The sequence below is a fragment of the Grampus griseus genome (assembly GCF_964374135.1).
Source record: "Grampus griseus genome assembly, chromosome: 18".
In the NCBI taxonomy this organism is placed as follows: domain Eukaryota; kingdom Metazoa; phylum Chordata; class Mammalia; order Artiodactyla; family Delphinidae; genus Grampus; species Grampus griseus.
Window position 1 is genome coordinate 62510965 of NC_139012.1, and position 72089 is coordinate 62583053.

The 72089-nt window shown below is 35.9% G+C and overlaps 2 protein-coding genes and 2 long non-coding RNA genes across 8 annotated transcripts; 2 read left to right on the top strand and 2 right to left on the bottom strand.

The window, feature by feature from the left end:
* Positions 1–12279: 12279 nt before the first annotated feature.
* TRIM13 (tripartite motif containing 13) lies at positions 12280–25317 on the top strand. 5 transcript variants are annotated; one of them, XM_082675998.1, is made up of 3 exons: positions 12280–12380; positions 12641–13050; positions 23731–25317. In XM_082675998.1, exon 3 carries the CDS (start codon positions 23739–23741, stop codon positions 24960–24962), a length of 1224 nt encoding a protein of 407 aa, XP_082532124.1. In that variant the 5' UTR covers positions 12280–12380; positions 12641–13050; positions 23731–23738; the 3' UTR covers positions 24963–25317. The 5 variants fall into 5 exon arrangements, with proteins under 5 accessions (XP_082532124.1, XP_082532123.1, XP_082532126.1 ...); XM_082675997.1 differs by having other exon boundaries at positions 12300–12354; positions 12933–13050; XM_082676000.1 differs by having other exon boundaries at positions 12302–12354.
* LOC309836160 lies at positions 12639–49343 on the bottom strand. Its single transcript, XR_014298109.1, has 5 exons — positions 49226–49343; positions 39090–39303; positions 38023–38081; positions 36603–36669; positions 12639–12654 (listed from the first exon to the last, which is right to left on the bottom strand). It is a non-coding gene; the product is annotated as an uncharacterized lncRNA (long non-coding RNA).
* On the top strand, positions 26655–31081 carry KCNRG (potassium channel regulator; the record flags this gene model as incomplete). Its single annotated transcript, XM_082676002.1, has 2 exons — positions 26655–27235; positions 30841–31081. The coding sequence occupies 2 exons, from the start codon at positions 26655–26657 to the stop codon at positions 31079–31081; spliced, it is 822 nt and encodes a 273-aa protein (XP_082532128.1).
* Positions 49344–53041: 3698 nt separating the features above from the next.
* LOC309836161 lies at positions 53042–58183 on the bottom strand. The gene is made up of 3 exons (XR_014298110.1): positions 58102–58183; positions 55325–55418; positions 53042–54966 (listed from the first exon to the last, which is right to left on the bottom strand). It is a non-coding gene; the product is annotated as an uncharacterized lncRNA (long non-coding RNA).
* Positions 58184–72089: the final 13906 nt, after the last annotated feature.

The window sequence follows — 72089 nt, forward strand, 5'->3', positions numbered from 1 at the left end:
CTCTGATGGAGCAAAGATGATGAGTGTCCCAAAATACAGACAAATCTCCAGGACAGGGTGTAGGGTTCTGTTGTCTGTCTGCTTCTGGCCCTGCACTCACTGGGGCCTTTTTCAATGTCAACTTTGGAGGAGCTGAGCCTTATATTTATTATAAAAGCAGTGATTCCATGTCCTCATACTTTATTTAGTTATTGCTCTTTCTCTTCTTTCCCCATCATGCTTCCGGAAAGAATTGTTCATACCTCCTGTCTCCATTTCCTTAATTCTCATTCACTCCTGACTATAGTGGAATGAAGCCTGGCCTGGGTGATCTGCCCTGTGTGATCCTGAGCAGGTTAATGAATCACTCCAGCCTTAGTTTCTCCACTTGACTTCTACACGAGATAATGCATTTCATGCCCCCTACCCACCTTTGCCCCGCATAAGGAGATGAACTTTCTCTTCCTGAAAGCATTAGAGACCTAACTGTAAGATTCAATTATTCAGTTATTTTTCAGGGCTCAATTTACTTTTCTCATCAACAGCTAAGACCATACTCAGTTTTTGAAATTCTTATTTTTTTCTTACATTTATGTCATTTTTCCCAGTTTTTGCCTCCTGGTTCTTTTTCCTTTACATATACCTTATACTTAGATGTATCAATGGAATTATGTGGCCATTAGAAAGTATCTCTATAAAGACTGTGGAAAGATGATTACTTGAACATCTTAAGTAGAAATAGTGCAATGCAAAATGCTACATGTTAAAAATAGGTAAGGTGCTGTTGGTCTTAAGAAGGCATTATGGCCACATGACCAAAGATAACAGAATCTTACCCTAGACTGTGGCCACACCCACACTCACACCTAAGATCCCTCAGGGACACAAAGGGAACGTAACAAATGAGAATTAAAGTATCATTTGCTATGTGTACTCTGGTAAGCTGGGCCTGAGCACTGCTTTGGGCTTCACATCTGAAGACTTCCTCTATCTTCCAGGCATAAATAAATTCTTACCTCGGCAGGAGCGCATCAGATATGTATGCCTGGTTCTCTGCCTGAGAGGGAACAGATCCTGGTTTCAGCAGTGAACAAAGAGGCAGCAAAAAAGATAAATTCTCGCTTGAGTGTGCTGGAGCAGGCTCACATGACTTGAGAGCTGATTCTGATAACTCTTCCCAACTCTGCAGTCAGCATTCAGTGAACTCAAGTTGACAGCTTGCAGTCAGCCATGGTGGGAGAATTTACAACATGGAAACTGGTAAACACTGCGAAGTGTGGCTCCCTATCCCCCACCCTTGCCCAAAGCTGCGTGTTAACTGTTGATTAGCACACCACTGGGAGAGGCAGAAAACATGTTACTCCCCTACTCTGAGCTGGCTCTGGTTATGTGCACCACTCTTTCATTGCAGGAAGAGATAGCAACGTCTAGATTCATTATCTGCAATAATAAAGATGATGATAATGACGATAAACACTTAGTGAGCACGTCTAGATGCTGTGCTTCACTGTACCAAGTGCTTCCCCTGCATAGCCTTAATATATACTCAAATGACTTTATGAAATAGGGACTGTCATTACCTCTATTTTACATATGAGGAAATTGAAGACCAGAGTAAGTAATTTGTCAAATGTTCCACTGCTGATGAATAGAAGATTCTGGATTCCAGTCCAGGCAAGGCCTCTCTAGAGTCTCAGCTCTGATCTCCATGACAACCCCTTCCTGTGGAAAGTAGGAAGAGAGGTTGGAAAGTGTCATCCCCAACTAGCAGTTGACAGCATGTATTACTATGATAGAAACATTAGATGTTACGGAAAAACCTGAATGAACTTTCTGACCAACCCAATATTTAAAAGATGCATCCTTGTGTATTGTGATACAACTTTTATATAAGATTTTCAAACTTGCAAAATAATACAACATATTTTCATGGATATTTACATATGTGGTAAAAGTGTAAAAACATACATGGAGATAATGTGGGTACCTGGCTATTTTTTATGTTACCACTTTTTTGTATATTTAAACTATTTTGTAATAAAAATTTAATGTATTTCTATATAAGGTAATCCGATTGGTTTTAATGTGAGATTATAGGTAGTTCTACTCATTTATTTTATTTAAAAAATTTTTTTAAAGATGTTTATTTATTTATTTATTTGCCACGCTGCACAGCTTGCGGGATCTTAGTTCCCTGACCAGGGATTGAACCTGTGCCCCCTGCAATGGAAGCACGAAGTCCCAACCACTGGACCATCAGGGAATTCCCTCTAATCATTTATTTAAAATTTTTTAATATTGTTGTATTGTCCTTTCTTTTTTTTTTTCCTTGGCTGCATGGCGTGGCATGTGGGCTCTTAGTTCCGCCAACCAGGGATCGAACCCATGCCCCCTGCATTGGGAGTATGGAGTCTTAACTGCTAGGGACTGCCAGAGAAGTCCCAGTATTGTCCTTTCAATTATAAAAATTTTTAAAAGAGTGAGTGCATGCTAAAACTGGTAAAACCTGAATAGCCTGTAGTCTATTTAGTTGTCAATGTTAATTTCCTAGTTTGGGTACTGTACTATGGTTATATAAGATGTCATCATTGAGAGGAATGAGTAATGCAATGGATCATTATTATTTTAAATGGATTAATAAATAAAGGTTATTTTATTTATTATTCTCAAAAAGTTCAAGAATCTCGGGGCTTCCCTGGTGGTGCAGTGGTTGGGAGTCTGCCTGCCAATGCAGGGGAAACGGGTTCAAGCCCTGGTCCGGGAAGATCCCGCATGCCGCGGAGCAGCTGAGCCCGTGTGCCATAACTATGGAGCCTGCGCTCTAGAGCCCGCGAGCCACAACGACTGAAGCCCGTGTGCCACAACTACTGAAGCCCGTGTGCCTAGAGCCTGTGCTCTGCAACAAGAGAAGCCACCACAGTGAGAAGCCTGCACCCTGCAACGAAGGGTAGCCCCCGCTCGCTGCAACTAGAGAAAGCCCGCGTGCAGCAGCAAAGACCCAATGCAGCCAAAAATTAAATAAATGAATAAATAAATAAATTTTTAAAAAAAGTTCAGGAATCTCTGTTTTAATGGAAACTTCCTCTAACCCCCAGGTACTGTTAGATGTTTTATTTTTTATGTTCCATCCCTCTATCATAGCTCTAACCATATTGTAGGTTGTTTATATATAAAGTACTCTATACATTTAAGCGCTATTCTTTTTCTCCAGGAAACTTTGATGGGCCATAAACTTTTTTCCATATTTAAGAATTGGGATATAATTCATATACCATAAAATTCACCTTTTAAAAGTGTATAATTCAGTGGGTTTTAGTACATTCACAAGGTTGTGTGACCATTACCACTATTTAATTCCAGAATTTTTCATCACCCCAAAAAGAAACCTTGTAACCATTAGCAGTCACTTACCATTCTTCCCTCTCCCCAGTCCTGGAAATCACTGGCTAACATTCTGTTTATATGGTTTTGCTTCTTCTGGACAATTCATCTGAATGGAGTCACACAATATGTGGCCTTTTTGTCAGTTTCCTTTCACTTAGCATGATGTATTCAAGGTTCATCCATGTTGTAGCATGAATCAGTATTTTGTTCCTTTTTTATGGCTGAATAATATTCCATTGTATGTATATACCACATTCTGCTCATCCATTGATGGACATTTGAGTTGCTTCCTTTTTTTTTTTTTCTATCCTGAATAATGCTGTTATGAACATTCAGGTTAAAGTTATTGCGTGAACATATACTTTCAGTTCTCTTGGGTATACATCTAGGTGTAGATTTGCTGGATCATACAGTAACTCTATGTTTAATCTTTACAGGAACGGTCAAACTTTTTTCCAAAGCATGGGCCAGCAACTTTAAAAGAACTTCTTTTTTATTACTATAAAAGTAATACATTATATAACCATTATAGAAATGTTCAAAAATTCATTAAAGAATCAGGACAAAATAAAAATCATTCTCACTTTTTACTATTTATGGATAACAACTGTTAATCCTGTGATGGCTTTTTAATATGTGCATATGCATGCACACACATACACACAAATAATCAGTACCATGCTCCATTTAGTTTTGAAATTTGCTTTTCTTCACATAATAAAAGAATTTTTCAAGTTGTTAAATAGCCTTCTAAAACATGATTTTTAAATGGCTACATATTATTATTTTGTTTGAATGTACCAGGATTCATATAACTCATGTCCTTTTGATGGATAATTAGGATATTTCTAATTTTCCCTTGAAAGTTCCATAACAATATCCTTGTTATACAAATTATGTTTTTGATTCTTTTCTTAGGATACATTTCTAGAAGTTGAATTAAATATATATATTTTGAGTGTTTTTGATACAGATTACCTAACTGTCCTCCAAAATGTTGTATCCATCTATGTTGGTTTCCAGCAGCAAACAGGATGGCCTGTGCCACTCAATGCTGGCCTACTTGTCATTAAAAAAAGGCTGTATAAGTGTTTTGCTTGGTATTTCTTTATCAATGAGAGTGAAATTTTTTTCGCATGCTTATCAGTCATTTGTATTTCTTCTTTTTGTGTCCTGTTTTTCGTGTTCCTGGCTTGTTTTTCTACCTTTTGTTTGATTTGTTATTCATTTGGAAGAGAACATAGTCATATACATTGCATGTATTTGTTCTAACTGAGTTTGTGTTTTTTACAAATTTATCTTTTTTCTTTTTTATACAGTATAAAAGTAATAGAGACTCGATGTAAAAATACAAAAAGATTATAATAATATAAAACATAGATACTGAACATTTCCCATTTCCATCTTCTCACATTGATAACTTGGTGTATATTCCTCCAAATGTTTTTTCCTATCAATATATTATGAATTACATTTCCTTTCAAAATTGGACTCATAGTATATATACTGTTTTTAACTTGATTTTTCACTTATTATATCTTATACATATCTCATTGTTAATACGTACTGCTTTATAACTTCTTTTAATAGTTATATACTACTATCACTATATTGTATTTTTAACATAAAAGTTTTTTTTACATTTTTATTTAGTCATATCATTAAGTCTTTTTTTTTTTTTATGGCATATTGCTTAATTTTTATGCTTAAAAAGAAAGTTCCCGGGCTTTCCTGGTGGCGCAGTGGTTGAGAGTCCTCCTGCCGACGCAGGGGACACGGGTTCGTGCCCCGGTGCGGGAAGATCCCATATGCCACGGAGCGGCTGGGCCCATGAGCCATGGCCACTCAGACTGTGCGTCCAGAGCCTGTGCTCCGCAATGGGAGAGGCCACAACAGTGAGAGGCCCGCGTACCGCAAACAAACAAACAAACAACAAAAAAAGGGCTTCCCTGGTGGCGCAGTGGTTGGGAGTCCGCCTGCCGATGTAGGGGACACAGGTTCGTGCCCACCCCGGTCCGGGAAGATCCCACATGCCGCGGAGCGGGTGGGCCCGTGAGCCATGGCCGCTGAGCCTGCGCGTCTGGAGCAAAATTCTCTGATGGACTATTCAAAAAATTATCCTTTTTTAAAAAAATTTTTCTTTCTTTTTTTTTTTTTTTGGCTGTGCTGCACGGCTTGCAGGATCTCAGTTCCCTGACCGGGGATTGAACCCAGGCCACGGCAGTGAAAGCACTGAATTCTAACCAATAGACCACCAGGGAACTCCCAAGTTATCCTCATTTTTAAGAGACAAGCTCTACTGTAAAAGACTACTGACACATCTGTGTAAGCTATAGGAGGAGTATGGAAAACTTTGTTTTGCAGATAAAGAGGGAAAATATTGTTTTGATAAAATAAAATATATTAGAGTGCCTATTTTAAGTGAATAAAATTCAGAATACATTACCATTTCATCTGGTGTTAACAGGTAATTTTTAGAAGTTTGAAATATACCACTAATCTCTGAAAAAGAGAATTCTTACTTCCCTAAAACATTCATGAAAAAACAATTATTATCACTGGGTTAGGTGCTGGGGCTGCAATGATGAGAAAACACGGATAAACACACTCATACAAACGCACACAATATCTGACTTTACGGACTTTACAGTCAAGTGGGGAGAGAAACATTATTAAATTATTACACAAATAAATATATAATAACAAACTTTAGCGTGTGCAATGGAAGAAGAGCATAGGATGGTATGAGATGATCATGAGGGATCTGACCTTGGCCTGGAACTTCTTGGAAAGCTTGACATACCTGGGATGTGTCAGTTGTGCTGTGCTTGGGGGATGAGGATGACGAAGAGGAATCTGGTGGCCAGTGAGGGGGTTCCTTCAGGAGAGAAGGGACTTCGGGAGCAGGAATCCTGAATCTGGAAGGAGCAGGGGCCTCCAGCAACAACACAGCGGCTAACACAAATGCCTGCAGAGAGGGAGGACTGTGGGAGAGGAAGAAGGGGCATACCTCGCTAAAGTGTATTTAAATTTAAAAATGGTGTAACTACGGGCTAACAGTTTGTGATCCCTGCTTTACAGGGATTGTGAGAGTCATTAAATGTTAGCTGAAGTCCTGACAGTGTCTTGAACCTGAGTGTTCAAAGAATTACAGAACTTAAATGCTGGGTACAACCCAGCAAGAGTCCCTGAAAGAGTTGGAAAAAGAAAAGCCCGGTGTGAGCATGATGTTACTAAACGCCAGGGAAAGAGGGCCTTTTAAGGAGGAGGCAGTGAGAGCTGCTAAGAGATCAAAGCAAATGAGAACTGAAAAAATGTCCATTGAATTTCACAGCACAGAGGTCAATGACCTTCACAAAATGCCTAACCTGTGTTCATATTGTATAACGAGTCTCACACATCTTCTGGATTGTCTGTGTCTTTTGCCTGACTGGGAGGGGTGTGGGCTGCTTTAGATCCAGCGCAAGTTCCCAGAGATCCGGCCACATTCTAGCAACAACTAGCACAGTGTTATAAACAACAAGACCATTATAAGATAAATACATTTTTGACAAGGCATTTATTACCACATGCTTTGATATCAGAGAGACTCAACTGGACTCATGTTAAAAAACAGAAGCATGGATTTCTTGTGCAATGCTGTATAGGTAGGTATCTGATAAATTTAGACCTTCAGAACCAAAGTTCTATGAGATATACTACTGCCTTTACTTAAGATAAAGAAAGTACAGGAATCTACTAGCTATTGAAAACTATAATAGAAAACTGTTGTACCTTTATTTGTAGAAGAAATGTTCTAAAAATGTCTCATAGAGCAGGGTGAGAGTAGTTTTCTAAATTGAAATTATAAAATTTATTATTATAACTGACATTTTTCAAGATAAAACTAGAGCACATAATGATTAGTGAATGCTACACAAAGATTCCAAAATAAACAGTTTCTACAAATCAAGTTCTCTTAAACAACTGCAAATATTTATACAACAGTAGTCTTTACCTGAATGAATCATTTCTTAAGGCCCTCATAAAGTGACTTTCATCAAGAATAAAATTCTACATGTATGGAAATTAAGTTTAGAGAAAAAATTAACATAATTGAGTGTAATCATTGTTAAAAATATCAAAACAGAGCACTACATTTCAGAGTATATGTAATGATTTTTAAAGCTCTAGTGAGGCGTACTCTAAAATGTAGTTAATATTTAAGCAACATACTAACTTTAGTCATACAATATAGTTAAGATCATTATATTAAGATAATTTATATAGGATTGATATATATATATATATATACACATAATTTCCTCTCATAGGACTTTAGGAGTATTTGTCATTGTTAATTCTTTCTACATTCATTACATTTTATTTACAAATTGAAAATTTTAGTAAACAATACACTTGAAATTAAATGGTTCAATGGAATTTGACCTAGGCACATATGTTGTACTTTTATATACATTACTGCATTAAAAAAATCTATAATTTTCAATAACCTCAAAACTATTAAAATAAAGGAAATTTCTTCCCCCTTAAATCTTGGACCCTGTTATCAGATTAGTCTTCCCAAAATTCTGTTTTCATCTTGTTAGTGCCATATACGTAATTATTCAGTGGCTTCCCATTTCCTACAGAATGAAGTTCAACTCTTTATTCTGACATCAAAACATTCCACAATTTGGCCTCAAACTTTTTTTCCAAACTAGGCCATGCTCTTCCCTGACTCAGTATCAGTATCAGTGAAGCTAATTCCCACCCTGAACTTGTGTTCCTCACCTCCAATGCTCTTCCTCTTACCTTCAAATCCTATGATCTTTAATTCTGTTTGACTCCCACCTCCCCTGTGAAATCTTCGTGATGCTTCCATGCCTTCCTCTGATCTTTTCTTCACCACACCCCTCACATTGACTCTTAAACAGCCACTATTACTGAACTAGTTCATGCTGTTAAGACTTTTCTCTTCAACCAAATGGGAAATTCCTCAGTTAGTGTCATTGGTGCCTAGCACAATCCTGAGTATATAATTATAAGCATATGTTAATATCATCTTAATTACCTCTGACATTTTATTCTTATAACTTATTTTTCTATCTAAACAAACGGCACAACTAAAGGCCAAGTTTACTGTTGCTTAAGCATCTCTCATTCTCTCCCAAAGCTAACTGATATTGCTGTTTGCTCCATCTAATGCACGATCTTCACTGTGCAACTGAAATATATGCAACCTGTAATTTTCTTCAAACCAAGGACTAATTCCTTTAATTTCATCAAGTCTTAGGTAAGTTTCTGTCTTTTGTGATAAATGTATTTTTACAGGTAGATTCTTTTCCTTTTAATGGAATGTTTTGGATGTTCCAACAATTTCACTGAAATTGTAAAGCTTTAAAAAGCACTGCAGAGTCTTCCTTTCATTAAGTGAGATGTTTTTTCCTTTTCCTCTCCTTTCCCTAAGCACAAGGAAGGAGGTACAGCAGTGGAAAGATAAATGCTTTTAAAAGGCCACCCTGGGGACTTCCCTGGTGGTGCAGTGGTTAAGAATCTGCCTGCCAATGCAGGGGACACGGGTTCAAGCCCTGGTCCAGGATGCGGAGGAACTAAGCCCGTGCGCCACGACTACTGAGCCTGCGCGCCACAACTACTGAAGCCCGTGTGCCTGGAGCCCATGCTCCTCAACAAGAGAAGCCACCGCGATGTAACAAAGAGTAGCCCCCACTCTCAGCAACTAGAGAAAGCATGCACGCAGCAATGAAGACACAACGCAGCCAAAAATAAATAAATAATACATAAATAAATATATAAAATAAAATAAAAGGCCACCCTGGGCTGGGTGTAAAAAAAGCAGAAATTATGGTGCTAGCTTCCTCTACTACGTAGGCAGTTTAGCTCTGCTTAAGACTATTGTGCTTGAGCCTCACATTACAAATCCAAAACAACCGTTATTCAAAACCAGCATGGTTTTCTTCTCCCATATAGCAGTAGCAACCATTTATTAAGTACTTCCTATATGTCAGATACCATGTTGGTTGCTTTGTATGTTATCTGATTTTCACAATCAAGTGAAACATTATCCCCATTTTACAGAAGAGAAAACTGAGGCTTAGAGATGCTTAGTAACTTGAACAACTTGTATATGGCAGAGCTAGAGTTTGGATGCAGAATTGATTCCAAAGTGTCTGCTCTTTTTGCTGCACCTTGCAATGTCAGTGCCTTGTATTGCCAGGAATTCTCATTGGGGAATGTCGGGGCTTGCATTCATGACTGGCAGCTATTGGGAAGGGAAGGACAGAATAGTAATGAAATGTTCCAGTATATCTAAGGAGGCTCACCAGCACCCCTCTCCTGCACATAACTGCTCCAGTCTTAATTATTAGACGTTCCCCATTCTGATAATTTACATTTCAGTGTACACCAAATTTGGCACTGTCCCTTTTGTTATGGAACATCTGATCACGTCTTGGTAGATGGAAGGAAAGCTGGAGGATTTCACCTTTGTCAAGGCTGAGGACAAAAACAACACCATGAAATAAATCACAAAAATAAGTATATGTGTGTATATATATATTTCAAATATATAACATTAGAAATTCTACCTGTAAAAATATGTTTTTCACAAAAGACAAACTTACATAAGACTACATCTTATTGCTGTGGTGACATATGAATTCCAGTCTTAAGCTTAGTCTGCTTATTTGAAGAACAGTCAATAAAAGGAAATTCCAGTGTGATAAGAATTTTGACAGTCCCTCGGTATGGGATCTAGTTATAGTGTGCTCTTCCAGGAAGGAGGTAGCTGTGTGGGTGGGTTTTAATCCATGTATGTAGGTTTTTAAAATTTTTTAATTTATTTTATTTTTGGTTGCGTTGGGTCTTTGTTGCTGCGTGCAGGCTTTTCTCTGGTTGCGGCAAGCAGGGGCTACACTTCGTTGCAGTGTGCTGGATTCTCATTGCCGCAGCTTCTCTTGTTGCGGAGCTCGGGCTCTAGGCGTGCAGGCTTCAGTAGTCGTGGCACACGGGCTCAGTAGTTGTGGTGCACGGGCTTAGCTGCTCTGCGGCTTGTGGGATCTTCCTGGACCAGGGCTTGAACCCGTGTCTCCTGCACTGGCAGGCGGATTCTTAACCACTGCACCACCAGGGAAGCCCCGTGCATGCAGGTTTTAATCTCTTTTTCTAGTCACACTATATGTGGTGATTCCCTGATTGGCTGTTTTATTAGGACCATGGGAGGGAAAATAGGTTATTCTTCCTTCCCTATTTTTCTACACGTAAGAGAGTTTAATATACGATGGTCTCTTAGTAGTTTATTTTTTTGTTAACAATCTAGGGATTTCTATGCAGATTTAACCAACGTTTTACATTTAGTTGGTTATAAGCTAATTAATTAGTATCTACCAACAACCAGGTACACATAGGACAATTTCTGATTTATGAGTTAATAACCTTTCACTCTTGTATCATTTTAATATTAGGGTATTCAAAATGTTTCTACAAATCAGGAGTTTGATTTTCTTTTAATAACACTTATTTAGTAGGAGACTGGGCTGCAGTTTTCGTTGGCACTGACAGTTACCGTGCTGTAGAAAGACCGTGTACCTGGAACCTGACTTTAGAGTCTCAGCGCTGCCTCTTGTTTTTTGCCTTGGAGAAATCACTTCATCCGTTTCCTCATCTATAGGATGAAGATCATAATTTCCATTCCACAGTGTTCTTATGAAGGCAAAATGACATAAATATAGGAACTGTTCTTCAAAGGCAAAATTGGGTTTAAGGGAGACACACACAAAACTGGATTTAAGGGACCCTGGGCATGGTGAGGAACTGGACATCTCAGAAGGGAGTGGGGAGGAGCTTTTTATGGGGTTTGAGCTAGTATTAGTAGTCACCGGGTCCAAGTACTGTAAATAGACCTTGAATACCTTTCCCCCCAATTCTACTTCCAAATCCCAGACTTCCCCAAGTGGGGCGGGGGTGGGGGGCGAACTCAACCCCAGGGCATATTCTGTGATTTTTGTCCATGCTTCACATCCCCCAAGATGGCAAGTTTTGGAGAAGCCATTCTTTCATCATTGCAATCTTCTTGCAACCGCTCCTTGGTAAGTGCTTAATGCGTTTGCTAATTAGAGAAGGTCCCTATACAGGGTGCCGGACATCAGAAGAGTGAGTCAGGCTAGCGGCTGATAATTTAGAGCCATACTTGAGTTTTTCCTTCTCTCCAAAGAAAAGGGCAGTGGTGTTTTTCCTAAAAAGAAACCTTGAATTGGGTGGCTAGTGTTCGGCCTAAAGCCTGCAAAGAAATACATAGATGCAAGGTGTGGGTGGGTGCAGTAGTTAACTATTTTGATTGTGCTGCGTCTGGAGCAGCGCGGGCGCCCGCCCCACCCACCCCGGGTTGTGGGGTGCGGGGCGGACAGTCGTCTCCGTCCCCCCAAGCCGCTGTGGCCGGGCCTCTGGTCCTGAGAGATGCAGATGAAGCGGTGTGAAGGGTTGGGCTTTTTTTTTTGTTCCTAAAAATGCAACGAACAAAAAAAAAAGTACAACAATCCAAACCCAACCATCTTGTTGCGCGCCGGCTTTCTTCCCAGGCGGCTCCACCGGGGACAACGCCGCCTCCCGTCGCCCGCGCTCGGTCCAGGCCGACCCCGCGGGTCTGCGCGATCCACGTCCCCTTCCGGGCGCCCGGGGAACGGCGCTTCGCGGGCGCGCGCAGCCTCTCTGGAAAGGAGAGAAGCCAGCAGCCAGCAACCCTCCCCTCTCCCAGGCGCACCGCGGCCGGCGGCGGTCATCGGTGGCGGTTGGAGATACCGGAAGGACTCCGCCTCCCCTCACCCACTCCCTCCCCGGGGGAAAGGCGAGGCCTAGCCTCGGAGGCGGACCGAGGTGCCGGCGGAGGAGGGCCTTGGGGCGGGGCCCGTCGGCGCCGCGAATCCATTTTGCAGCCGTTCCGACTCTTAGCGCGCGGTGCCCGCGGCTGGAGGACTGGCCGCGGCGCGCCTCCCGGTGGGTACCCTCCAGCGGCCCCGGAGGTCCGAGATAAGTACCCGCCGCCCGGGTCCTTACGGGGAAGGGGGGTGGGGACTTGCCCTGGCCGGGCAGGCACCTGCGTGAGTCGGGGGGGCTGGCGGAGAGCTCAGTCGGCGCTCCAGTCCCGGCAGCACAGCGGAAAGCAGCCAGGCCCCGGAACGGGGGGATGGGGAGCAACGGCGTGCGGGTGGGCGGCGGGGGCAGCGCGTCCGGGCTGCTGAAAACCTGGTCCGCTACCCAACACGCCTGGGTTCACTTCCAGCGCCTCGGGATCGCCTACAAAAGAAAAGGCGACCATGAACCGGAGTCAGAGCACGCGACCACCCCCTGGCACTGAACCTGGGGAGGCTGCCTGGCCCCGTGGGAGGGCGCCCTCACCGAGAAGCTCCTTAGCACAGAGATGGCCAGCCTCTCCCATGCTCCTGGCTTTTTCATCAGGTCCTAGCAGGCTGGCTTTATTTGTGGGGGATGATTGAAAAAATTGAGGGTGAAGACTAAGGACCCTTTGCACATAAATGCATAATACCCTCTCTTTCTTTGTTCTTTCTTTACAGTAGCCTCCAGTCACGACGTGGGAAAAAAAAAACAAACAAACAAACAAAACCAAAACCTGATTGCTCTGCCCTGGGAAATTGTAACCCTGACCAATACACCTGCTTGCAGGGGACAGAGGTAAACTACAATACTTTTCCCTACGTTAAAAACAAATAAACAAACAAACAAAAACCAACAAAAAAAGAAAGCACCCAATTTCGTCAGGCCCAGAACCTTTCAAAATTGAACTTTGTGCAGAATGTATGTGTTCCCACCCTCATGGATGGTCTTTGTTCTTTTCATATTTTGTCAAAACTCAGAAAAATTGATTATATACTTGGAAATTCTTTATGTGACAATTATTTGAAACATACTATAATCCAGAGATTCACACTGCAAAGGAAAAGAGGCTACAGCAGCTTTTCTTTCTTTTTGATAATAGGTTTCTTTTTCCTTCTGTGTCACTGCTGCTAGGGCTTATACAACAGGGCTTCAGTTTTCTGACTCTACAGACCTTTATATAAAAGGTATTTTAAATGCAGAATTTATTTTACATAGCCACTTCCTCTGGTAGAACTTGATGGAGCTATTGATTAATTGGTTATACTTCTGTCTTGCACAATAAGCACATATGTTTCTTCATGCTCTCCTATCTTGCCCTAAAAATACCATCTTTTTTGCACCAGCTGATGCACTAAACCTCTCTGGCAAGTCCTTCCATAACACCAGGTTATTTTCATTCTCTACATTTATTGGTTACCTGGCCCTGCTTCTGCCATAGCTGTTGTTCAGCTATGCCCATTTCCACGAACATGCTTTGTACCTGCTATGCTATTGTAATACTTACTTTGTCCTCCCTTGAAATTACAGTTCAAGGAGTCCAACTCTCCTTTAGGACCTTTCTTGGTTAATACACTCATGCTCTAACATAACACTGTAAATGAGTATTTACAGTTTTCACAGTATCTATACACATATGTAATTAAACCACCTTACACTGATGTAGCTCAGTAGTTTACAAAATTGTCACACATTACTTAGTCTTTCCAAGAACATTATGAGGTAGGTACTGTAAAAATCCTCATTCCATGAAGGGTAAAACTAGTGCTTAAAGGTAGGTATTCAGATGCAGGTTCAGTGCTCTTTACCCTTCACTGGAGAACCTGTTACAACCTACTTTGTAAAAATTATAGAATTTTAGAAGGGATTTAGAGAGCTCATGCTTAAGGTTCTCCATTTGATGAATGAGGATACTGAATTCCTGACCCACTTTCTGGATAGTGCTAAGGTCTGAGAATTGGGAAACTCAGGTCCTATGCCTTGCTTGCTGTGTACAATTTGGGGGAGCAGGGTAGGCTCAGTTTTTTCACTTGTAAAGTTAGGTATTTAGCTAAATGATCTCTAAGATGTTTTTAAGCCCAGTACTTCTGTTTTATTCCTACTCCATAACTTTTAGCACCATATATTCTTATATATTGGTAATACGTAGACACATACTAATATTAACTGCCTTAAACTGTTTTATATTTTAAACTTAGGTAGGTATGGTAAAAAAGTGTATGGTAAAAAACTATGCCTTTTTCTTATTTTTTTACTAAGCTCTATAAACGTATGATTCTGTTGTAAGGTTGGGAATTGCATGGAGAGGTGGAGTACTGTCATACATCATTGGTCAGAGTTCAGAAAGTGGTATGCCCTTTCTAGAGGGAAACTTGGCAGTCTTTTCAAGAGCCTTAAGAATGTTCCTACTCTTTGACCCACCTAACAGTTGGACTAAGACTTTTTACAGAACGTTCATTAAAATGTTATAATCCACCCAAAACAAGCAGTCAATAAGAAACAGCATATCCATAAGATAGACGGTCATGTTCTAGAAGAATTTATAATAGGGGAAATGCATATGATAAAACAAGTGAAAAAAGTGGATACAAAGTTGTGTTATGCTTCCAGTTTTGTTAAAATATGTGTGTGTGCAAACACACAGTATTGGGAGGAATGTGCCAAAATAATGTTAGAAGTAATATACCAAAATAATAATAATGGTTATTCCTTGCTGATGTAACTATGGGTAATTTTTTTCCTGTATTTTCTGAATTTTCTGTAATCACAAATTACTTTTATAATTTTAGAAAAACAAAGTCCACTTGCATGGATAACCTCTCCAACTTCAGTATGGTGTCAGCTTTCTATGTCCTTTTGTAAGGCAGTTATCACACCTTTTATAGTAACAATACCTTTGTAAATGTGCTATATTTCTGAATTTAGGGCAGGAATTGACTTTTGGCTTATATTTCATCTTTTAAAATATCATTGGATTATCCATTTTTGTTACTCATGAAAGACACTGCCATTGTCATTACCTTGCCTTGGGATTTTTAGATACTAGAATGGTGCTAGAGGAATAGTACTCATAACAGTTAACTAAAAACAGGTGTCCTTTGACATACAGAATAGTTACATTCCAGTTAAGCCTTCTGTAAATATAAAGCAAATTCCCATAATGTGAACGCTTTCTAGTTCATTTGCATTATAGATGTAAATATATTTCTAAGGAAAAGTTGAACTGAAAACTTTTGCCAATAGTTTAAATTATTGTCTTTCCTGTGGCATAAGCACCACAAGTATATCTCCTTGGCAGTAACCTGGCTCCCCATTTAAAACTCCCAGAGGAGCTCTTCCTTTCTTCCCCTGCATATGTGCAGTATTGAATATGAGTGAGGAGTGCCAACATAGTATTATAGAATACAGCCAACCTAAAAATTGCTTAAAGTTTAGCATAATTAGCTTTCTACTTGAAATATTTTCTAGATCAGTTTTACTTAGAATAAAATGCGTATGTAATTCTACACTGAGCAAAAGGAACTTTGTTCAGACCAATTACATTTCCATCTCAGAAGTAAGTGCTTATTAGCAGGTAGGTAGTACTTATTAGTTATGCACTAAATACTTGTTTTCACTTGGCACAGTATTACATACTACGTAAATAATTTCACTTATCTACATAGATCTAGCTTGCTGTGTACTGAATGCTAGACTTTGACATCACTTTCTGAAAGCTGGAATTAACCTCAAATGCAGAGCTAGATGATGAAAACTTTTAATAGATACCAACCTGTTGGGGATAATAATTTAGGTTAATGATTGCCAAGTTTATTGTTGTGAAAGAAGACAATTTGTTCTAGGGGTAGAATTTTGCTACCTTCATTTAAACCTGTTTACATTTATTTGGGAGAAAAGGAACCAGACATTTCTAGTTTGTAAAACCTTTGCAGAAGTCAGTAGTTCCAATTTAAGTTAATTTTAACTCTTAACAGGTAAAGATAAGTAATCTGGGTTTGGTTCCTACCAGACCAGGAGAATAATTTGGGCTATATGTATGTTTCCTTCAAATTCAGACCCTCATTATATTCAAATTGATTTCACCTGGATGGGAGAGAATGGGATTCACCACCATTCGGTGTCCTCATAGATTTCTCAGTAGTTGTACAAAAATGGGATAGGGATATCTGATCTAGCTGGTATCCTAAAACTATTGATTTAATGCTGCCGATTTACAGGATTACAGAATAATATCTTGGGTGATTATCAGGTGACACAGGGAAAAGAAAATAGGGAAAGAAACATAAGAAGTAAGGTAAAGAGGAGGTGTGAGATAAGGAAGGAATAAGAGGAAATCAAAAGATTGCATTCCTTGAAATAGAATGGGGAAGATGAGTTAAAAGAAGAATAAACAAAGGAAAAGTCGAGGCAAAATAGTGGCACAGAGAAGAGAATGAAGGAAAGGAAAAAACTCATTTTTTCCAAGTTTTTCTGGACTATGAAGGTAATGACCTAGTTTTTTGTTTTTGAGACTGTCACCTTAGTCCAAAAACTTGTGAATTTTCTGAGTAGGTAGGCCTTCCAAGCTGCTGGACCTTCTGTACTAGGTTTATTTTGCCCTACTTATCAGGAATTCTACTAGAAATACCTTGGAGGAAATTTTGACTACTACTTATTCTAGGATAATGCCAGAAAAGGTAAGTTACTTATATCTTATATGGACACAAAGGTAAATTATATTTTGTTTGCAAGGGCCACATAACAATTAGATGAGCTATTTTAGATGCTATATGTGGTATATTTATTTTATTTTTTTATGGCTCCTTAAGGTTTTATTTAAACATCTTTATTGGAGTATATGGTATATTAATTTTAATATTCCTTTTTTAAGTTATCAGAAATTTTGTCTTTTTCTTAATCTCACTTTATCCTGTTTGGATCATATAAGTTTGGGAACAGTCTCTAAAAGCCAGAATGAGGTGTTAATAACACATTGATATAGAGTATTAAAAAAAAACCCCAAAACTTGAGGGCTTCCCTTGGTGGCGCAGTGGTTGAGAGTCCGCCTGCCGATGCAGAGGACGCGGGCTTGTGCCCCTGTCCGGGAAGATCCCACATGCCGCGCAGCGGCTAGGCCCGTGAGCCGTGGCCGCTGAGACTGTGCGTCCAGAGCCTGTGCTCTGCAACGGAGAGGCCACAACAGTGAAAGGCCCGCATAGCGCAAAAAAACAAACAAAAAAAAAACAAAAAAAAAAACCTTGGTAAATAATTTTCATATATTGTTAGATACCTTTCAAAACACTTATTCAATGAGGAGAAAAACTAATATGTATAAGTGGTTTGTCAAAGGTCATAGACTGAGAGCAAAACAAGTATGTCAGTCTCCTCACAGGGCTTGATCCAGAGATTCCAATAATATATTTTTTATTTTATAAAAGATAAAACAATATTACAGCAGATTAAACTCTCTGTGAAATTTATCATAGTTAGCTAATGTTTTTGAAGTTTTACTTTTTTAGCTCAATATTGTTTTCTTATTATTGGTCCCCTCTTTAGGTTTTTTTTTCCAACTTTTTATTGTGAAAATTTTCAAATATACTGAAAATTAAAAATATATTACGGAGGGCTTCCCTGGTGGCACAGTGGTTGAGGGTCCACCTGCCGATGCAGGGGACACGGGTTCGTGCCCCGGTCCGGGAAGATCCCACATGCTGCGGAGCAGCTGGGCCCGTGAGCCATGGCCGCTGAGCCTGCGCGTCTGGAGCCTGTGCTGCGCAACGGGAGAGGCCACAACAGTGAGAGGCCCACGTACCGCAAAAAAAAAAAAAAAAAAAAAAAAAAATTACAATAGATATCCTTACATCCTCTACCTAGATTCAGTAGTTGTTAATAGATTCTTAGTAAGTTTCAAGAAATGATTATTAGTGGATCTCATACTAAAATATCAGTATACTACTTGAAAATACAGTATACAACTTGAAAATAAGATTAACTAGTGGGATGAGGGGAAGTGGTTTTTTTTTAAAGGTGAGCTCTTTTATTCCAAGCTTTGTTCCAAGATAAGGTTGATTGGTGGCTGTCTGTTTAGTAGAGCTCACGTAATTTAGTTTTGTCTATGAAGTGAGTTTCAGAATTTGCTATCTAGTTACTTGTTAGGTATTTAGATACTGCTTTGAAATTCCTGAATTCAAAGATGCCTCAAAGCAGGATGGAAATTTGATTTAAATCTCTCAGATATAAGGTATAATATATTGGCTTTTCTTTTTCTTCTGTAATGGGATTTGGGAAAGAAATCATGGGTATTATTTTGAACTTTATTTTTTTTTTTTCCCTCACCACCATCCCCTACCTCCTGACCCATAGCGGTTTCACTTTTAATGGCTTTATTGAGGTGTAAATTCCCACACCGTATGTTGAGAGTTTAGCTAAGCTACTGCATGGCATTGCTGCCTCCTTGGCATCTGTTTTGTTTGACCAAGCAGCCTGCAGTGACCTTATCCTGACACCAGGTCCTCGTACAGGTGCCCACCCTGGAAAACAGCCCGCAGAGTCACAGGCGTGTGTAAGTTTCTGGCATGACTTCCCCAACAGCCCATGCCTTCCGCATTCTCCCCTGAGTCCGAGGGCCTTCCCCTTGCTCATCTCTTAGATAAGACCCCTGTGAAGTACCAAAACCCTGCTCTTTTGGTTTGAATTTGCCAGTCTGGCCTTAGCCCAGGAACCCGACACCACTTCACTTTCTTTACTTAAGTAAAGGCATTCACCCCAGGTCCCGTTGCTCTCTGCACTCTACCTTGACCTCCCCATGGGGCCCCTCCTGCAGGACTTGTGAGTAATAAACTTCTCTGTTTCAGTTTCTCTCATGGTCTATCATTGAACCATGGCTCACTATCTGACACCTTGTGGTCCACTTAACAAATGATATTTTAACAGTCATAACACCGTACACTTCACTCATTTAATATTTTGAACTTTATATTGCTATCAACTAATGAAGTTCAAAGATTTAATAGGAAAGTTTCTTTTAATTAAAAGGTTTTATTTATTTTTTAAATAAATTTATTTACTTTTGGCTGCGTTGGGTCTTCATTGTTGCACCCAGGCTTTCTCTAGTTGCGGCGGGCAGGGGCTACTCTTTGTTGCGGTGCGCGGGCTTCTCGTTGCGGTGGCTTCTTATTGCAGAGCATGGGCTCTAGGTGCGTGGGCTTCAGTAGTTGTGGCGCACGGGCTTAGTTGCTCCGCAGCATGTGGGATCTTCCCGGACCAGGGCTCAAACCCGTGTCCTCTGCATTGGCAGGTGGATTACTTAACCACTGCACCACCAGGGGAGCCCAAAAGGTTTTATTAAAATTACCTTTTAAGAGTGAATAAAATGAGCACCTGTTCAATTGTAATCATTTTGGGTTGATCATACAAAAACAAAAGGGCTTCCAGGAGGGAGAAGTCATATATATTAGCTTTTACTTCTATTTTATGACTCCTTTATAAGTGTTGGCTTTTCCATTTTTAATATTCTGGTTGTTGTGTTACTGTTTTCATTTGCAGAGACTGTTGTTGCTATATACCTACTCAAGGTTGTATTGATCAGTTTTCATAGTCTTCCTTAAGTGTGGATATCTTGAATGTTTGCTTAAAAATAAATCTGTGGTGGTGTTATACAACTGTGCCTTTGTCAAAACTCATAGAACGGCGTACTGAAAGGAGTGAGTTTTATTCTACATAAATTAAAAAGTATATTTTAAAGTATAAATATGGTAGGAAAATGAAGTGGAAAACCAGAGAGGCGGTAGGTAACTAGGTATATATTTGGCTACTTTCTTTGTTGGTATAAAACTTGGGAAATTGTTGGGAATTCCCTGGTGGGGCAGTAGTTAGGACTCCACGCTTTCACTGCTGAGGGCATGGGTTCAATCCTTGGTTGGGGAACTAACATCCCAGAAGTCGCATGGCGTGGCCTAAATAAGTAAATACATAAATAAGTAAATAAATACATAAATCTTGGGAAATTTTTAATTCAAAAGAAGAAATGAATCTTGGAAAACTTATTTGCCTTTATATACTTAACTTGACATTGGTTAAGTTGAAATTTTATCACTGGTGAACAGTAATTTTGTTCACATAAAATTTCTTGATATCTATATTTGTCCCCCAGAAAGGGGGGATATGTACTTTGGTTTCATCAAAGGAGTAAGCTCAATTGATTTATTTAGATTTTTATGTGTTAGCCACACTTTAGAAAAGGATCTATAAGTTCCTTTACTGTGAAAAGCATACCCTTCACTTAGTGAGACTAAAAACCTTATTATGTATTTTCCTTTAAAACTTTTAAGGCAACAAACTTGCCATGGTTTCTTGGGTTGTTAGGCTATATGTCTCAGTTTTCTCTAAAAGTCAGCTGTGGAAGTGGTCACATAGTTTTGTGATTAAAGTTTTGAGTATAAAGCTAAGAAAAGAAAATAGTGTTTAGTTTTAATGTGGATTAAAATGAGAATCTTTAAATTATAAACCAAAATTTGTAAGTTATATCACGAAAAGTGGAACAATAGGATCTACCATGATTTTGATGCAATTTTTTTAAAAAAGGGACTTTCCAAATACCAACTTTTTTCCTCTGGTTCATTTTAAGAGCTGTAAATTGATTGTGGCTTTGGGATGACTGTTTATTATTTCTAAATTTTCCTGTTTGTGACATTTTCCTTTTGATCATACTTGATTGCCTTAAAATTCTTCTTGGTCCCTCAGTTTTCTCCAAAGTTTCTCTTTGTCTTGGGTGCCTTTTTTCTCCTTCTCATGACAAAACTTGGTATCCTTTGTTTTTCCTTTTATTTATTTAATGTGCTTGGATAGGATTCTCTGGAAGTGTTAACCTTGCAAGGATGAGTAAATTAGGTTTACTTTATTGAATGCTGCTGCCACTACTTTCCTGTTCCTACAGTTTACTCCAAAATCTAGCCTTAGCATAGAATTCTTAGGTGAAAGATGACAGAGATCAATGGAGGTGATAAAGTGTAGAACCCCAGGACTAGTGATGGAAGATCATCAAAAGTTTTCCTTCTTTGCTCTAAAGAGTCAGAATGTTTTATAGCTGCTTGATAACTTCTTAGAGAGCACACTAACCTCAGTCTCTGTAGCCGTTCTCTTCTCAGTGCTTTTCAAAGGTTGTATGATTTGCCATGTCACAAAAGATTTTTCAGAAAAATAAGCTTCGTCACCATTTTTGCCGTGTAACACTAAATTTGACAGAATACTCTTTGCTTTAATTCTACATATATATGTATTATATATTTGTTATACATATATCTCTCACAACCTAATAGAAAACCATAAACTAATTAGTCTTGCAAGTTCAGCTTATCTTTTAAATACTATTTATCTTCTAGATTGTAGCTCCAATTGTGATTCTTAAAATTACTGTTAAAATTTATTCACTTCCTGGGACTTGCCTGGTGGTGCAGTGGTTAAGACTCCATGCTCCCAATGCAGGGGGCCCAGGTTCAATCCCTGGTCAGGGAAATAGGCCCCACATGCATGCTGCAACTAAGGAGCCCACATGCCGCAACTAAGCTGGCAAGCTGCAACTAAGGAGCCCACAAGACGCAACTAAGGAGCCCACGAGCCACAACTAAGGAGCCCACCTGCCGCAACTAAGACCTGGCACAACCAAGTAAATAAATAAATAAATAAATAAATATTTTTTTAAAAAGAGTATTATATAATAAAAATTATTTACTTTTGGTTATAAGATGGCATAGAGATTAGTAGACCCTATTTTGTTACTTTGGTGGTAATGTTATATGTGTGTGTGTATATATCCCTCAGTAAACTGAATGAGGACATATTTAGCACTATTTTTGGTTCTAAAACTTCAGGGATAAAAGTTTTAAAGTGTACATTTTGAAAGAATAAACTTGAATTGAGAATTGGTATTCTCTATGGTATCCTCTAGGTCAGAGATCTCAAATATTTTGGTTGCAGGACCCCTTTACACTTAAAAACTAAGGCTCCCAAGAGCTTTTATTTACATGTGTATTATGTATAGATATTTAACTGTATTAGAATGTATGATTTATAACATGCATTGGTGATTTGAACCAATTAGTTCACTGTGTAATATAGATCTCCAAATAGTGACATATTTCATTATACACGATCTCTCCTCTAAAAAAGCCAAAGCCCACATGTTAATATCACCACTTGTTTCATTACAAGCTCTTAAGTGGCAAATATGTTTTCCAAAATCCAATTTTCACTCAAAAATTCAACTTTTTATCATTGGCGAGAAATACTGTCATTTGTTTCCCTTGAAGTGATGGGTTCATTTTGTTCATTTTCAAAAAAAAATCTGTCAGATACCTAAGTCTGCACAGCCATAGTTCGTCATTTGTTGTTTCAAGTAAAAATGGTGTTTCACGAAAAAAGCGGCTGATTTAGCTTGTAGCTCAATCACCTAATTGCTTTTCCTCCAGACAGTATCTGCTGGTATGCAGTAGAAATGCTTTGTGGTTACTTCATATTTTGTCACACAAAATATTAAAAAGACATGTCCACAAGGATCAAGATTTAGTAAAATGAGTAATTTTTACTGCTTCATCTAGAACATTCTAAAATGAAACTGGCTGCCCTCACCCCTGCCCCCACCGTGGGTACGTGGTGGTGAAGAATACAATAACCAGGAATCCGGTTTGGTGCTACCTATTGCCTTGTTTGATTCCTGCTAAGGCTCCAGCAGTGTCTACTCACCATTGCTCCTTTTACAGTGCACTGTCAACATTGTGCCAGAAGTAAATAACATCTCAGTATTACTATGAAAATAGTATTGTCCTCACAGATGCCCTGGAAGAGTCTTAGGGACGCCCAGGTTTGTCCCCACTGGCTTTGATTACTGTTCCAGTGGTTTGAAAAAATATTCACTTAATTCTCAAGGGAAGAATGAATTGCAGCTGTCTCATTTTATGTTTTTACCTCTGATTTTAATAATTGTAATCTTGCCTTTGAAATAGAAAAATATGCCAGTTTTTAATAAAAGTCTACATGACAGTGCATGCTTGGATTTATATTTCTGTGCTGCTTTCTTTAAATAGCATACCATTTTATAATTGTGGGCCCAGACTAAAGAGCTCATTCTCTTCAGACACTGAGTGGCTTTGTTTCTGACAGCTAGTAGTCAGCTCTGTTTTAAAACAAGCAGTTGGGTCCTGCTGGCTCAACTTGCAGTTGTCCTAGTCCTAACCCTGTCTCAGCCAAAGACTGTTGTTGGAAAGCCCACACAAAGGCCTTGTGTACAGGGAGCCCTACTAATAAGGAGCGTGTTCTAGTCCCAGCAGATTAAATCTGCTTTGGTGTGCATTCCCTTCACAAATTTCTCACTTATTTTCTTTGTTTGGTTATTTCAGTGAAAAATCATTTTTAATGGCTGTGAAGATAGTTTCTTCTAACTAGTCCGTAGTCCAAATGAAGGGGTTACTGGAGTAAAATAAAATGTTTCTTTCTCTCTGGTAGGAGATGTGATGGAGCTGCTTGAAGAAGATCTCACGTGCCCAATTTGCTGCAGTCTGTTTGACGATCCTCGAGTTTTGCCTTGCTCGCATAACTTTTGCAAAAAATGCTTAGAAGGGATCTTAGAGGGGAATGTGCGGAATTCATTGTGGAGATCATCTCCATTCAAGTGCCCCACATGCCGCAAGGAAACTTCAGCCACCGGGGTCAGTAGCCTGCAGGTTAATTACTCCCTGAAGGGTATTGTGGAAAAGTATAACAAGATCAAGATCTCTCCCAAAATGCCAGTGTGCAAAGGACACTTGGGGCAGCCTCTCAACATTTTCTGCCTGACTGATATGCAGCTGATTTGTGGGATCTGTGCTACTCGTGGTGACCACACCAAGCATGTCTTCTGTTCTATCGAAGATGCCTATGCTCAGGAAAGGGATGCCTTTGAGTCCCTCTTCCAGAGCTTTGAGACCTGGCGTCGGGGAGATGCTCTTTCTCGCTTGGATACCTTGGAAACTAGCAAAAGGAAATCTCTACAGTTGCTGACTAAAGATTCAGATAAAGTGAAGGAGTTTTTTGAGAAGTTACAACACACATTAGATCAAAAGAAGAATGAAATCCTTTCTGACTTTGAGACCATGAAACTTGCAGTTATGCAGGCCTATGACCCAGAGATCAACAAACTCAACACCATCTTGCAGGAACAACGAATGGCCTTTAACATTGCTGAGGCTTTCAAAGATGTGTCAGAACCCATCATATTTCTGCAACAGATGCAGGAGTTCAGGGAGAAAATAAAAGTCATCAAGGAAACTCCTTTGCCTCCCTCTAATTTGCCCTCAAGCCCTTTAATGAAGAACTTTGATACCAGTCAGTGGGAAGACATAAAACTAGTAGATGTGGATAAACTTTCTTTGCCTCAAGACACTGGCACATTCATTAGCAAGATTCCTTGGAACTTTTATCTGTTATTTGTGGTAATCATTCTGCTGGGCTTTCTCATTTTCTTCAGTCCTACCATATTCCTAGAATGGTCTTTATTTGATGAAATCACAACTTGGAAAGACAATCTTTCAAACTTTAGTTCCTACCTGACTAAATCAGCTGATTTTGTAGAACAATCAGTTTTCTACTGGGAACAGTTGGCAGATGGGTTTTTCATTTTCAGTGAAAGATTAAAGAATTTCACTTTGGTGGTGCTGAACAATGTGGCAGAATTTGTGTGCAAATATAAACTGTTATAAAATCTGTTTGAAGTACATAGTTCTGTGTCCTTTGTTAGAAATTTGTCAGAATACAGAGTGGTAGTTCAGATTTGGTCAAGATTCCAGTCAGATATTTTCCTCCACAAGTATTCCTTTCAAAAACAATGTCCTACACATGTTGTTGAAATTAGGTAGTATAAAGATAAAAGTGAAATTTAATAGTGTAGTCCTGAGCCCTCCTTCCTTTTTAAAGTGCTTTTGAAATAAGCATCCTACCCCTAATACTGGTTGTGTTTATGCTATGAAAAAAGGGGATGTGAGAGAGTACATGATTTAATATTGATGAGGTAGTGTAATAATGATTGTTCTTAAGCATGTAATAAAGACTACTCTTGTAAAGCAACTTTTTTTTTGAGAGTGAACATTCTTTAAAAAGGAATAAGATATGGATTGAATTTCCAACTTTTTCTGCAGAGGGTTGATTTCTTTTTTTGGTACAATGTAAGTCTCATGTAAACAAAAACTGGCATTACCTTATGCGAAGTTTACGTTTTAAGGAGGGTGGAGATTTATTTCAGCTTGCCTTTTATCTGCTTAGGTTTTGTAAATTTATCACCAGAGGAGTTTGGAGGTAAACTACAAAACTTAGGTGACTGTGCAAGCAAAGGCATGGGTAAAAACAAACAAACAAACACATTGCAAGAGCAGGAAATGGAAAAGCCGCTTTTTTACTGGCAGCTAAGTGTTATTCCAAAGTACCATGGCAACTGTACAACCAATCAATTCACTTGTTTAAAGAATTTTTTAAGAGTAGTAAGACTAATTTAATGATAGATGAAACAATCTATCAGCTATTATAAAGTACAAAATGATCAGCTAAACACTAAGGCTGTCCTGTCTGCTCACATGAGATAAAGATGCCCTGTCTCCCACAGAACAAAAATAATTTTTTCACCTTGTTTAGAATTCAGATGAAAACAAGAAGTGACTTTATCTTAGAACTGCTTTCAGTCAACCTTATTTCTGTCATGGGACAAGACATTCCTTGACAGTCCAGAGGGTCTTTACCCCAGTCCATTAATTTGGTTGAGAGGAGGTAATACAAGCAGGGACAGGAAAAGAAGGTGGCAACTAAATTTCAAGTACAGAAGAATCATTCTAGTTATGAGAAGAGTAGTCAAAATAAGCTGCTAGTTGAGGTAATGACTGCCTTATCCCCAACTGACAATCCAAGATTAGCCACTAAATTTCTAAAGGGATATAAAAAATTAAGACAATGTTTATAAATATTACCTCTGCCATGAGGACTCATAGTAGATAAGAGGTTTGGAGAGGGGGAATGCTTTTCTGCTCCCAGTATATTTTATAGATTTACAAGAGGTTTTTATGAAGGTTCTTTTTTTTTTTTTTAATGAGATATAGTAAAGGGATCTATTTGACATATGTCCTCAGACATATTGGCAGTTTTCCTTAAACTATGGAGTTCCTCATCTGTTATTTTTTCATTCTGTATACTGTACGTTCCCAGGCAACTCTCAAATTTGTAAACACAGCTATGGACACACTATTTGCTTTAACAGTAGTTACCTGGAAATCGAGGTCTCTGTTTTTGTTACATTCCACTCCCCTACCTTTCTTAATCATATGTAACGTTTGTGGTCACAGGTTGATTTTCAAGTTCCTAAGTCTGTGCCTGATGGTGTGTAGCCTCTAGTGTGAAGCAAGAGGAAAATGAGTAGTCAGGAACTGGTCACTTTGAACGTGGGAGGGAAGATATTCACCACAAGGTCTTCAACCTTAAAGCAGTTTCCTGCCTCTCGGTTGACACGTATGTTAGATGGCAGAGACCAAGAATTCAAGATGGTTGGTGGCCAGATTTTTGTGGACAGAGATGGTGTTTTATTTAGTTTCGTCTTAGATTTTTTGAGAACTCACCAGCTTTTATTACCCACTGACTTTTCAGACTATCTCAGGCTTCAGAGGGAGGCTGTATTCTATGAACTTGATCCTCTGGTGGATCTCTTAAACCAAGAACACCTGCTACAGCCAAGACCTGCTCTTGTGGAGGTACATTTCCTAAGCCGAAACACTCAAGCTTTTTTTAGGGTGTTTGGCTCTTGCAGCAAAACAATCGAGATGTTAACTGGGAGAATTACAGTGTTTATAGAGCAACCTTCAGCACCGACCTGGAGTAGTAACTCCTTCCCTCCTCAGATGACCTTACTTCCACTGCCTCCACAAAGACCTTCTTACCATGACCTGGTTTTCCAGTGCGGCTCTGACAGCACGACTGATAACCAAACTGGAGTCAGGTATTTTGTATTTTGAATCCTCTATTCTACACCGGTTCCTGATGTATCCCCTCAAAATTGAAATTTTCTCATTTCAGTTTTGGAAAAAAATGATTACTCAAAATGATTTTTTGGTGGGAGTAACCAGCAGAGTTGGGTGGAATGACCAGATAATTATTGTCCAAACTGGGATACTTTTCAGAGTGAAAGAAGTTGTTATTATGTGGGACAATAAGAATAAATCAAAGTTGTCCAGGGAAAACTGGGACTATGGTCATTCAAGTTGTAGGAGGAAACAATTTTATAGATTATGTTCCATTACTATGGAATGAGAAGCCTTTTTCTCCCCAAGGGTTTCTTTTCGTTGCTGGTATATAGTAAAGGCTCAACAGTTTGTCATGATTTCATTACACTATGTACAGTTGTTCTTTCAGTCCTTCTGATTTGGCTACTGATTTTTCTCCATTCCACTTTATTTTTAAACACCATTAAGGCAGATATATCTCATGGCAAATCTGGTCTCCTCTTACATTGTTGGCACTCTTTACACAACTCAAAATACTGGGATAGGCTGTCAGTATATTAAGGATAGTTGCTTCTGAGTCAGTCACTTTCTCCCCCTGTTATTCTTGGCTGGACCCTAAGACGGATTTCCACTCTACTGTCACGGACACTTTTTTCGCCGCTTAGAAATGTCTTAATGCTGTCCCACTGTTATTTTACTGTGAAAGCTGGCTTTAATTTTCAGGAGGGGAAAAAAATGTCTACATATGTTCTTTACTGACAGTATTTAAATAAGATACACGTTTTTGGGGTCAAGGTAGACAGACATATTTGGGGATATTTTCTTAACTTTTGCAGTAACCATAAGAAATGACCAATGTTTACCCCTCCCACAACATACCCCTTGGTCCTGCATACCAGCTGAAGAACCCAGTAGGACAGTAGGACAATTCTTAAGTTTTTACGCTTTATAATTTCCTGCCTTTCCAAAGAGGCATGAAATGTCATTTTGGGGAAAGAGATCCAGCTAACAGGCTGATTGAGAAGAAAACCTAAGACCCTATCTTCACCTCAAAATGTTTTAAGATACCTCTGGGCACAGTTGGTGGGGTACTAACATAAATAGAAGGGAAATTACCAGTTGTTGTTTTTTTTTTAATTTGTGTGATTAAGATCTTTGGGGATCCCTTTCTAAAAAGTTAAAAAACTAAGAAAAAATGGTGTCATTGATTTCAAGAAGAAACATGCAAGATAAAAAGGTATCATGGAAATACTAAATGATTTTTAAAAGCTATGCATTTGGAGAAAATGACTATAATCTTGAAAAACAGAAACTCAAGTTGGGATATTCTTTGTGTGTACACAGTGACAGTAGTTTTCCCTTTGCTGTTAAGTGTTTGTGTTTTACAAATAGTACAAAAAATTTTTTCATCTTAATGAGAGAATGACATTATATTTAAATTCCAAAACCAGAAGCTATTTTTTAAACTGACTTTTTCTTGCATCCCCAAAGAGTATTCTTTTCAGTTGTTTGAAGTTTAGAATTTTTTTCAGCCTATAAGTGGTCATGATTTTCTTCTATAGTTCCAATTTCAAAGTAGAGGTAGAAACCCAAATAAGGTGACATTATTGGGAGTTCAGGTGATCGGATGAAAGCTCTTGGTCTTAAGAGGCCCACCTTAGGTATATAATTATTTAGCTAGCAATCATTTTTATTTCTTGCTCACTCCTTGTGGTCTGAATCTGTCCATTCAGATGTTTTTCTTGATGGTGGAAAGTGGAGGAGTGAGCCTGAATGGCTGCTCAGAGCCTGATGTATCATCCAGCTGTTCAGTATGTTCTACTAATATGATTTATCACTCTGAGGTCTTGGTAACCTAGCAAGTTGCTCAGTTATTATCTCTCAAGTTCACAGTACTAGAAATACTTGGCATGCATCTTGCAGAGGGCCATACCACATTATCAAGTCAAGTTATGGTCACAGGATTCTAGAGTCTCTTTGGTAGCCATCTTCTATCTGACCGTTCCTGTATAAACTAGCTCAAATGGAAAAGTGTACTTGCCTTATAAGTTTTTAAAATAAGTTTTGATTTTCCAGTTCCCATTAGTTTCTTTTATCTTTTTCTTATGCCTTGAAATCTTCCATTTTTCATTTTGGCCTCTTAGGGAATCAAGTATTTAGGCCAAGTGATTTCTTGCAAGTACATTCCACTTTGTTATCACCTACTATATACTATTTGCATCTTAATTTTGTGAGACATTCTGTAACATTTTTTCTCTTTGACAAAAGTTTCTAGGCTATAAAATCAAGATCTGGGGTTTGGGGGTAGATGAAATGATTTACTAATGTTAAAAATTTGCTGTATTAAACATAAATGTGCTTTTGATATGTACTTTTATAATTTTTACATTTTATTATTGAATTTTTTTCTTTGCCTAGAATGGGTTTCTAAATGTGAGCTACAATAACCACTCTATCAATCATAATTAAAAGGAGGCTAGGGATGACCCCAAGGCTCTTTTTATCCCATAAAACCACAGACAGTTTAGGTAGCTGCCTGGAACTAAAGCCTTTTTTTTTTTCACATCTCATAAACAAATGGTGGCAGGACACAAAGGATATAAAAATATCCTGATGGGGCTTCCCTGGTGGCGCAGTGGTCAAGAGTCCGCCTGCCGATGCAGGGACACGGGTTCGTGCCCCCGTCCGGGAGGATCCCACATGCCACGAAGCGGCTGGGCCCGTGAGCCATGGCCGCTGAGCCTGTGCATATGGAGCCTGTGCTCCGCAGTGGGAGAGGCCACAGCAGTGAGAGGCCTGCGTACCAAAAAAAAAAAAAAAAAAAAAAAAAACTCCTGATGGTAGATAAAGAAGGGGCAATATAGCTATATCTTTATGGACATGTTATGTTGACATTATTAAAGCAACATATAGTCAATCTGAAAAGTTCAGGTATATTTTTCTTGAATAATGTGTATCTATCGAGTTTTCCAGAAAGTTTTGTCATTTTGACTCCAGAAGCCTTTTGACCCCATGTCTTGCTCTTCAACAATGGACAGTTATTGAGAAAAATTGACAATAAAGTCTTCTTGACATTTAACATCTGCAAAATTTCACCTGCAAAATGCATTTGATAGGAGAAAGTCACAAAAGAAAATTTGTAATGTCAGTGCTGGTAATGGGTAAAATTAGATCTAGGGGGAAACTGTAAATGTATCAGATGTTCATTAAAAAGATTGAATCAATTAATTAAATCGATTAGAACAATATTTAGTAAGTTGAAAACAAAATTTGGAAATAGTTAAATTACATTATATGAAAATTAAGCTAATTTAATTGTTTGATCAAATTGTTTGCTCCAGACAATAATTTCTCAATGAAAATTCATCAATGTTAGCTATATTCCTAAATGTGGAATTAAAATGACTTTGGAGATCACAGCAAAGTCTCTGTTTTCAGTAGCCTGAAGGTACTGGCTTGGATTTATAAATGAAGTCTTTAAAAATATCTGATCAGAAAATGGTTTGATACCTTTATTTGAGGTTATAAATCAAATATTTCTGTTTAGTTTTGCTGGTTATTAAAGGGATGTTTTATAATTGAACATTTTTGTGTGTCCTAGGTATGTTTCTATAAAACCTGATAACCGAAAACTGGCCAACGGAACTAATGTCCTCGGCTTACTGATTGACACTTTATTAATGGAAGGCTTCCATCTGGTCAGCACCAGAACAGTATCCTCTGAAGACAAAACTGAATGCTATAGCTTTGAAAGGATAAAAAAGCCTGAAGCTCTTGCCATGAACAAAACACTGAAACCAGAGACTACCCTCATGCCAGAGCAATCTCAGAAAAAGAAATGAGGTTCTCTGTTCTCTTTTAGAGTAAAAAGAAATTGCCATTTTCTGGTTTGGAAATTCCATATTTAGGGCATATATGTTAGTCAGATATGTACTCACCCTAACTTTCTGGCCTTCTACCATGCCATCTTTGGGCAACCACAGCTTAACAGTGCTTAAGACACACTAACTATGTGCTGCTCTCTAAACAACACCGTGCACTTGGTGCTTTGGTGCACATTCCTTCTACCTTCAATGCCTCTTTCCCTTTCTCTTCTTCATGAACACTTACAAAGCGTTCAAGAATGGACTATGGAATCAGACTGCTTGATTTCTAATCCCAACTAAGTCACTTACTAGCTATGTGGCTAGGGCAAGTCATTTAACCTCTCTCTGCCTCAACTTTTTCATCTATCAAATGAGGATAATAAATATATCTCCCTTATAGGATATATGAGGATTAAAGGAGATAATGTAAAGCATTCAACACACTGCCTGGCGCATGGTAGGCACTCAGTAACTATCAGTGATGATAATGATGAAGAAGATGGGTAACCCACTTTCAACTGTACCTCTTCTGTAAGGCCTTGTTTTCCTCCTTTCCTAGGCATAGTAATCAGCCCTTTCCTCTATCTAGACTTACATGCCATCATAAAAACAAATTTTTCTCACTTGAATGTGAGCTCGATCCACTCAACAGTTTTAACTCTACTATGTGTAAAGCACTGTGCTGAACACTTGTTGAGAAATACCTTTGTTACCAATTAGCACCTACTCTGGTAAAAAGCTTTTTGCATATAACTTCTACTAACATTTAAAATACACATATTACTTTTTAAAAAATATTTATTTATTTGGCTGCATCGGGTCTTAGTTGCAGCATGCGGTATCTTTTAGTTGCGGCATGAAGAATCTTTTAGTTGTGGCATGCAAACTCTTAGTTGCGGCATGTGGGATCTAGCTCCCTGACCAGGGATCGAACCTGCATTGGGAGTGCAGAGTCTTAGCCACTGGACCACCAGGGAAGTCCCCTACACATATTACTTTGACTTAGTGAGTCCTCTTGTAGGAATTTCTCTTATATACACGTCTTTAAAATATTAGGATAAATATCTAGAAAGGGAATCATTAGATCAACGAGTACAAAGTACTCTGCACATAGTAGGGTTAAAAAACATTGAGTGGAAGCAGTTGAGCAGCATTTTAAAAAGTACCATTCATTCATTCAAAAACATCCGTTAAACGTTTGTTGAATACTATACTAAGTTTTCAGAATTAAAACATTTACTCATGACAAAAATCCTTATTCTCAAGGAACTCACATTCAAGTGAGACAGTGTATCATCATAACAGCGAAAAATTGGAAATAAACTCAAAGTTCATCAACAGGTAATGGGTATAAAGTATGGTTCATACAGTGAAATACCGTGCAGCCTTTAAAAAGAATGAGACAGCAGTTTATAAACTAAGAAGGAAGGATTGTCAAATATATATAAGTTGAAAAAAAGCAAGGAGTAAGACAATGTATAAAGTGGAAAAATATATTTCCACTTTATATGCAGTATCTAGTTTCCATTTGCGGAAAGATATATAATACTCATATATCTATATTCATGGAATTTTCAGCAAAGATATGTGTCACCTGTAGAGAGGAAACTGGGTGAGTGGGGTTTGGGTGTGGGAGGAAGATTTACTTTTCATCAGACCAGGGAGGTCTTTTTTAAAAAAGAAAGAAAAAACCATACCTGAAAGATTGTGTGTGTGTGTGCCAGGGTTGGAGGCATGTTATGGCATAGTATGGCCTATTATCTCATACTGACATAAATTTTACTCTTCCATCCTTTCTGTGAAACCCCTACACTTAGTAAAGAAATTACACTCCAGAAATTTCTAGTAATTACTTATAGATTTGTGTACTAAGTTGCAGGGAAGAAAGATTTAAAAAAAAAATTTCCTAATAGTACGTCAAAAGATTATGTATAATGGAAAAGTGCAAAATACTTCAAGATTAGTAACGTTAAGGTTAGCAACGGAAAATAATGACCCAAATAAGAAAAAAGCCTTATGAATGAGTGTTTTGTTTTTGGTGGCACACATCCTCTCTTTACTGCAGAAAAAACCAACTTAGTTGTTTTAGTCTGTCATCTTAGTTTTGGGGATGATGTGTCTGGCCTGGTTCCCTTGCTAGCATCATATTCGAGGGCACAATATTTCTAGTTTGCTAAGTTTTGGGCACGCGTGTGATTTAACTAGCTGGGTGTAGTTGGCATGGTTATATATGTTACACTGTTTAATTCCGTATACGGCTTTGCTGATAAGATGATTCAAAACTGATAACTGGTTAAAAGAATAGTGAAGCAAAAAATACTGTAACTACAGGTTGGCAAGGAATAAGATAGGAAATGTTTAAACCGCTATTATGTGTTCTTAGTCATTCACACTTGCCGGAAATTAGCTTGAGATGAGAAATAAAATGTTCTTTTTAATGTGCTAATAGAAACATTACCCTATGGAAACATGTAGTATATATACGTTTAATTAATTCAGTCAGAAAATATTTATTGACATCTACTGTGTGCCAAATACTATTCTAGACACTGGGGAGCAAGGAGCTGCAAGGAGCAAAATAAGGTCGTCCCTTCTAGAGCTCACTACAACTACAGTTCATAACACTGACAATGGGTTTAAATTAAAATAACTTAAGCTTTTAATTAAACAGTTCCTCAAAAGTCATGGGTTCACAATCCAGAGGTTTTCAGAAGGAGATAGATAACCAAAATTTAAAAATGTATATTATTCATTAGGAAAAGTGTACTTTCAGAGTGGATTGAGTTTCTTATTTTAGTAAATATTTTACAGATGATATTATCTGGAGACACATCTGTCAAGATTATCTAAGTAATAAGCCTCTTGTCTTCACTCCAACATAGAGTGGGGCACTGTAACTGGTATGTCAAGACGTGCAAAAGAGAGTCTTGTTTTAGAAAGGGAGGCAGGCATATGGCTGGAAGAAAACAGGCTTATGTTAGATGCACCACAGGCAAATTTAAACTCTTGCCTGCTTTAGAAAAAAAAAAAAGACTTTAACATCTTCATATGAGCATCACTTAACTTCTTGACTGAATTGATTATAAGAAAATCATAAGAAATTATAAGAAAATAATGGCAGAAGCTTGTCTTGGCCAACCAAACTGAAAACTTTGGTCTATCAAATCATATACTCCTATCAATCCATCTCAGATATACAAGTATGAGTCATCACAAAGCATGGTTTGTCAGTCTTAACAATACCAGTGATAGTTGGGTCTCCCCTATTCTCCCACTTATGTTTGTTTCAGCCTCTTTCCATCACCTACAGTTTCATTTCTGATAAGGCACTAAAGATTTTAGCTTATTCTTGAACCTCAACAATGTAACCTTATAAATTGTTGGAAGTTCTCCCTACAAAGATTTTCTGAAAAGATGCTCTGGTGTTGAATTTTACTCTCGAATTTAATATACAAGTCATAATTACAAAGAATCTACAAGTCATAATTACAAAGAATCCTTAGGTTATGTTAAAGTCGAAATTAATTCGGGCTGCTTTCAAAATATATCTGAATTCAGAAGCCTGAAGTAATATAAAATGGTCAAGGGAAAGCAGCTTGAGAAATATATGATTTAGGGAATTGTAAGCTGTTTCTATTTGTCTTGTATTCTGTTTACATCTGACAAATGTCAGCTTAGTTTTATAAGTCTTTGTATTGGTTCTCTATCATAAATAACAGAAATGGTCACATTAACAGAGACCTTGCTGGAATAACAAAAGACTTGCTAAGACTTCTAACTATCCCGTATTCTACTTTTATTTTTCCTCTGTGCTGGGGAAGTTGACTCTGTAATAGCACACTTAGCAATGTAAAAGCCACTAAGAGGAAATTTTTAAAAAGAAATTTGGGAAATTTTATTACCTTCCTGGAGCCAGTGAACCCGTGGAAAACACCAGTGTGACATCAAACTTATTGTTTTAAACAAAAGTTCAAGGAGTATAGAGATGAGATGAAAATATATTACTAAAAATACTTAGATTTCTGGAAAATCAACAACATCATAAAAACCATAATTACTCACCAGCTTGGTCCCAGAACAGCTTTGTCATGAATTGTTAGGCCTTCTATTGGATCTATCTGAGATGAAAAGTTATGTGCAAATTTTACCAAAAGACTCATCATCTCAATATTTCTGAGCTCAGAAAATGCCTTAATATATATCTAAGCTATGAGGTCGATCCAACTCCCAAAATATTTTAATAGATAAAAAGCTAACACCTTACATGGTGATGGGGAAATGAGTATTAAGCATGGCACAGAATAAATAAGCAACAAAATACAGCAAAATAAATAGGAATTTGCTCCTAAAACTGAAATGTGCCTAAGACTTAGTTAATCATACAGAGCTTTCTGCACCTTCAGATTTCACACCAACACCTCAAATCCATAAATCATTGTTTTAAAGTGGTTTTTTATCAGTTGAGTAAAACACACCAACTACCAAGTGTTTCTATTTCATGTTACTTTTCTCATTTCACAATCTGGTAAGAATTTGAATGTCTTTGAGTTCCCAAGTTGGAAGCCAAACAGGAGAGGTTTATCTTACCCTTCTTGTAATAAGAGACCCCAAGAAAGTCTGGCTGCAATGTCTGAGGTTCCATGAGTTCTTTTAAGATGAGGACTGGGACTGTGCTTTATATTGGTCTTTATATTCCCCCGCAGGGCTGGACATCTAAGAGTCTTAACTGAACTGAACTGAAAAATTTGGAACACTATAGCCTCAGTAGACAGGCACTTGGAAAAACAAGAATTATAGTAGATTCAAAGATAGATGAGTATACTTTACATAAAGAGTCTGAAAGAGTTGATTCAAGTTAAAGACTACAGAAAAAAACCCATGGTATTTTCTACTAGAAGTTTATGTGGGTAATCACACAAAAAATGAGATGAAAGTCTAGATGTATATAGAAATACTAAGTAATTGAATGTTATGCAAAACTGGACTTTCCTGGTGGGGCAGTGGTTAAGAATCCGCCTGCCAATGCAGGGGACACAGTTTCGAGCCCTGGTTCAGGAAGATCCCACATGCCGCGGAGCAACTAAGCACGTGCGGTACAACTACTGAGCCTGCGCTCTAGAGCTTGCAAGCCTCAACTACTGAGCCTGTGTGCCACAACTACTGGAGCCCACGCACCTAGAGCCCGTGCTCCACAAGAGAAGCCACCACAAGAAGCCCGCGCACCACAACGAAGAGCAGCCCCCGCTCACTGCAACTAGAAAGCCCGCGTGCAGCAACGAAGACCCGACGCTGCCAAAAATAAATAAATTTTTTTAAAAAAGTTATGCAAAATTATACATTTAATCAGAGTAAAACAGCTCAGCCAAAACTGGAATATACCATAATTTGCTAGTAAAAATGCAATGCTACGAGTGCTTAGTAATTAAATAAATATTACAGGAATACAAATTCCGAATGAATGTTACATGACTATAATCAATATTAAATCTTGACTTACCTCCATAATTTAGGAGTCATGAAAAGATAGTCGAAGTAATCAGACCAGGCACATGAGTCAGTTGCAACTAGGATGGAAATACAGAAACAAATGTTCCCAGTTCTGGATAACCTGCCTTGAAGACATAGGTTCACTGAATTCGGATTAATCAAATAGTTCAAGGATTTAGGTAAAATGGTATAAAAGACTCTGGTATATTCAGAAGACATGTTACTGAGTTTTTTAAAGGCATTTTGGAGGCATAGATTAACATTTTAGGTTTCCTTACATATCATTAAAGTAGAACATATTAGAAATTTAAAACGTAGAGTAATGTGGTACTTCTGTCCCATGATGGGCATGTAATTACTAGGTAAACAGATCAAGATACTTTGACTTTCTAAATAGGAATCCTATAAAACAAGGTTTAGCTCCTAGAAAATCAAAATACTTGCTTTCAATTAATTAAAAAAAATTTTTTTTTGTTTTGATTTGGTCACTTTTTAAACTTCTGGCTACAATTTAAGCAGTACTGAATTCCTATTTGATTTTTTTTGGCTAACACTTTTCTTCAGAAGCAAACCCAATTTAGGGTGAAAAGGAGAAAATATTTTAGACCTCTTAGACAGAAGCTTCATTTCCTCTTAACTGTGTTTCTCCATCAAAAACAAGTATTCAAATAAGGAATCTCAATTATCTAAACCTATTTTTGGCCATCTTCCGGAATTTCTTGTTATATCTCTTTTGAAATGCCACAGTTGCACTCTTGGAAAACTTGTCTTCCTGGTTTTCAAATTTCTGTTTATTATTATAACTCTTCAGCCAGAATGCCAGGTCTTTGTGCTGTACTGTGTCTTGAAACTGGAGACCAGCACATTTCCCACAGTTCAATTACTTGCTTTTCCATTTGAGAAATTAAAGCCATGTCAATTTTACAGTTTTAACTGACTGAATTATTTGGACTTTAAGTTCTCAATTTCATTCCCTCAATGTAATACTGGGAAAGATATTTGTTTAATGAATAGAAGCAAAGGTAAGGTTCAAGAATAATTAGGGGCTTCCCTGGTGGCACGGTGGTTAAAAATCTGCCTGCTAATGCAGGGGACATGGGTTCAAGCCCTGGTCTGGGAAGATCCCACATGCTGTGGAGCAACTAAGCCCGTGCGCCATAGCTACTGAGCCTGTGCTCTAGAGACCACAAGCCACAACTACTGAGCCCATGCGCCACATCTACCGCAGCCCGTGTGCCCTAGAGCCCGTACTCCACAATAAGCGAAGCTACTGCACTGAGAAGCCCATGCACCTGCAACGGAGAGTAGCCCCCGCTCACCACAACTAGAGAAAGCCAGCACACAGCAATTAAGACCCAACGCAGCCAAAAATAAATAAAATAAATAAATTTATAAAAAAAAAGAATAATTAACACATTTTAGTCACTGACCTTCATAACTGATACCAGTGTAGGGTTTTCCTATAGGCACAAGCTTGAGATATGACACTCTAAGAAAAAAAGGAGAGTTTTAATTCCATTTTGGAAATGTTTATTTAAGACTACATACCTAATCAAATAATTTTTTAATGTAAATGTATGTGTTTATGTACTTCTTTTTAAAAGAAAGGGATATACTGTCTTTAATAAATAACTTCAGTTAGCTTGTCTACCCTTATCAGTTTTGAGTGGATAACTGATGAATTTACCTCTCCAGCCAGACTTTTACATAGGATTCCAGTTCTGTATATTCAGCGACTTTTAATCCAAGCATTTCAAAAGGAATGCCTGGATATCATCTTAAATTCAATATTACAAAAATGGGACTCAAAATCTTTCCTTCTCAAACTATCTTCTCTTAACTCTCTCCTTTCAGTGATACTATCATTGTCTTCCAGTAAAGAAAATGTGTAATTTTTGACACCCCCCCTTTTATCCAACTCATCATGATGTTCTACAATTTTTCTTTTGAAATATCTTAAATTTATCCTCTTATCTCCATTCTTATTGCTACCATTCTGTTCAAGTTTTCTTCACTCCTAGATCACCACAGTAGTCACATGCCCAGTTTCTTTGCCAACAGACTTTCTTAGAATCCTTCTATATATAGTATAGCCACATTTAATTTCCAAAAATTCCATTATTTTGTAAGTTCTCATTATTTTGTTTCAAGAGGCCATAATTACCTCCCTATTCCTTGCTATATCAAGACTAAAAGTCCTCTAATTGGTTATCTAGGCAAAGGCCCAATAACTTAGTTCTAACCTGGTTATCTAAATTCATGTAACCTTTGTCTCAGGTCTTAAGGCAAAGGTCCCAAGTTACTTTTGGGGGAATACTGCATTCTATTTTGGCTGCATTCTATTTCTCACCCACAAACCAGAAAAGTCCACTACTTGACAATTCAGTGCATCTTATTTACAAGCATACAGGCCACAAATTACAAAATGAAGACATTTTTTTATTGAGTCAGCAGAGACAACTGTCTAATCCCCCTGCAATTCCCTAAAGTTACTTACAGTTTTGAACTGAGGAGACCATCTCATGTGGCATTTATCGCCCTTTACTAGAGTGAGCTGTTGTCTGGCACTTTGCTCTGTACGGACAATGAGTTTTCTGCTTCCAGTCTCAGTCCTTTCTCCACATGGTCTAGGTACCCATGATATAGTCAGTTCTCACATTTTTTTTTTTTTTTTTTTTTGGTGGGGGCAGTGGTGATGTCAAAATAAGTGCCTAGAAAACAGGTCATAAGGCAAATAAGTGTAGAGGGGAAACTGCTTCACCGTGGGAACCATTATTTAATTGCTGGTTGAATTCCTGACTTCTAGCTAAATGTTAAGTATAACAAATATGTCAACCTCCCTCAAAGCCAAACCCAACCCAACAGCAACATTAGACTTTTCAAAAAAAAGTAATTTATATTTATATAGGTTCTGGAAATCAGACATAAATGTCCTATAGATTTTATATAAAAGCTCTTAAGGATACATAAAAATAAATCCTTATCACATTATAAATATGACTTAAATGTCCTAGCAGAAAACAAATGCTACATATTTGATCCACAATTTTCTCTGCCTTCTGAGATTTCTGAAAGCTTTTTCGTGTGACTTGGGTACTGTCTTACAAAATTGTCCAAGAAAGTTTATAAGAAAACCCATTTCACTCAATAAGGTAGCTCTAGTAAGCGGAGGGATTCAGAAGCATACAATTAACTTTAGAGAGTCACTTTAAAGAACTGCAGCAGATGTTCAATACATTTATTTTTGTGATTATGGTAATGATGCTTCTTGAAAAAAATTTTTTTGAAAAGTATTTTTTAATGTAAGGACTTTTCATTCTACTACCATCTCCCATCTCCTCAGAGAGACAACAAATAAAAGCCAATAGGGAACAGTTAAATTATACTTTGTTGGAAAGTTTTAGATGATCAATCAGATCATTTATAACCCTCAAAATTTCATAGGCTTTCCAGCTATTCATACCCCCACCCACAGGTTTCTGGCTTTGATTTTTTAAAAAAAACTTTAAGGTAGCTAAGACTTGAATGTTAATAGGTAGCATAGAATGAGAGGAGCCCTGACCCCTGGTAAGTGAAACAGTAAAAGGTGGAGAACTTCTAAATTACCAGGCAAGAGCTTGGGCATTTCTATATTTATCTAGCTGGTATTCAGCCTTTCCAAAACATTAATTTATCACCAAATCACTACTGATTTTCAGCAACCAACTGCCATTTATCAAGCACCCACTATGTTAGACTTGCAGAGTATACAATACAAAATAAAATAGCCTCTGCCCATAAAGCAGGATGTATTAATTGTTCTAGGTCAGGTATAGGAGCACAAAAGAGAGAAATGGTATTTCTGTGTGAGGAAGGAAAGTGAACTGGGAAAATTTCTTGCAGGGGCTAGATAGCCTAAGAATATTTAGACAGCTGAAGATGAGGGAAAGGACATAACTTGAGCTAAGGTTTGTATGCAAATTAGAGGTTTGGAAAAGGAGTACAGTGTTTTTATTTGGCTTAACAACAGTACTGTGGTACTTGTGATCATTCCCATAGTGATAAGGTCAATCTCACCTGGGCAAAAAATATCCCTGATAGTAGACTTTTGGCTATGCAACCCCTGCCTCTCAAGATTTCTCACTTGATTTGCTCAGTTAAAGGCTATAGACCCCCAATATTTCAGGTAAACTCGTCTAATTTAAGCCTAGATTCCTTCCAACATTTCTTACAAATCGTGATTTTTTTCTTCAAATATCACACCTTGATTTTCGAAGGGCTGCAGGCAATCTGAATATACTCTCATTTTCTTCAATTAGAAATTAGGGCATTTTATGCAAAGGAAGGAAAACAATCTCAAGCATGGTTACACTCACCTCCCTACCTACTCCCCAATACCAATCTGTTTTCAACCCAGTAATTCTACTTTACTCCTTCCTACTTGATCATCCTTTGGTTCATGTTTTCTGCACTTGTAAGTCTCCAATTCCTTCATTTCACTGAATCAGTCCTATCTATTCTTTAAGCCCAGCTCATTTTCAACCTCCTCTAAGAAGTCTTCTCTGTTGTCCAAATCCACATTTTCTTTGAGCTTCTATTGCTACTTCAGATCAGCAAGACAGATTACACTCCACTCTTCTCTAGTTGTTTCCTGTAAGTTAGTATAATATTACCATTTAGGCCAGAAGTTCTTTGCCAACAGTGACCATCTTTTTTAGACTATAGTGAAGTACTGGGCATAGAATATGTCTTTAATAATAAAAGATTATCTCACTTGAAAAATGCCAACAGAAAACTTTCAAGGCATTTTAAGTATTATTATTATAACTATTCTTGATGAGATGAAATTATAATCACTCTCATTTACAGAATATGACACCTCAAATTATCACCTCAGATTTTTCACACTATTCAAAAATAGATTTGCATATGATAAAACTGTCCTACTCTACTTAGGTAGAGTATATAACACACATTTATGTACATAACCATGATCAAAACCAGTAGCCATTCTTGGGATTCCCTGATGGTCCAGTGGTTGTGACTCTGTGTTTCCATGGCAGGTGGCACGGGTTTGATCCTTGGTCGGGGAAATAAGATCCCCCATGCCACAGAGCCAAAAACGAAACAAAACAAAACAAAACACCAGTGGCCATTCTTGATAATTTAGTCCCTTCTGATACAATTTCTGGCAGTAAGAGAAACTTACAAGTACATGGCCTTGCTTACAACCAACAGATTATAACTGGAAGGTTTGTAATTTGAATTCTTTAGAGTGTACACCTTTTGAGTGTGTTGTCAAATTAAGAATACAACATAATTTTGTTCAGTTTGAAATAAAGTGAAATTTTGCTTAAAGGAAACTGGAATTCTTCAAATTGAATCCTTAGTTAACCTGAATTTGTCTCTTGCACTCTACTTCAAGAAAGAAGAAGTTAACTTTAAGAAAAATTATAATCAAACACCCTCTGGATGTTATGGCTTAAAACACATTAAACACTACTCTCGAAACTTCTATACTTATTATTACATAATACTTTATATGACTTGATCCTTACATAAAATTTAACAATATTCAGCATACTGTTTGATATACTGAAATATTGTAATTTTTATTAATGTTTTACAAAATATTCAAACAAGGTTTAAGATCATTGTAAATGTCAGTTAACTAAATCATCTGGTACTGCAGTGTCCCATTAATTCAATTAAATGCTTTCTTTATCTGATAAACATTAAAAGATTTCTTATTTTTCATTTACAGTGAGTGCCTCTCCTTCTTCAAGTTTCTATGGGGGTTGTTTTCCTTTTGTTGGCCATGTCTCATACAGTCAAGGTGACAATCTGACAAAAGGGTAGGAAAAACAAATCTAATTTTTTTTTCTAGAATGGAAAACTTAAATATATAATATCCAAAATTCTAAGGTGGTAACTAAGGTTTCCACATAAATCTACAAGATTATTTAACTTTTTTTCCTTTGCTTTAATGAGTAATATGTCAGCATACAGAATTATTCATAAAATAAATACATTGGAGGCTGACTCTGTTCTAGGATTATAAAACTTTGGGACAAAACAGATCCAAGTTCAACCTCTTACTTAAAATTTACAGCTGAGGCTTGGAGAGAGCAATTTGTTTAAGGTCACAAAAATTTAAGCCAAGCCAATTTTTAAGTATTTGAATAGGACCACATTTAACTTCTCTAGGATAGGAACAGTTTAAGCTTCTGTTTACATTGTCATTCCCCTGGCAAAGTAACCAAGCTACCTGAACACTTCTTTAGGATAATATTCACAAATTTTATTATACTGAATTATAACTTTTTATTCTGCTTCATTTCATGGTCTTCTAAACCAGGGGGAAAGCTTAAGCTTTCCTACATGCTCAATTGTCATCTTAATAAAATGCATTTTGATGACATTGAAGATACTAGTATCAGAGGCAAATGCCTCTGAACAAAGTGACTTGTTGAATGAATAGCTGTATACACATTACTGAATGAGATTCAAGTGATGGAAGTTTCATTGTCTGAGACTTTAAAAATGAGGACAAAATGATAGAAAATAACTTACAGATTCTCATGTCTAGAATCATCAAATTAATCTAATGGAAATTTTCACTTCTAATTTATATTACTTGATTTTCTACAGTGTTCTTAATTCTTGTATGAATTCTTGAAGGAATCCTAATCTTAAATTATTTCTTTAGAAATGCCTATTTTATTGCAATTTCTTTTCCCTAGGAGCCAGTAACAGAACCAAAAACATAGTCTAAAAAGGATTATTTAATCTAAAAAAATCATTTTGTTTCTATGAGAAGCTTCATCTTTTCAACTGTGGGAAATTAAATACAAAAACACTGAGCATTAAAAGTAAACACTTTGAAAACACAGAGAAGGTTGAAAAGTTATAAGACTATTTGTCGATAACAGAATTCTAAAAATTCTGACTTACCACCATGTTAAATAAATTTATTAATTCATTCAATATTAATTTAAATGTTTATTGGATATCTACTCTGTGTCAGTTTAATTTTAATGTTGTTCTTATATGTGTAAGGAAATTATGTTACTTGAAATACATCAGGTATCACAAATTATAAAATTACACATTCTACACATGAATAAATTAAAATTATGAAAATTTAAATAGCACAATTTCATATAAAAAGATTATCATACTAAGACAGGAAATGAAACAAGATGAAAAGTAAACTTAGCCAAAAAAAGGAATTTCCAACAATTTTAGTCTTCTCCGTGGCAAGCAATTAGGCAGGCCTGGATTGAAGATGAGGTTATAAGATGATTTCATCATTCTCATGCTTCCTTTTGTAGGTCTCTGGATAAATTCTATTGAGCAATTATCTATTTAAAGCTAACTAATTGTTGACACTGTGCCATGTGTTGTATTTAGAATCTTGATGCCAAAATCCTATACTAATGCAACAGTATCTTAGGCTTTTTCCTTATCTAAAAATGAGGGTAATGAGTATTACTGGCAGTGAGCAATTAATTTTAGAAAACATCTTAAAGATAAAAACAATATTAGAGTAGCAGACATATCAGGTATATTATCAATGCATACATTTATTAATTATAAAACACCCAAATATTTTGTTGACAGGTAGGCCAAACCTAGTTTGGAAGGCATTAACTATGAAGAGCAACAGAGGCCACCATGTGAAATCGACCTGAGAGCAAAAGAGTATTAAGGCTAGAGCTTCAGTTAATTTGGGAATATACTTGGGTCCTCCAAACAAAAGTAGAGCCCGGAAGCCAGATGATTTCCCAATGTAGGACAAAGCATCTGAATGACATGGATTTAGGCAGGTAGGATTTAGAGGCTGGGTACTGTGGGTTGAGGAAGCTGGTAAAGTTCAGAGTCTGGGAGATAGCAAGAAAAGAACACAAATACAGTGCTAGGAAAAAAGGTCACACCGTATGACCTCAGTGCGAAAGATTAAAGTGAAAACTATTTCTTGATGAGGTAGAAACAGAGGCAGTCACAAATAGTTGTTCTGGTTGTATTCTTACATACAAGCTGGTATGAATTCATTGGCCTAAGCAAGGCTGACTTGGATTTTAAAAGCTGTCTTAAGCAATCAACTGTAGGGTCAGTCAGATGAATGATGAAGTGGGAAAAACAGCAATTAAATAATTTTAACCCTTTTAAAAGCACTTAATATTTTTTGAAAACCCTGAATCTTGAGATGGTAGCAAAGCTAACTGGAATTCCTGACCTCCATTGTGTTCTTGTGGCACTTCAGGAAGAACATCTGGGAAACAATTTCAATCTGCTAGAGACAGTTTTCCTTAGACTTACATAAGGTATATTGTCAGTTTCTTTTGTCTGTTACCTAGGAGATAAAACATGCTCTGTGAAATTTTTTATTCCTTAACTAATGCATCATCTCAGTAAGAGATAAAGAACCTTCACAAAGACTTATTTCACATATAAAACTTGCTACTACCTGGCAAGAACTATTTCATGTTTCTCATTTCTCTTTCCTTGTGATCCTTCAATGAAACTGATATTTGTGATCTGGAAATTTCACCTAATTGATCCTAGGAGGATTCCATTGAAAAGACCTATCTTCTGGCTATCTAACAAGTGAGTTGTTTTGAGTAGCCATACTAATATTGGTATCAATGTATTCCATGATAAGGAAGGGATGTAACATAATACTGAGTGCTATGTGCGATCATGGGCTCTATTTACTATATCAGTCACCAAATGAGCTAAGATAGTCTGGGCTCAAGCCTATTAAGCTTACAGGTTAATCAGAGAGAAATAAGAAAAATAATCACAATATGATGTAACATAAGCAATAATGAAACTACTATAGGGATGATAGAACAGAAAAGGGAGCTATTAATTTTCTGTGTGTGTATGTGAAGGGGGTGGGAGGAGGTTGCCCTTCTGAGGCAATACCCGAGAGTATTTCTGAAGGCTCAGTAAGAACTTGCTACACTGCCTGCAATTGCTCTCTAAGACAGAATGAAGTTAATGATTTTTAAGCCTGCCAGAAGTCCAATTCTTTAAATTAACATAAAATACAAAGAAAATGGTATGTCTTATAGCTTAGGAATAGGTAACCTGCTAAATAAGTTTACAATTTAAATGTATAATTTGTCTGCAGCCTTTTAGTTACAAAAGGTTTATTTTCTCTTAGATTTTGATTAGCTTCCAAAGAGACATGTGAAGTGAGAGAACAATGCTGTTTGATGCTTTGACACCTTAAAAACAGTACAACCAAGTATGACCTATAGATTGTGTAGACTTACTCTGGACAATTAGGTGGGGCAGTTTTCTCAGGGGAGGACAATGCTACTAAGGGCTGACTGAATTCATATAGCTGCATGTATGTTCATGGACTACACATACATACAGAAGGACATGGACACATAAACACCCACATCCAGTGTTACCAAAACACACTTCTCAGAGCATGCCTCCTTGCAGTGGGATGGTAGCACCATCATGGAATATTTGAGAAGGTAATTTGTGCTTAGTATAGTACTTCCACATACAAACCTATTTTAAAGTCTTAACATTCTTTGGAAGGTATCACTATCATTTTGAGCATTTTAGGGCTTAATATTTAGTTTTCTCTCCCCTACCTTTTGTTAACTATAGGACAGAGGTTGTAGATATAATTATTAAGAGCATGAGCTCTGCAATGAAACTACCTGAGCTTGAATCCTGACTCCCCCACTTACTAGTTATGTGACATCAGGCATGCTATTTCCCTGTGATTGTTTCCTTACCTTATAACATGGGAATAATGACGTATCTCCCCCATAAGGTGGTTATGAGAATTGAAAGGATTTTTAAATGTAAAAGTTTCTGGCAAAGGACAATGTGTCAGCAGTTATTTCTGTCACTAATAGCACCTAAAGCTTGAGTGGTTTCCATATGTACTTAAAAAAAAATTCATCCACAACCCAAGGGGTGGTATTTAAATGTTTTGATTTGACTGATTTGGGTCACTTTCACTAAAATAAGCACTCAAAATAAATAATAAATATTTACAGGCCTATTTCCCAGAGGGGCAAATAAACATTAACAAATGTGCCAGGGCTGATGTTCCTTACTGTATTAATAATTCTCTCCTATCAAGAATCTCTATATAAATTTGAAAGAGAACCAGAGTAGTCTGAAAAGTACTTGAACTGTAAAAACTAAGAAGCCTGCATTAAAAGACGTCATAAAAGCTATCTTCTCAGCCAAGGCGTAACACTTCTTAATCAAGTCTCAACTATGATTTAGGCTCAAAAGACTGGCAAAGAATATACAGATTATTTCCTGTATATGTGATGACAGAATCAACTAGACCCAGTGCCAATTTCAGAGTGAGATTGATCTTCCTAGGAACACTCCACTTAATAAATAACTGAGCATCTACTATGTGTCTAGTAAGGTAAGAAAAGCTCCAATTGAAGCTGAATCCCCCCCTATATTTAACTACAGAAAGAGAATTCCAAAAGTGGCAATTCTAAGCCCAAGCTATGGCACAGCAGTCTTCTGAAATATCCAAGCACCCTGGAATATAAGTATCAGAGAATGTCCCACTGACACTATGATTCAACTCTCTTCAAATCAAAACGGTATGATTAAGAATTTCTCTGGAATTGGTTCCTTCCTGTTAGTTTATCCAAATTCTTCAACTTTATTCTCCTCTGAAGTCTTAAGAGGAAAATGAAAACTTAATGATCCAGTTCTATACTGGACTTACCCAACAGCCTTGATAAAGTAATCTTTCTTGAAACCAAATGCCAACTTTTAAGTTTTAGTATTCAAAAACTATGTTCCAATTTCAGTAACTTATTAACATTTATTTTCATTATTTGTTTTCAGACAAGTGACACATACTTCTTGAAACCATGATCTTGAACTTCTTAAGGGAGTACCTTCCTTAGATACTGTCAGTTCTGTTAAAATAATAGTTTTCAGTAAAAGCTGTGCTAAAACAAAAAATCTAGAAATATCCCTGTAGTTTCCTTTAGTCAAAACTTGTTAGCACAAGTGCGCTTATTTTAAAGGCAAGAATTTGTTCAAGCTGATGTATTGATTTTCATCATCTCAAATGATGTCTTTAAATCTTATTCCCTCCTCCGCCCCCATGTCATCGCTCTGTCGTCCTTGGTAAAGCAGTCCATTTCCATAATGCACACACACATCCATAGTCAGTAGAAATCCCTTGCTTAAGTTTATATTTGCATCCCTGAAACTCAATCTCCCCAGTTTTGCCCTTCTATATTTTGCAATACAGAATAAAAGTCTCAATATTGTTCTTTTTCAAGCAAGCTTCTTAATACCTCCACCCACCCCTGAGGACATTTGACATCTCATATTTTTTCAGTTCTCTGAATGCCCTCTGAAACTGGTTCACATCCATAGTCTGCATGTGTCCTGACATGAACCATACAAACCAAGACTTTCAATCAACAATGATTTGGGAGAACACGTGTTTATTAGCATATAGCAATAGTTTATCCTAAATAAATGAAGAATTTTCATGCTAGTTTTGAAATTTGTTGAATCTTTACCTAAATTCCAAACTAAATTATCCAATTTGACTACCCAAAAAACCATCCACAATTCTTTTTAAAAAAAGGAATTTAATGAATATAGAAATATTGTAAAATCACAAATTTTTTCCTGAAGAATATAACTATAAGGAACTTTTTAGAAAGAGTAAGTAATCAATTTTTAAAGATCCAAATTCCTTGGGTTTTAGGGGTAAATACATCTAAAGAGTTATATTCAAAAAACTGGTCTGATAGCTTAACTATTATGGACCTGAGGCTTTACTTTTGGGTGCTTTCCCTATTTTTTCAAAGGATGCAATGCCCACTAAAATGGTGACAAAAGTGGCATAACAGAGGGTCTAACTTGACATCTGTACCATAGGTGAGTTCTGGTGACAAACACCCCTCTGAGTCAGATTTTTAGACTCCCAAATGTTTATTTGATTAGCCAAGTTGTCAGATTCTAAACCTGCCTGTCTAAAACTACTGTTAAAGAGGTTTAGTTAAATTATAAAATATTGAAATATGAGAAATTGGTTGAGACATACTATTTTTACATTCTAAATGGGTCACTGTAACAGACAGGTCATACACTATGAATTTATATATGTGTCGTGTTTACATTTTGATAACCATAGCCATGTGTTTGAACTGAAATGTCTGTAATTAGTAAATGTTTTTTGAATATCAAATGTGAATTCCACAATTTTAGAACACCAGCTCAGCTTTTTGATAAATTTGATGTGATTATTGGGGTACAAAAGCAGCATTTCTCTAATGGTCCTAGATTTCCTTCAGCAAATCTTGAGCAATACATTTTCAGTAATTATTTTTCTTTCTCTCCCAATGAAAACCCTTCAGTGACATCCCTTGCCTCAGAAAGGCTCTCAAACTATGCAAAGGTACGCTTGGGGATGACATGCAGGTGTGAAAGAGGAAGCCAGAGGGTAAACAAGATGCATCTTCTCATGTACTCAAATTTACTAAAATATTTTGAGAAAAAAGAAATTTTAAAATGTATGCATTTTTACAGTAAAACATTATGGAACAAATGATAAAATTAGTGGTATTTTTTGGGTATACAGTTGACCCCTGAACAAGGGAGTTAGGGGAACTGACCCACCTTGCAGCTGAAAATCCACGTGTAACTTTAGAGTTTGCCTCTGTACCCGCGGTTCCTCATCCTCAGATGGTGTAGTATTGTAGTACGTATTTATTGAAAAAAATTAAGTGGACTCTCACAGGTCAAACCCATGTTGTTTGGGGATCAACTGTATTGTAGATAAATGTAAAGAAAAACCTTTTGAGCCAGGAGCATATCTCATATCTCTTTTCCAGAGGGTGATGTTCTTTCCAGTTTCTGGCATAGTCATGAATTAAGAAATAAATTTGTTAATCCAACTACACAACTAGAAGGAAACAATATACTGCTAATAATAGTTGCCATTGGATGGTAAAAATGTAATTTTTAAATAGAATTTTTTGCCTTTTTCGAGGTTTCTATGCCTATACATTATTTTTATGCTGGGAAAAATTAAAACAAACTTCATTTTAAACAAAAATTCTTTTAAGATCTGAAAGTCAGTTTCACTGTGCTATTAAATATCTATAACTATAAAATAAACCAGATTTGTTTTTCTTTATAGCTTATTAATATAGTTTCAAAATTAAAATAGATACCTACTCCTTTTCTTATACTTACCTTTTGAGGTTTTGGGGGCTGGAAGACCGGGGAAAAGACAGCAAAACCTCTCAACAGAGAATTCAAGAAGTGATTCTTGAATTCCTTTTCACCATTCCTTTGAGAACACAGAGTAGATTGCTCCCCTGAAGCTGATTTTAAAGTTATCTGATTTTTGAAATTACCTGTTCAGTCCTTCCCATGATAGTTAATTCTTCATTATCACTTCTAAATTTCCTGAACCCATAGGAACTTAGGGTTTCCATTTACAGATTTCTAAAGGAGGTGATTAAGTGGTGGTAAGGCTGCTGCAAGTAACTTTTTATTTTTCAAGGAGCTCTCTCTCCTTTTCAAAAAACAACCTCCCTCCCCCACTCACAAAAATCATACATGCTTATTTACCATAAGAATAAGTAAGATTTATCTCACATCCATAGTGAACCAGTAATAACATTTTAGCATATGTATTCTTTTAATGAGTCTGTTCACGCTATTTGGTAACCTTTTTTCACTTAATCATGAAGTTTCTAGCTCATTAAAATACTGATTACATTATTTTAAACAGCTGCATCGTATTCCACTCAGCATGTTATTTAATCAGTTTTTTATTATTGGACAGTTTAAAAACTTTCAATCTTTTGATATTATAAACACTATAATAAACACATGGATTACTTTTTAAATGAGAATATTAATAGCTTTTACAGTATTAGAAAATTGAAATAGAGAATCCAGTATTCTTTAAAAAAAATTTTTTTTTTCTCAATCATTCAGCTCTTTATTAAATGCCTTTTTATGTGCTATGATGCTCTAGGTCACTCAACTTTGGCCAGATACAGATCAACTATAAAGCTTTAAAATCATGATGCCTGGGTCCTACTCACAAAGAATTTTTTTAATTTGTTAATTCTTTTAACGTGCTAAAATCCTAGAAATATATTATGACTGGTCCACACTCTACTGTATGTGATATATATTTTAATATAACTGAGGAAAAAATCAACTATATCACTTGTCAGCATAAAATTAATATTTGAACTTTGGGACCTAATATTTAGGCTGGTGTTTTGAAGTTCTGGATATCTTAGTCCACTTGCTTTTTGTTCTTAAATTTAAATTTTTTCTTCACATTGCCAATACATTTATAAAAGGTTAATATGCATGAATAAATGAGATACAATTAATGATTAATGATAATGAATGTACTTCTCTGTTAAGTGAGAGAAAAAGGTTAAGAGCTACAGGTATAAACCATTCATAACATGGGAAGGAGGGATAATGCCAGACTGTTAAAGTCAGGAAACACTCAGCACACACAAGAGGTTTGACCTGCTTTTTAAAAATGTACAGGAATTAGTCGGGGGAGAACTGGGGTGGTGAAATGGCATAAATAAGGGCACAGAGATAGAAAAACAGACGGAGCAGGACTAGTTTGCTTGAAGAAAAATGGACAAACTTAAGGCTGGGGCAAGATCATGAGGTCTAAGTTAAGAAGTCTGAATTTTATTTAATTAGCAAAAGCATGATGAAACAATTACAGGCAAAGAACTCTTCAGCTAAAATGCTAATAGGAATAAGTGAGAAAAATGGCAGCAATTCCTAGAATGGAGGAGTTGAAGACAACTGTGATTTGTTTGAGTAAATGACAAATGCGAACAAGTTCAGAGTGTCTCTTGGAGCTATTAGCTTTGACTACCTAAACTGAGCAAGTAAAAAACAATTTCAGACCAATCAAGTCACAATTCACAAAAACCTGATCATCACACATACACCTATTAACCATTTAAACATTTTGTTTATGTTCTAAATGGTCTCAGATGGAGGTTCTAACCTTGAGTGAGATCCAAAAAAATATTCTATCTACAAAGGTCACATAGGCTGATGCACATACAACTGTCAAGTTTCTCTTAAAGTAAGGAAAATTAAATCTGTACATTAAGCTAAGAACTTAAACAGCCCTAAGATCTGGCTCCTATAAACTTTTTGGGCTATGATTCTCCTTCTTGTATATTTGATCATAGCCATCGAGACCTTTTTGCTGTTCTTTTTGGTACACACCAAAAATATTTTAGCCTCAAGGTCTCTGTAGTTGTTATTTCACCTGCTTGAAAGGCTCTTCTCCCAGAAACCTAATGGTTTGCTCCGTTTTTTATATCTTTGTTCAAATGTCATTTTTGTGAGGCATTTTTGGACCACACTATTTAAAAACACATCTGCCTGCCTTCCAAACACGTTTAACCCATCCCTCCCACTTCCCTTGCTTTTTTTCTTCATAGAACTTATCACCATCTGACATACCACATATTAGTACTTATCAGTTTGTCTATTCTATTACCCATGCCTCACTCCCAAAATTGTAAGCTCATGAGGGCTGGAATTTACCTGTTTTGTTCAGTGCTGATCCTCAGTGCCAATATAGTAGAATAAATAAATTTGTAGTCCTCTCTATATAAATGCTTCAAATCTATTTTTAATGCTCCTTGTTAAACATAAGCCAGAAAAGACATTTATGGAAAAACAAATTAACATAAAAATCTGCATAGACTATGTTAAAATGTACAAATTCTCTTAAGAAATGACGTACTTGAACTTTCTTTACTTCTAACTATGGGACAACATTCTACTTTGTTGCTTCATGCTAAAGTGGTATTTTTAACTGATCACATGAAAACTTAAAAAATTTATCCTATAGTTTAGTATCATATGCATTAAAGTCCAAACAGAAAAAAACTTTTAGTGGTTCTGTTAGAATTTATGTCCCTGAAAAATGTTACTTTCATAAATACAAGCATTCCCAAAGATTTTAAAATAATGAGATGTGGAAATAAGCAAACTCTGGAGTGATTTTAAAGTTTCTACTACTTCCTAAAGATATTAATCCATGCTAAGTGCTTAAATTATAAAATGAAGATATACAGAATAACTTTAATAACAAGTTAATCAAATTGACATTTAGTGTAAAGGTGGCTTAAAAATTTTTCTCAGCATAATTTCTCAAACAAAATCTAACCCTATAGCATAAGATAAATAGAAACAATAACAAGATTCTCTAGGCAGTTTACATTTTTTCAAAACACAAAAGTTCAATCACAAGAATATGATAAGTATCAGATTATTCAAAGTTCCACAGAATTAAGGGAGACCTGTACTCATACATATGCTAATCTAAATGTATTGTTCATGAAGTTTTTGCATGAATCCCATGGATTAAAAATCAAGAAATAGACCCAAAGAGAAATGATAAATGTTGAATTTAATTTCAGTATAATAAAAACAAAAACCCAGCAACTAACTTGTTACCTTGCACAGTAATTTTAACATAGTTTAAACTTATTTATTTTGCCAACATTTTCTTCATTGCAAATAGCCTAAAAAAAAAAAATCAGAAATCTGTGAGATCTATTTTATAAATAAACAAGGTAAGAACATAAACTCTTAAATTCTGCTGGAGAAATTAATTCTCCATTAAAGGGGCTCAAGCTATTAGTAATAAAACAGAAATTTTAGGAAATCCCTTGATAAGAGGTAAGAAAATAAAAAATTTTAGCTGGAAATGTACTGATGATGGTCTCTTACTTCTTCTCCCAGACATGTAAGTATTGGGTTGGCCAAAAAATTCCTTAGGGTTTTAAGTAAAAATAAAAGACACATTTTTCATTTTCACCAAGAATTTTATTGAACAACGTATTTGCCCTTTTGTTCTACTACCTTCTGTCATTTTTCAGGCAACTTCGTAATTCCTCCTTCCCAAAATTTTTTATCTTTTTGAGCAAAGAACTATTCTAGGTGCCTTTTATAGTCTTGCAGGGAATTTAAATTTTTTCCATTAAGAGAATTTTGTGAAGACTGAAGTAAATGGAAACCCGAAGGTGCAATGTCTGGTGAATATGGTGGATGAATCAGAACTTCCTAGCCAAGCTGTAACACTTTTTGCCTAGTTATCAAAGAAACATGCAGTCTTGCGGTATCCTGATGGAAGATTATACGTTTTCTTTCTTTTTGCTTCTTAAATTTATTCATTTATTTTTGGCCGCGTTGCGTGGCATGTGGGATCTTAGTTCCCTGACCAGGAATCGGACCTGCACCCCCTGCGGTGCACGGAGTCTTAACCACTGGACAGCCAGGAAAGTCCCAGATTATGTGTTTTCTGTTGAGTAATTCTGGATGCTTTTCATCGAGTGCTGATTTCAGTAGGTCTAACTGGGAGCAGTACTTCTTGGAATTAATTGGTTTTCTGGAAGGAGCTCATAAGAGGGGACTCCCTTCCAATTCCACCAAATACACAACGTCACCTTCTTTGGATGAAGACCGGACTTTGGGGTGGTTGGTGGTGGTTCATTTCACTTGCCCCACGATCTCTTCTGTTGCACATTATTGTACAGTATCCACTTTTCATTGCCCGTCACAATTTGTTTTAAAAACGGAATGTTTTCGTTACGTTTAAGTAGAGAATCACACGCGGAAATAAGGTCAGGAAGGTTTTTTTCGCTTAACTTATGTGGAACCCAAACATCAAAGCGATTAACATAACCAAGCTGCTGCAAATGATTTTCAAAGCTTGATTTGGAAATTTTGAGTATGTCAGCTATCTTCCACGTGGTATAACGTTGGTTGTTCTCAATTAATGTCTTGATTTGATCCCTAACAACTTCAATTGGTCTACCCAACCGTGGAGCATCATCCAGCAAGAAATCTCCAGCACAAAACTTCGCAAACCACTTTTGACAGGTTCGATCAGTCACAGCAATTTCTCCACACAATGCACGAATCTTTTTTTGCGTTTCAGTTGTGTTTTTACCTTTCTTGAAATAATAAAGCAATAATATGCCGAAAATATTGCTTTTTTCTTCCATCTTCAATACTAAAATGGCTACACAAAAATTCACCAATTTTGATGTTTTTTTTTAAATGCACTCTGATATGACAGCTGTCACAATACAACCTAACAAAACTGTTTCGAATGAAGTTAAAGACAACTAAGCGCTCACTACTAGAGCCATCTTATGGGAAAAAACCGAACGAACTTTTTGGCCAACCCTATTAATAACAGATCTAAATACTTACTAGAGCCAAATCTATCTCAAAAGTTTGGGACATTAATTTTTCTCCTTTTTGCTAATACTCAATGAGAAACAACACTTAGAATATAACTTTTTCCATGAATAAGGGATAGTAATATCCACCTGCAAAAGGAAAAAAAAATTGATTTAGAATGTCAACTTCTAAATAAATAAATACATTAACTTAGAAATCATAGTTTATTAAAGTATAATCTTGCTAATCCAGTTATGGCTAACCTGAACATATATCAGTAATGATACCTGGTGGCTTAAAAACACCTCTAATTCTATAACAATTAAAAGGTTACATAATTGATTGAAGAAAATCTTTACTGTTAAATATGGCATTTAGTCTATGATCAAACTGTCAATTCTACTTTCACATATATGTGATCTTAAGAGACTTGAAGTTGAATATAGTATGCAAGCTGAATTGTTCAACTATTACGATTATCCCTCTGACTACCTCCTGAATACTTGCCTGTAGTCCTCTGAGTTAGCTCCAAACTCAATCCATACTCCAAGTAACAGATTTAAGATGCTCAATATTGGAATTATTTGGCATCAACTTAAACCTGAATGAAAAAGATTAGGATTTTTTTCCAAAGAAGGTGGAAAAAATGAAAGCTTAATATACACCCATATATAGTTATTTCTTCTTTGCAAAAAAATAAATGGCCATATTAAGACTAACATGAAAGGGTATAACTTTTATTTTACTATTTGCTCTTTGTGTTTCAAAATTACACAAAGATGGAAATATATTAACTCTTAAAAATAAAACTTTAAGTCCTGTTGAGTTACCTAAATGAGTGTTTCATTAGGTACTGACAGGCTATTTCACCTTCTCTAATAAGAGACTGGAAAGAAGTTGCATACTGTTATAATGAATTTCAATGCAACAGTTTTTCTATACTTTCTTACTCTCCCAATATTTCAATTTTTCTTTAATCTATTCTCAGGATTGAATTAAATAAAGTTTTTATTTAGCCCCAAATGATCCTTTTTCACATCTTGAGCACCTAGATATAAAGATTTATTTAGTACATATAAAATGCATTTAGAAGGCAAATTAGACTAAATATAATTTTCTAAAATCTGACTTCAAATACATTAAGGAAAACAAAAGAAAAAATAGAAATCTAATTCCTGGGTTCTTCCGGAAAATACTGGACAAACTTTGTAATTCATTCAATAAATATTTCTAAGTATCTATGTATTAGTTCCTGAAATATTCTCAGTGGAACCAAAAATTACCATATATTTGTTACGGTCTTTCATGAAATGGCTGAGATAAAATAAAGGGAACAGGCTAAAAGCTTGATGAATGACTTTTAAAAGCCCCAAGGCAATATTTCCATGTGAAAGCTGGCATTTGATTCTCGCCAATATGGTATACTACTTCTTTATTTTGGGAAAAAAATTTTGCTGGAAAAAAGTGAGATTGTTCTTAAAAATGAGAGCTTTGTCTTATATATTTTCTTTACCTTGAAATAAGAATTTAAACAGAAGATGCTCAAATACAACTCCTTAAATTACATCTGAAATACTTTCAGGGTTTCCAATATAGACAATTATAATTGAAATGATTTGTTAAGAACTGCTTGTATTTTATAGATTTCCTGCTTGGTTACAACTGAAAGGAGATATTCCTTGTAGGAAATAAGACCAGGAGTATAGTACACTACACAACCACACTCTTATCCTAAACATCAATTTTTAGTTTAATGACTTAATTAAACACCAACAAATAAGGAATAGAAGGTAAAGAAAACATTGTCCTTCAAACTTCAATTAAATTAAAAAATTTTGACTGTTTGCATCTATAAAATTAGTGACTATCATAATAATTTTTGGTCTTATGCTAAAGTTAAATATTAGATATAAAAAAAAGCAAACAAGGCCTTCATATTTTCGACTTTACTTTCTAACGAAAATCTGTGGCTAAGGATTAAAAAAAATTTTAAAATAAAAACAATAAAAAACCAATATGATAGGATAAAGTCAGAAGACGTAAGGTTAAAGATCCTAATCTGCATGTGTAGCAGATTACTTAATTTGAGTTTCTGTTTCCTGAACTAACCAACAAATATACTTGTCATTTACAAGGTCTTTCCTACTTTTAAAGTTATGATTAAGTCTATTTTTGAGACACAGGATTTCAGGAATTTAATTCACATGTTTTGATACTTTCCCCTTTCCCTTATAAGAGAATATTTAGAAATATTACTAAAAATTATCCTCTAAGTTCTGTTCAAAATGTGTATTTTATAATGTACATTTATCTGTGAGATAAGCAAATGTCTTAATGTAATTTCATTTTACTAGAGAAATAAAGGGAAAACTAATATTTCCGTTCTACCTGAAGTAAAAATGGAATATTTAGACTGAATACAAATATGCATTAAAATAAATTTATTTGATGCTGTATGAGCTCTTTCAATAAACTTGATGGCATTCAACACAACCATTAAATTGCAATTATACTATTTTAATAAAAACATCTAAAAGTTAGTACTAACTTATTTTTATTGAATCATACTAAAAATAACAAGATTATCACTAATACTGAAAATTAATTATCAATAAAGCTGAAAATACATTGGTAATATACATTAAAATATGACTGTAGAGTATGGCCAACCTTACTTCAGCAGCACAGTTAATACTGGAGATAATTTTAGAAGTTTAACGCCAATATTTACGTGCTGCTAAGGCACTGCTGACATTGCTATCATAAGAGCTATGAATAAAAAGAAATATATTTTCTTCAGAAGATCAGATCCTTGTATTTTTGAGGCAGCACAATATGGCCTGCACCTTTTCAAAATCCACAAACCATTATGTGCTGCTACTTTACTCCAAGGTTTTGTTTTTTTAAACACACATTAGCACCTAAAGATACAAAAAAAAATTTCTTTCAGGAAAAGAGAGGGTAAATACATTAAAAAACCCATGTTTAAAGATTCTAACATTAACATAGTATGCATAATTAGTTATTTCTTGGAAGCTTTTGAGTAACATAATAAAACTTATTCCTACATTGAAAATTTAAGGAAAAGCCTATTATGTGCGAAGCACCTTGCTATAGGTTAGGAACACAAAGTTGTATAATATGAGAAAAATAAAAGCATTTTTTTCTGTGTCAACTTAATAAGTAAATACAATTAAATATTTAATCAAACTTTTGAATGTATTAAATATATGAAGTTATTTTTTCCTTTTATAAACAGTGAATTCATAAAATTTGGTCTTTACCTTGGTAAAAGCATAATTTACAAACAGCATTTAATTCCTTGCAGTACACCATTCAAATGACATCTTCATCAAGTAGGTAAGACTTCATGTCAAGGGAAAAATAAGAAATGACATACAAGAGCTAAGTTTCAATAAACTTAAGCTAGCAAAACGCAAATATACTTTTAAAGGAAAAAAATCAGAAGTCATGTGAAATATTTTAATACTAAATACAGTAAAAATATACAGAAGGCCTAAAACAAACCAATTTTCTCTTAATTTGTTAAAAAAATCCAAATATTATTTTACCCTCAACATTTATCTATTAGAATAGTTATTGTTAGACTTGGATATCACTTTATATAGGAAGTAATTCTAAAATATGAACCTTGGAAAAATGAGTTAATTTTGTACCCAGAGATGAGAAATAAAACAGGAACCCTGTGGCTCTTGATCTTCCTAGTCTCTTCCTGTCCCCACTCTTCACCAGGTAAGGAATTTTACTCCTAAACAGTTTCCACATACTCAGATGTTGGAATGAAATTTCTTCTCTCTCTAGAAGATACCAGAAAACTACCACCACTGTAGCTCAAGCTTCGACAACCTCTTTTATCGCAGTTTTCTTACCACTAAAATGGCTATGCTAAAGCTACACTACTTCTATTACAGAATAAGGGGATGTGCACTGAAATTTGCCCCTCCCTTCTAATATCTAATTGTTTATACAAAGCATAACTGTCCTATATCCCACATTAATTTTTTGTGAATATTTTCCCATTAAAAGTATATGTAGCTAATCTTTTCTTTTTTTTGGCCTGCCGCTAGGCTTGTGGGACCTTAGTTCCCCAACGAGGGGTTGAACCCGGCCCTTCGGCAGTGAGAGTGTGAAGTCCTAACCACTGGACTGCCAGGAAATTCCCATGCAGCTAATTTTCTATTTGAGCAACCAGTTTCATATCTTACTCTATTATTGTCTCAAGTTTCAGCACAGTTTTTAGTATGTAACCAAAATAAATGTTTGTAATGACTTGAGAAACACATATCTGTATTTATCAATTATATTAAGGAACTGTCCTTTTAGGCTACCCTCCCTGCTCGAACAGACAAAACTGTGAACAGATTTTCAAATATACATAATTTATATATGCACATTTTTCATTTAAAAATATTTTATTGAACATCTACTATGTTCCAGGTACCGTCCCAGTTGTTATGTGTGTCGGTATACTGGTGTACCGAACAGACATAATCCCTTCTCAAGAAAGAATCTAAAATCATTTAAATTATAAGACACAAAAACATAAAGCAAATAATTGTTCAAGACTGCGTATTTTTCTTTGCCCATGCAAAGCAGACATATACGTTAAATGATTATTCTAAAATCAAATGGGTTATTTCAATTCGTATCTTTTTTTTTTGCAAAATCTATATGTATCTCTCTATATACATATTCGGCAGTGAAAGTGCAGTCCTAACCACTGGACTGCCAGGGAGTTCCCCTAAATCTATAAATTTTAAACTAAGCCAAGTGTGCCAAACTTGAAAGAAATAAGTGTGAATACTGCAAAATACAAATAGTTTTATAAATCTTTAAAAAAACCTTCACAGTGAATGTCTTCACTTATTATTGTTTTATTTTTAAAAATTGTGGTTAAATATACGTAATATAAATTCTACCATTTTAAAGTGCATAGTTCTGTGGTATTAAGTCCATTTACTTTGTTGTGCAACCATCGCCACCACCCATTTCCAGAACCTTTTCATCTATATCAACTGAAATTGTACCCACTAAATACTAACTGCCCACTCCCCCAATCACCTCAGCCCCTGGAAACCACAATTCTACTTTTGAATTTGCCTATTCTAGGTACTTCATGTAAATGGAATCATACAGTATTTGTCATTTGTGTCTGACTTTTTTTACTTAGCCTAACTTTTTCGAGGTTCAACCACGTTGTTCCATATATCAGACTTCCTTCTTATGGCTGGGTAGTCATTCAATTGTGTATATTACTACATTTTATTTGTCCACTAATCTATAGACATTTGTTTTGTTTGATCTTTTGGTTATTATGATAACTGCTGCTATGAACATTTTTATAACTATCTATGTGAGTCCTGATTTCAATTCTTTTGGGTATATACCCCATTAGGCATCACTGGATCATACAGTAATTCTAATTTTTTGAGGACCTGCCATACTGTTTTCCAGTGGTTGTACAATTTTACACCTCCATCAGCAGTGTACAAAACTTCCAATTTTTCTACATCCTTGTCAAGACATATCTCTTTTTTTGATAATGGCCATCTTAATGTGAGTGAAGTACTATCTCGCTGTGGTTTTGATATTCATTTTCCTAATGATTAGTGACATTGAGCATCTTTTCTTGTATTTATTGGCCATGCGTATATCTTCTCTGGAGAAATGTCTATTCAAGTCTTTTGCTCACTTTTTAACTGAGGTTTTCTTTTTTTTTGTTACAGGAGTTCTTGATATATTCTGGATATTAATCCCTTATCGGATACATGACTTGCAAATATTTTCTAGGTTGCCTTTTCACTCTATTAGCGTCCTTTGATGCACAGAAGTTTTAAATTTTGATAAAGTCCAATTTATCTTTTGCATAGGCCTGTGCTTTTGGTGTCATATCCAAGAAATCATTGCCAAGTCCAATGTCATGAAGCTTTCCCCCTATGTTTTCTTCTAAGAGTTTTATTGTTTTAGTTCTAACATTTAGGTCTTTGATCCATTTTAATTTTTGTATATGGTGTGAGGTAAGTGTCCAACTTTTCTTTTGGATATCCAGTTTTGCCAAGACCATTTGTTGAAAAGACTGCCCTTTTCGCATTTAATTGTCTTGGCACATTTGTTGAAAATCATTTGAACATATATATGCAAGGGGCCTGGGGCACCTCATTTATTTTCTTGGGCCTCCAGTTTATTCCAATTGGTCTATATGTCTGTCTTTATGGCAGTACCATACTGTTTGATCACTACAGGTTTATATTAAGTTTTGAAATCAGGAATTGTGAGAGCTTCAACATTGTTCTTCTTCTTCAAGATTGTTTTGGCTATCTGGTGTCCCTTGAGATTCCATATGAATTTTAGGATGTAATTTTTCTCTTTCTGCAAAGAATGTCATTGAGATTTTGATACAGATGGCACTGAATCTGTAGACCACTTTGGGTAGTATTTCATCTTAATACTCCCAATATATGAACATGGGATGTCTTTCCATTTACTTGTGTCTTCTTTATTTCTTTTAGCAATGTTATGTAGTTGGCAGTATACAAAAGTCTTTCACCATTGTGGTTAATATTATTCCTAGGCATTTTATTCTTTTTGATGCTATTGTAAATGGAACTGTTTTCTTAATTTCCTTTTTGGGTTATTCACTGTTAATGCACAGAAATCCAACTGATTTTTTGTTTTGTTTTGTTTTGTTGTTTTTGAGGTACGCGGGCCTCTCACTGTTGTGGTCCCTCCCATTGCAGAGCACAGGCTCCGGACGCGCAGGCTCAGCGGCCATGGCTCACGGGCCCAGCCGCTCCGCGGCATGTGGGATCTTCCCGGACCAGGGCACGAACCCGTGTCCCCTGCACCGGCAGGCGGACTCTCAACCACTGCGCCACCAGGGAAGCCCCTCCAACTGATTTTTGAATGCTGATTTTGCTTATTAGTTACAACAGGGTTTTGTGTGTGTGTGTGTGTGTGTGTGTGTGTAATCAAGGTTTTTCTACATGTAAGATCATGTCATCTGTGAACAGAAATAATTTTACTTTATAAATCTTTTATACCTAAAATCGGTTCACAGCTGTCTGGCAATCTTGGCCCATTCATTCATTCTTCTAGAAAAACATCAGACAGGTGTCTCTTCTCTCTTCAAACTTCCAATATCTCCCTTTCATCTTCACTTTCACTCAAAAACCAGAAGCTATGAGAAGAGAATTTCTGCCAGTTTCCACCACACCTATCTACATACATGTATCTGTCCCCATATAACTCTTTCTTTGAATTATGGATGAACAATCACTGTTCATAAGACCAATCCCTTCCCTTTTATACTAGATTTTATCCTCTCTTGCTTACTTAAGGATATTCCTGTAACACTCTCCCCTACATCTTTAATTTTTCGCTCTATTGGATCATTCCTATCAGCAAACATGTTATAATTTCTCTCATCTTAATTTCATCCCTTACAGATTATTACTTTGTGATAATATTGCAATTTTATCACTGATGTTTTAATAAACGCTCAGAGAAAATTTTTTTCCTATTTTTATTTCTATTTTTAACTGAGACAAAAATCATAGCTTTCGATATGAAACCTGATAAATTTAAAATATTAGAAAACATTTATTTCCACATGCCAGAAAAATATGGAAATTCTTTATTTAAATGTATAATAAAGTGAAAGATTCCAGTGGAGCAATTCCAGAAATAGGGAAGGTACATCTCTCTTTACCTGTGTTCAACAGCAACAATAATCTCTCGAGCTGGTAAGCTTTGATTTTTCCTTTCCATTTATAATAATCTTCTACTTTGGGGTGCCAAAATAGGTTTTATATTATGCCTTCAGGAAGGGGTTATTTTAAACTCAAAATTTCTTTAATCTATAGACAGTTTCCATTGTCACATGATATGAAAATATTTATGCTACTTTGTTGTTTACACATATCCTTTATGTGTTACTAAATTACTTTAGATTTTTCAAATACTTAATTTTACTTTTAATCTGGTATTAACACAATTTATAATAGTAATTACTTTCTTCAAGTATGCTTCAAATTATGCACATAAACCTCTAAGGAGCTGGCTATATATAGCCCCTGGGCCACAGAGTGACTATCCTTGCTCAGGACAGTGGAATACTACACAAGTGGTATGATATATAGATATTATACCTGGAGAAAATAAAATTCACAGAAGACAGATTAAAACTTGCTTTTCTTTTACTTCTGATTTTTGGATACAAATGCTTAAAAACAAGGATTTTATTAACAAGATACATTTAAAATTCAGTGTTGAGAACAGGCTTGAAATAATATTCAGATATAATCCAGAAAGCCTGTTTTATAATCCAAAAAAACCTAGTTTTTCAGTTTAAGTGAATATAAATTTGTATTGTTGCTACATTCCCTTGATTTTTTTCTGATGAAGAAATTAATGAATGATTACTTAAAAACTGTGTGAAGTGGATTTCAATCTATATAATTTACTCCAGAAAAGTCAGGAGATATATATATGTATTTACACAACATATATATATACATATATATATATATATATATGGTACAATATATAGAGTTATATATATGTTATCATTTTATTATTAGATATGTTATCATTTTATTAGATTTCCTAACAATAGTTTCCTTATATACAAAGTTAAACTACTTACAAGCTAAACATTTATATTGAGTTTTAAATTTTTGATGACTTTACTCCCTAGATATGAATAAATTATAAATATACCATAATGTCAGCCAAGAAATGCAATATAAAAAGTTTAATGAGAACATAAATAAATATGCTGTTTATCTTAACTTTTTTTCTTAGACACATTCTTCTTTTGCATTCAAATCATGGATACTTACTCATTGCTATTCTCTCTTTACAATTTTTATGCTGTGTCAATCATTCCTTGTATTCAGTTGGTCAGTAAAACCAACTGACCCTTTCTTTGAGATCGCAATTCATCAATTTCTTTGCCATTCTTAATGTCATACCTTAAAATCACGTCTAAGTACCTGATAATTAAAATTGCATTTCAGCTTGACTTCCCATCTTTAGTCAATTAATAAACTTCCTGAAACTCATATATTCAAGAATATATCTGTGGTTTCCCAAGTGGAGTGTGTACTTCTCTGCCTAGTATCAAGGTCTATATAATCAGGACCTAACCAGTATTTTCTATTTCTCTCCAATGAAAACACTCTACAATTCAAGTTAAAAGATATCTTTTAAATGCCTTATGTGGACCTTTTTGAAATAATCAGAAATTTTAACAGGAACTAGATATTATTACAGTAAGGGATTATTATTAATTTTGTTAGTGTGTTCAAAGTATGGTGGCTATATATTTAAGGGAGAAGGGTCCCTATAAGTTAGAGAAGTACATGAACTATTTGTGAGTGGACAAAAGACTGATCAAGCCTGATGCTACTGTGGCCACCAGGTGAGTAGCAAGTGGAACAAACACAATTACTCATCATTTGAGTGTGACTATCCTCTCCCATTGAGTGATTTTTCAAGGCTCCCGCAAGAACTGAGATGCTTATAATAAATTGTTTTTCAGTTCCTTCCTCCCCTAAGCTGTATATTCCTACCCCATCTTTGAATCTTCACTAAACCTACTGCTGGAGGCTAAAATATTCACTAACGCCTTTTCCACTTATGCCTACTTTTAAGGACAATTTAAGTCTATCTTCTCTGGTGGATTCTTACTTCAATCTTTCTGAAGGTTACTAATACTGAACTGTCCATTCACAGTAAGTTTTGAATACAGACTATTATTCCCAGGATTTAGTACTGTGCTGAGCAGATAACTGGTTTCATTATTTCATACCTATCCTCCTTTCAAACTGGACTATGTGGCAATGCTTCCAATGGTATGGACCATGCCATTTCTCCACTCCTACATCTCAGTCCACTGGAAACCTCATAGTGCCTACATCCTTTAATCTCTCCTTCCAAGTTTGCTGGCTAAAACAAGAGCCACCTTCAACAAGTAGATATGGAAAGAGCCCTGATGACTAGATGCAAAACCAAAAAAAAAAAGCTATTAAAAAAATCAGAAAATAAGAAGTTCTAGACATGTCTCCTAAGCTCTTAAATCATCCTGACTGCAGTGGAATTCACTGGTCAATTTCTGCATTTTTAACTTTATCAATGAAATGAATAGTAGAAATAATTTATTGAGGCAGCAATTACATAGAGCAGTGAATTTGAAGGCAGAAGACCCAAGATGAAATCCTGGCTCTGTCCCTTAGGAATCAAGATCTTGGATAAATTACTTCAGTACACAGAGCCTCAGTTTCCTCTTTGTAAAATGGGCCTATTAACGTCTACTTCACGAAACTGCAGTTAAGACAGCACAATCTTAAACTTTTATGAGCACATATAGTAGTGAACAAGTATTCAACAAATACCTGCTGAATCTAAATTTATAGGATTTGAAACACACCTCAGACAAACTTAGGGTTTTGGCGGACTGTGATTCAATATAAACCAACAGTACTGATGACAAAGAGAAAGTGGAATCAGGATGCATTAATAGAAGTATCTTATTCATAAGAGACATACTGTGTTTTGTACCTCAAAACACATTGAGTATACTGGGTTCAGTTCTATATACAATATTTTAAAAGGAATACTGACAAAATGTAGCAGATCCAAAGTGAAATACCCAGGATACTAATGGTCTAGAATTCATATTGTGAGAACCAGTGGAAGGACTTGGGTATGTTTAGCTTAGAGAAAAGATACAAAAACTATTTTTAGAAGATAAATCTAGGGCCAAAAATTAAGTTGTATGCTAAACTGAAACCTGCTCTTTTACAAGAATTTTATTTTCTATGAGTTATTAATGACATAAATACAATTTATAACACTAAGGAAAAAGTCTATTTATTATGGTTCTAATTTTAATATTCTGAGGGCTAAAATAAAATGAATACAGATCAGTTTAAAAATTGACTTTTGGGCTTCCCTGGTGGCGCAGTGGTTGAGAGTCCGCCTGCCGATGCAGGGGACACGGGTTCGTGCCCCGGTCCGGGAGGATCCCACATGCCGCGGAGCGGCTAGGCCCGTGAGCCATGGCCACTGGGCCTGCGTGTCCGGAGCCTGTGCTCCGCAACGGGAGAGGCCACAACAGTGAAAGGCCTGCGTACCGCAAAAAAGAAAAAAAAAAAAAAATTGACTTTTAGGAAAATTCAATGTATTTTACTAAGCTGTCTTGTTAAGGATTTGGAGGACAAACTGCCAATTTTAAGTTCTGACTATAGGGCACCAAATTCCAGAGGCATAAGAAACAGCTTGTAGAGCCAAATTAAGGAAAACAAAACTGAAAAAAATTTTAATAAACTTACTGGATATAACAGGAAGAGTGAAACTGACAGTCTAGGCAAAAAGTCAGGTATGACTGCTGACAAGTAGATACATGTTTAAGTCAATCTGCATTCAATTTATTCCTGTTTTTACAGGGAGATAATTTTGAAGACTCAAATTTCAGACAAATAGGCAAAGGGCAAGACTGCAGACAGTAGTCTGGGATGTTACCTACTGTACTTATGCTTAGAACTTGAAATCCCTATCATACTAGAGTTCATTATATTTGTATATTCATTTCCTATTTAAATCAAGGCCTGTGCTATTAAATTCTGACTTGTTTTCATTTCCTAAGAAAATATCCAAAGTAAGTTCACAAATAATAAGTTTTCTATTATCCTTCTTTGAATCACCCATCTTGAACTGAGAAGTTGTTCAGGGTGGGAAAACAGCGAATTCATTCCCTTTCTATAGTTTTGGCATTAAAATTCAAATTTTATAGCTATAATTCTTGTGAGATCAGAAACACAGCACTGCCGTAAACATTAAAGCTCAAATTTAACTCGTTCTCTTAAACATACATGTGTCAAATATATAAAATTTTGAGGACAGGAACACCTGGCATTTGATTAAGCATTGTTTACTTCTCAAAAATAGCTGTTATTTGAACAATGACTGAAAAATGGCTGTTGCATATTGTCAACTTTCTCTATGTTCACAAACTGTAAAACAATATACAGCTTTAAGAGCTTAGATATGATATGTTTACTAAATTAATATCAATTGATGATGTTATTAAGTTTGCAAATCCTTCCTTACCACCAAATGCTGACAGTACCTAGCATCCTTATAAAATTTTCTGCTTTGGATTATAACACTCTTTACTAATCCAAGTGCCAAAAAAGCAATTTGTTTTTTTCTCTTTTGGCACACGTCTTTCTCTCAGAAACATTCACATTATAAAATTATTCAAGATAATTAAAATTTCCCCATGAATGGCAATAGGTAGACAGTAATTTACACCAGTAAATTTCCATCACAAATAAATTAAAAATAGGAGAAATTTCAGCTACATCTAGGGACTCATAAAAAAAGCATTACATTTTCATTGAAAACACAACAGATTTTATATCATTTGCCATATTGACTGCTTACTGCCCTACTGATTACAACATTCTGGTTTTATTTCCAGTACTTTCAGTCAATCCTACATTTACACTATTTATAATTCAAGAACTGACAATATTTTCTATAATGGTATAATTACATGCCATTGCTATTCTATGGCTAACTTGATAACTTGATTTCTAAAAACGATAACCAGTCCTATGTGAGAAATAGTTGTCATTTCTTTTCACTAGCTTATCTCTTGGACAGCAGGCAAATTTAATAAGTCTCCTGAATTACAAGGTAATTTATCTCCATCACTTTTGTTTACAGGACTACTAACATTGACAGCATTGAATAGTGAATTTTCTGCTTTATCTTTTGTTTCCTATTTACAAAGTCAATCGCTTAAAATTTTTGTTATTGTAGATTAAAGAGACAGAAGCAATGATATTAAGTGCTGACAATGAACCTAAAGATGTTATTTTATTTAGCACCAAATGATACATTAATTTATTTTAAATTCACATAACAGAAATATATAAAAATCAAAAAACATAGCTCAAAAAAGAAAAAGTAGGAAGAAGTGTGACTATTTCTAAATGTTTTATGTTAAGCAACAAAAGTTTAAGAGCTTAAAATTGAAAAACAAATTTGAAAAATATTTCATCTCTACTCAATTTGTAAAAATGAATCAAAAACACTATCATTATTTAATTTTTACAGTATCAAACATATGGAACACTAATACTCCACAATTTCTGGAACATCCATATTCCACAAGTGAATAGTTAAAAAAAAATCCCTCTCTTAAAAAAACAATGGGGACTTCCCTGGTGGTCCAGTGGTAAAAGAATCCATCTTCCAATGCAGGGGGCGCAGGTTCGATCCCTGGTCGGGGAACTAAGATCCCACATGCCGTGGGGCAACTAAGCCCGTGTGCCACAACTACTGAGCTTGCGGGTCTCAACTAGAGAGACTGTGTGCCGCAAAACTACAGAGCCCACATACTCTGGAGCCTGAGTGCCACAACTAAAGAGAAAACCCGCACACCACAACTAGAGAGAAGCCCACGCGCCATAACGAAGAGCCCATGCATCGCAATGAAAGATCCCGCATGCCTCAACGAAGATCCTGTGTGCCGCAACTAAGACCCGACACAGCCAAATAAACAAACAAATAAATAAATAAATATTAAAAAAAGAAACAATAGTGTAAAATAAACATAAAAGAGAGAAAGACGGAATACACACACAATCATGAAGTATCAATGACCACTGTCACTATGTGCCTATTCTTCTGGGTATTGTTTAATTGGAAACAACGCTATTCTAGTATCTAAGATTAAAAGTAACTCCAGGCATATTACATAGAAGAGACAAGAGTAAGCATTTCAACTATGAAATACCACAAATGACCTATTTTAAAAGATGCTGGAGAGTATCCAAGCAAGGCTGCTTGCTTAGAAATTTATAAAGGAGATGAAATGAGCTTAAGAATGTGATGTTATCTGTACTTATAAATCTGTTGGAAATTAATGATACCTATTTCTTTTTGAAAAGTGGACTGCCCTCCAGTCTACAGTAAGACTGCAATACCAACTGAAAAGATTTCTTTTTCTGAGATTTAAGTTGAAGAAAAGCTGAGCTGGCTTCCAAGGGACCAATTAAGAAAGCCAAGCCTGGATTATATAGGATTCTTTGGGGATTTGCAAATGTTTCCATTCTAGTTTTCCAGCAACAAAAATATAAAGGGAAAAAATTATAAAAAGAAGTGATCAGTGGCATTTGGTTACTATTCTTCAAACTGGCTCATTACTACAAATTTTCAATATTTAATTGATTCACACCCTAAAAACTACTTAATTGAGCTCAATGGCTGATCTATGATCATAAAGTCACTCCTTGACACATACACATTATTTAATAATAATACACATTATTACTGGGTCACTAATGCAATGGTATGAGGTAATGTAAGAGAAGCACCTGAAGCACTAGTTTTCATTTAAACAGGGCCATCCCTCAATATCAAGAACAGAAACAGTAGCAGTTGAGTTTCTTTTATTTAGAGATGTAAATTAGCTGAAGGAATACATGGAAATGAATCTTTTTGGTAACTGATTTTAGGGTCTCAAATTTAGGGAAATAAGTATCTTGTGTATTTACCATAACCTTGTTTTTGACAGTTTTTCTAGGGGTATGATATTAATTTCAGCTAACCTATTAGAATTATTCCCTTAGCATTTACAAGTTTCTCAAAAGTAAAATGAATCAGGGTAAAAATGTTTCTTATTCTAAGAGGTGTGCATGTGTATATATAAAAGGAAGGAAAAGGGATTGCCTTCCTGTTTTTCCCACCTCTTGAAGTTTAACAGCTAAATTTTAAGCACGTCACAAAGAAGTCAGAAGTGTAATCTAGTAAAATGTAAAAACAGATAAATGAAAAAAACTATTTCTCCAGTGGAGAGGACACTTCCACTTTATAAAACCATAAAATAACTGTCAATAAACCTGAATAATGATGATAATAAAAAAGACCACTACTTATTTATAAATTCCTTTGAAGGAAAAGGGTTTAAAATTATGATTCTCAGATTTAGAGATGATACAGCCTGGCTGTAAAATCCTTTCCAAAACAGAAAACTTACCCAAGGCAATGACATTATTTTTGCTCTAAAATGGACTAAATTAACATCAAACTTCAATGTGTTGGGGGTCAGGGGAGGTTAGAAAGTTGTCATTCTAGGATGGTAGAAAAAAAATTCAGAAATAAAGCAAAATATGACACCAAACAGTAACTTTTTACAGCAATGGCAGGGGGACTGTGAGTTAATACTTACAAGGTAAGAATTGCAGGGCTAAGTAGGGGGCTTGTTTTATATGGTCTTCATTTTGTTGTTATTCACCTAGGAAAAAATAAGAGGGAAGACTTAAAAAATTTGATCACATTATATACGTTAGAAAATTTTCAACTGAGGTTGACAATCATTGTTTTTTGATCCTTATATAGCACTGAACAATCACAGATTAGAAATACCTAGCAGCAGCATTTATATATTTCAGTACAGAGTACTATCATTAATTTTTTAAATTCACTTTTCTATTACTATCACCCTCTTGAAGTTTAAAAGTCAAATATGTGAGTGTTACTAAAACTCACACTTCAATATCTAACTTGGAGCACACTGAGGCTTCTGGAAGACATCATATAATTGCAGATATTTTAAGATAAATTCAGTTTCATACCTCAACATTGACCAATCTCTTTCTCTTTGTCTCACACACATACACACGAAATCTACAAATCCATATACTGCCCAATTCCAAGAATTCTACTGTAATACAATATAAATACAAAGCTTAGGTTGGAGCTTAAAATGCATGTAGAAATTTCTGAAAACAGTATGCTATGATCTATGGCCAAAATAAAAGAAAACACAGTCATGAAATTGCCTGAATTAAAGAGCAAACGAAAGAGTAGTGATAAAAAAAAGAGAAACTATTTCCATGGTTGTCCTTTCCTTATAAGAGTAGGGAGGATTAAAAGCCAGTATGCAAAGGAAGGAAACAGTATGGCTCATCTTCAAAAATAAAAGAATTTAAAATTTAAAAATATCCTAGCAACGTAAGTTGGTTAGAATGTTTGATTTCTGTGGGCCATGACTGTAAGTTGTAGTTTGTACACCAACTAACAGTTAAGCACTTACTACAAGACATAGCAATAGAATAAATCCAATCCACGCCCTTAATGGAGTATTCCAAGTGTATATCTTATTGTAGAATATCTTCACCAAAAAGGACAGTACATTTTTAAAACTTATTTGAAAAATAAATATTTCAAATCCACAGAAAAAATCAAGAGAATAGTAAAATGAATCCCCACATCCTACCCCTGGCCCTCCAATGCAGCTGTATTTAATTCTAATATTCTGTCATACTTTGCTTTTATTTATTTACCTTTTTTTTTTAAAGAAAAAAAGACTACACATATAGTTGAGTTCCTTTTGTACCATACCTTGGATCCCATTCCCCTCTCTCCTAAGACATAATTACAATCCTGAATTTGGTATTTAATTCCTATGCATCTTTTTACACTATTATTACAAATTCAAGTATTTAAAACAATATATATCATTGCTTTCAAGCTTCATATAATGTTATCATACTGTATCTAATCTTTTGCAACTTTTTTTGTTTGCTGAAGACATTCATCTGTGATGATACACATAGCTCTCATTTTAATAGCTGTATAATAAACATTTTTTATCACATGACTATGTCCCATATTTGCCATTCTCCTGTTACTTAACATTTATATTGCTTTCAATTTTTTGTCATTCTCCTGTTACTTAACATTTACATTGCTTTCAATTTTTTCCCATTAAAAGTAAAAATAAAGACTTTACTACAAATGTGTTAGTTTATCTAAAACATCTAGGAATGGAATTGCTGAGTTAAAGCCTAGGTATATCTTCAACTTTAGTAGGATGTTGCCACATGCTCTCACAAGCAGCATATGAAAAGTTCTCCTTTCTGTATTTTCTCCAATACATATTTAGAAGTACATTTAAGATAAATAGCTACTATCTAACTGAAAATTTAAAAAATTCTTAAGTGATCAACTCCCTCTGTTTTCATCAAGTACAGGTTAAATAGAGGTATACTAAATGTTCCAAACAAATACTTAAAATTTGGTCCAAGGTACTTGAACAAAAATAAGCTCTCATAATATAGGTTTTCTTCATATGACTGAAGAAATAGCAAGACTTAATCTAGAGCTACTGTGTTAGAAATGATAAAATTCATAATTAGTTACTGAGCTTAGAGGAAAAAAAAAAAGCAGAAAATGT

Excerpts from the sequence above, each read along its gene's own strand:
- TRIM13 (XM_082675998.1), top strand. The coding sequence starts at position 23,739 with ATGGAGCTGCTTGAAGAAGATCTCACGTGCCCAATTTGCTGCAGTCTG.